At 34.1% G+C, this 72,089-nt stretch overlaps 1 protein-coding gene across 2 annotated transcripts; it reads right to left on the bottom strand.

Moving 5' to 3' along the window:
- Positions 1-43,295: 43,295 nt before the first annotated feature.
- Positions 43,296-56,935, bottom strand: LOC131076897 (inactive protein kinase SELMODRAFT_444075). 2 transcript variants are annotated; one of them, XM_058014242.2, is made up of 9 exons: positions 55,526-56,935; positions 54,349-54,494; positions 51,718-51,821; positions 51,427-51,623; positions 46,639-47,555; positions 45,449-45,525; positions 45,200-45,341; positions 44,958-45,107; positions 43,296-44,024 (listed from the first exon to the last, which is right to left on the bottom strand). In XM_058014242.2, the coding sequence occupies exons 1-9, from the start codon at positions 55,833-55,835 to the stop codon at positions 43,839-43,841; spliced, it is 2,229 nt and encodes a 742-aa protein (XP_057870225.2). In that variant the 5' UTR covers positions 55,836-56,935; the 3' UTR covers positions 43,296-43,838. The 2 variants fall into 2 exon arrangements, with proteins under 2 accessions (XP_057870225.2, XP_057870226.2); XM_058014243.2 differs by having other exon boundaries at positions 55,574-56,934.
- Between the last annotated feature and the right edge of the window lie 15,154 nt (positions 56,936-72,089).

Below are 72,089 nucleotides of genomic sequence, written 5' to 3'. Positions count from 1 at the left end.
TCATGCCAAGGAACTCCTCCAACCAACCCCAAAATGTACATTCAACCAACTAACCATTGGGCAACCAAAATGCAAAAACTTGACAACATTGCAACTTTTGACCATTATTACAATTTGGATCTTGCCTTCACACCAAAAGGGAAATAATGAGAACATAACATATCCAAGACTCTAAACACCAAAAACACAACTAAAATGCACATACAAGGCCTTGGACCAAGTTTACACATCTTGGAGCCTTATGGCTTATTACATTGTCTTAGGACCTAATCAATAGGCCTTCAAGGAAAAACTCAATACAACCTACCACAAAATATCACCATGGCTCAACACACATCCTAGTGATGCAAACATGTATCCTGGTGCCCCTGCACTACTTCTCTCATTACAATAGACCTATGACAAAACTATTTACCGTACATTGAGAGATAAGGTTTTGCGATGGTTTTGTTTCTTTCCTCCTTATTCAATTTATACTTTCCATGAATTGTCTAATGCATTTATGCAACACTTTCAAAACAATATTGGTGCTCAAACTTCTTTGACTGATTTGATGCATTGTAAACAAGGAGTTAAAGTAAAAGTGATTGATTTCATGGGTAGATACAAACATTTGCATTCACAAATTACTTATCATGTGCCTAAAGGTGATGTTCAAATAGTTTTCATTAATAATTTGCAAAATGATATTAGAGATAAGCTTATTTTTTTATTTTACATCTTTCACACATTTACACATGATGCTTCATAATTATCGGCTTCAAGTGAGTCAATTTGAATCCTCTTCATTAATGGCTCTAGTTGATAAGAATGAAGATACTCAGTGGAAATCGTTTTAATATTTTAAAAAATAAAACATGAATTTTATTAAGATTAATAACAATTCATCCAATCATATTGATACACAGGTGGTAGCTACAACTTCAAGTGTGGTCCCTTTATCATCAATATTTACATGTCATGATTTTACTTCTTTTTTTGAATCATTGCATACTATCATTCTTAGATTAATTAATACTAATATGATGAAGCTTCTTCCCATCAAACCCATAGATCCCTCCAAGCCTTTGGCAACTTCCTTTGATCCTAAATCCTTTTGCTAATACCATCATCAACATGTCCATGATACAGAGAAGTGTTATAGATTGAAGCATATGATTGGAGATCTTATTGATTCTCATGCTATAAGTATGGAAGGTGTGAATGATAAAGGAAATAAAGCCATAGCACCTCCTGATCAAAACTTGCAAATCTTTACCAATCCTTTACCTTCTAATTCTACCAATGTTGTTGAGCTTAAGAAACGCAATTACATGATTGCTAATTATTTGACATGTTAAGACCAACAATGTTGTAAAAAATTTTAAAAAATCCAAGCCTAGGCCTAAGCCTCACATCACGTTTGACTCAAGAGATATTATTGATGCACATGATGGTCCATTATACATTACTATGAAAAGTAAGGGAAATATCTCACAAGGGATGCGTGTTGATCCAATATGTATGGTGAATGTTATTACTAAAGAACATCTTTATGCTCAACAATTTTATCAAGATACTTATGACGAATATGATGTTATGATTAAGGTATGTGATGATTTCATTTGTCTTGTTGTTCTATCACCCTTCTTGTTGAGGTTGGCACTAAGTGTTTAGATGTTACCTTTGCTATTATCCCTATCTTCGACCAATTTCGTGTGAGGTTGGGGCATCCTTGGCTCAATTCCATGAATGTTTGAAGTTCCCTCATTATGGGTGTATTATCATGATCAATCATAGTCTCTATAAGCCCTTATCAAGACGTGAAAACTTCACCCCAGATTTTTTTTGGCCTCAGATTCTTGAGCCTTTGAAACCTCGGGAAGATCTCCTTTTCTTTTCTTATCAAAAATTCAAACATGAAAGGATATTAGCCTTGAGTAAACCTAAGGATCCTTCACCTGTGGATATTCCTCCTTCTAATACTAGACTTAGACTCCTTCCTACCTCTTCTATTCCTCTTATATGTTACGGTCCCACCTCCTACATCATATAAAGGAAAGTGCCTAGCATACTGCATCTCTCAACTTAGTGAGGTCTCTTTAGTTCCCCCCCCTACAAGGGAAGAAAAGAAGCTTATGTTGGTTGATCCCCAACCTCCAGCAGTTTCAAGTTGAAACAAGAGATATCATATTACAAGAGGCCACCAACAAAGACATTGTGCCAAGGATTGTGAGCTTGCTTCCCAAACCATTTTCTCCCCTAAGATACCAAATGTCGACTTGATCTCTTTCGCCCAAACTTTTTCCATCCCAAGGGAGGAAGTTTATCTTAATCAACCACATAAAAAGTTAAAATTGTCTATGCAAAATTATTTATTTCCTGTATGCATTAAAGATCTTATTATGATTAATTTGGATGATGATGATGCTAATAATGTTGTTGTTGCTAACAATGTGGAAACCAATGATTTTGGTGATATGTATGATATTATTGAGATTAATCAGGAGCTATCTTCAATATTTTCAAAGGTAATAATTATATCTCCTAGTGATAAACAAAGCACGACTCAACAAAAGATTATGGTCCTTGTTTGGAATTTGCATTAGCTTTATATGTCATGCTTGTTGTGGCTCCTCTTGCATCTTTTCCACCATCCCTAAATAATGTTAGGAAAGATTGGGAGGGGGATGATTTGCTAGATTAGCTTCACTTGTGAATTGGACTCTTTTAAGTGTCTTCTTGCATGTGATGTGCTTCCCTTTTGATGTGTTTCTTTATTTGTCTTTGTGTTAGGCTCTCTTTGGATGACCCTTGTTGCTTCATTGGCACAAGGTAATGAAGGGATTGAATCTATTGTGACATTTTTCTATTTTTATCTCAATTCTTCTATATTCCATATTCATGTTCTATTGTAAATGTAATATTTATTATAAATATGATTTTGTGTTGTCTAATTGGGGATTGTGATAATTTACCAAGATCTAGAATCCAATTGATAGCACAAAAAATAGAAATAAATGTAACATGAATAAACTATAATCCTATCAAGATACAAAATACCCAACTGACTGAGTTGATTGAATTGAATGAAAAATCGATTGAATTAAAAATTACATACAATGTATATGAGCCTTCTTATAAAGGCAAGGCTATGAGAGCACATAATAATGGCATGTGAATCAATGAAAAATAAGGGTATGTGAGGGTAGGTAGGAGAAACAATAAAATATTCCACAAGAGGTCGATCACCCACTGAAGGTTGAATGTGACAACAAGATAAGACCACAAAAGGTAGAATTTCTCCTACAAGCAACTTCTTTATGTGCACACTTCCCTAAGTGTCTCATATGAAAACTCCAATGAAATGCATTAACCTAAGTCAAATTAAGTAAAGTGTAATTATGAGACATAATTTACACCAATAGGGATGATGCAAAACGTTTCAAGATATCTCTTTTTTCTCTCTTCGTTGTTGATCAAGAAAGACTTTTTGTTCATGTTATGTTCGTCTTCCATGGTGCTCATAGTTCCACTACCTTGGTGGATGAGGTCAATTCAATACAATCATACTTGATATACATGATTTATCAAATTCACATACTAAGCCCGGTAAGTGGATCCCTTATGTGCTCTCCATGTCTTGTGATCCATTGCCCTTGGTATTTCCTTGCTTAGTGGAATATCATTATGGTAATATACTTATCTGTTGGATGGAATTACGAGCTACCTTAAAGCATTTTCTTTTAGTAAGGCATACACAATTGCTTTAACATGGAGGCATACAATCTAGCTATTTATAATAATTAATGCACACACCACAAGGTTTGGTTTTTACACTTTGATCACACACCATTACATGTAAATTCATTATTTAAATTAATTTGCAAACTAAGACTTTTTATTTGTAATCTTTTGCACCAATTTTTTGATTCAAAATTTTCTTTCTCAACATAGCTCATGTAGTAAGCATAAGCCTTACTAGGCTAGCATAGTCATGTTTTATCTCATATTCATGTTTTTCTCCTTTTATCTTGATATTAGATTGATAAGATCATAAGTCCCTAGGGGCTTGGTGTGTCTTGCCTCATTAATAGCTTGATGAAAGTTTTTCAATGCTATTTTGTACTTTACCAAGAGTATGACCATAGGCTCATACTCTTGCTAAAGTGGGGGTTAAATGCACGAGGGCTTCATTGGCTAGGTAATATTATATCATGTGTATTCATATTGGGGGCCTAAATATCCCAAAAATTGACAGAAATATATTTCCTATCTGGTAAAAATAGGGGGGTTTTTTATTCGGGTTGTGTATTGAGAAGGGGTGACAAAAAAAGAGTTTCGGGCAATATTTTTTAAGAAAATAAGGAGATTATTTAGTTTGCCATGTGGTACCTCATATTTTTGCATTCATTGATTTTCCTTTCATTGGTATATTTGTGCCGAGATAATGTGTGTTTAATTTAGCATAACTAATTCTCTTAACTTGTCATCTTTACTCTTTAAGTCCATCTCGGCCAATGCATCTTTTTGTCTAAGTGTTCACATCTTTGAAACTTTTGTTTGAACCTGGAGTTTAGTTTAAGAGTTCATCAGTTCATTGAGTCTTTGTGTGTATTATGTCTTAGTGACAACAAGTCTAACTTGTTCGGAAAAGCTTGTGTGGAGAATGAACTTGAACCTTTGAAACTTCGTTGGTTCAAGAGCTCAATGATTCAACAGTTCAACATTCAAAATGAAAACATCATAAAAGAAGGAAGCCAAAGGAGGGAAATGATCAGCATAGAGGATAATATTTTGCGAATCTCCGCGATTGATTTTAAGGAATTCTCACCGAAGGCGAAATCATTTTCTTCATAAGAGATCGCGCGAAGTATTTTGTAATAAAAGCATGTGTCAGAAGTGTCACTTTAGTGGTAACTCGACACAAACGAATGAGTTGTGGTAATCATGAAACCAAGTTTTAAGCCAATTATATCAATCTCAAAAAGATTTGTATCTTCATAAAGAACCTAAATTAGGGAAGGTGAGAGCCCGATACTGGAGGTAATTTTATCATTTCTTAGGATTAGCAGTCACTTAGTTGCATGAAAGGTGAGTTAAAAATCTTCGTCGTCTGTCATTTTTGTGCTTCAAAGAAGAAATTGTTAATTTTTGTTGTAGTAGTTGTAGTGGGTGTCATTTTCATCTGCATTAGTGTGTTAAATTTGAGTGAAATTTAAAAATGAGACCCGTTCCACCAAAGTTAGGGTCAGAATCAGGTCTCAATTGTTCTCTCCCAGAATTCGGGGACATGTCTTTAGCTCATGTTGATCTGGATGAATTCTTAGAAAGAGCTAAGAATCCCTCTGGTTCACCCATGATGGAAAATATTATGGATAGTGGGTTAATAGAAGCTACTATTTTCCCTCTTGCTATATAGTGCCCTAAATTAGTGCTCAAGTGCATGAATAAGTATGACCTAGAACATAGATGTATTAGAAATGCAAATGGAGGTGTTCTATTAAATGTAAATAGAGAATCTGTTATGGTTGTTTTGAAGATCCCTGCTAAAGAATCGTACGAGGACTGGATGATAACCACGTCCTATGGATTTTTCTCAGAAAAGAAGTCCCAGTATAGGAGTGTCATAGACAAGAATTCGCTCTTGAAATTTTAAAAAGGCGGTTCTAGGTTACCCAACCCCTTAACCAAAGAACACTTGATCAGGGAGGTGAGGGACATTGTCATTTTGTTGCACAAGGCAAAAGGGAGCCAACATGCATCCTATTGGGAAGACTGGATGTAATTTTTCATTCAAGTCATATTAGATGAGAAGCGCTATATATATTGGGCAGAGCTAATTGTTGAAAGGTTACATGAAGGACTAAGTAATTGCCTCGGGAATAAAAACTTTTATATGTCCTCATATTTGTTCTATTATTTGGCGTGTGTCAGGCCTTGGCATGATTTGTATCATGAGGAATGGGTTGACAGAATTAAAATTTATGATTATCATCCACACCTTCAGCTAAAGAAGTGCCATGAGGATTTCTGGAGGGTTCATGATGTGTTTGTAGGGAGATTAAGCTATGAACTTCAAGAGAATGTAAACAAAAGACTATCTGATGAGGCTATGAAACTAGTGAGCACATATGGGAGTTATTTTATTCAGTATCATCAGTTCACCTACATCAGAGTTGGAGGGTTCAACGGAGAACCATTTAAATTACCAAGGTTTTCCCTTGATTGCTTCATGCTGATTGAACTTTGTAGGTAGCTTCCTCACCTTGATAAGAAGACACAAGCCAGACAAGATTCAGGTGTTTCTTTCTGAGTTGAACTGGTTATTATATTTTCCATATTGTTTCTGATGCATTGAACCTTGAGGTTGACTTCAAAAAGCTTAACCTTCAATATTGTACATCTTGACCTAATTTTAACATCAAAGGTTATGCTGAGGCACATCTATCTCTCAAAGAAGGTTTTTCTCGCATCTCACAACTTGAGGAATTCTAGGAGGATTGTGGTGATGAATTTGAAGGTAGAAGGAGAACATTTTCTAGGTTAACGGTGGATCATATCAATACCTTCCAGCTCAAAATGAATGTAACAGGGGTTGTAGATAATGGCGAGGATTTGATTGATCCACAATATGCTGAGAAATTACAAGGTTCCACAATCCCTGAAATAGAATGTGATAAGAAAGAAGAGGATCAAATTCAAATGAGAACATTCCCCATTATTCGGAGGATGGAGCAGTGGTTACAGAAGCAGAGACTGGAAAAGCTAGTAATCGAAGATTGTCCTACTCCAATTCAAAATGTTCTATCTAATGAATTTGTTAAGACTTGTGTTGCAGGTGGCACCAAAGTTAAAGTTGAAGCAGATACTACCCAAGGTTCAAAAAAATCCCTTGTAAGCCAACTTCCAAGCCGTATCACCAGATCAAGAACCAAAAACAAGAATAAAAGGCTACCTGATAATATAGTGGTGTTGGATTTAAAAGGGACCCCAAAGGTCGGGAATATAATGACAAAGAAGAACATTGAGATGTCCACCATTGAAGTTGGTGATACTGAGAAGCCTAAAGAAGAAGAAGTAGACATTGGACATTCATTTATCTTAGTGAATGTTTGTGTTGAACAATCTCAAACAAAGAAGGATGCAGGTTCTAGTGCTCCTCATTGGTTAGAGACTACTCTTAGCAGAAAAAAGAGAAATGTGGTTCATATTTTGGTTCCTATTGAGGATATGGCCAGTAAATGTTTGGGAAGAACTCCAAAGTCCAAAAAGCTGAAAAACAGTCAAAAATGGATTTTGACCAAGATACTAGCAATTGGACTACTGAAGTAGCTCGTCCTGTTTCAAATAAAGAAGTAGAAAATCCTTCAACAAAGGATTTCATTGTTAAAAAGATTAATTTAGGAGTTGGATCATAGGTAGCTGATGTACACCATTTGCTTCCCATTGAGGATATGGTCATTAAATGTTTGGAAAGAACTCCAAAGTCCAAAAAGCTGAAAAACAGTCAAAAATAGATTTTGACCAAGATACTGGCAATTGCACTACTGAAGTAGCTCATCCTGTTTCAAATAAAGAAGTAGAAAATCCTTTAGCAAAGTATTTCATCATTGAATTTATATTAATTTAGGAGATGGATCACGGGTAGCTGATGTACTCCATTTGGAAGCTTCTACCAAAAGAATAATAAGAAGGACATGGAAGGATGAAAGGGATAAACAAGATCTCAAGGAGACATTGAGGCACATGACTGAGTATATAGATGATATTCACAATCCCAGTGCCCAACCAATTTCATAGCTGCCCACGTCATTTGATCCTAAGTTGCCCACTAATTAGAAGATCTTGGGTCAGATTCAAAAGAGCAAGATGGTGACAAAAGTCTTTCTGGAATGGTTAGATGGGATTACTCAATCTGGTACATAGTACTTCAATAACTTGAGCAAGGTGTATGAAAACACCATAACTGTAATGAGAGAGTTGGAAATAGAATTTGCTAACTAGAAAAAGGAAGAAACAAAATGGATAGTTGTGGTAGCTCAAATGAACGATGTGCAAAAATATGACGTTGTGAAGTTTTTATCAGAAAAACATATATAGGATTTGGATGATAATGTTCTCTATGTGTGCAAGAAAAGCATTGAGTGGCATAATTATGTTATGAAGTAGGGATGTGAAGAGTCTACCAAACTATATAACGAGTTGGCTCAACTCATCTTATCCATGCAGAATAACCTAAAATGCAAAGGAATCAAATGTTTGAAAGAGGATGGGAAAACAATAGAAAGTCTAGAACTTATCACCCAATCCTTCGAAGGAAAAATTAATTATGTTAGAGAAGAAAAATCTTTAACAATAAATGATTTCTCAACTATGGCAAAAATTGAGTCCCTACTTTTTCTGTGCATAAAACACCTAGGAAGTCACGTGGATGTTGTGGCCCAAGTTCGACGAGATAAGGAAGTGTGGCAACAGAGGATTGCTCATATTGAACTCCCTAACTATGATGTTATATAGAATTTTTCAGCCGCTCATCTAGATTGGAAATGTGTCACCATTGCAGTGTAGAATCAGCCTGAGGGTCCCACTCTTTAGCTTCAATCTCGATCGTGCAGGCCCTTTGAAGTTATTTGATGATGAATTTTAGGACAGTTTTAATAAATTAGTTTTTTGGTTATGTTTTAAAACTGAATCTTGACTCAGGGGCAGAGTTATGCAACTCTGTGTTTCCCTAAATTGCAGTTAGCCGATCTGTGGCTACATATATATTTTTTGAAAAGACTATGTGAGGGTCCGAGAATTTTTGACTTTCAGACTTGATATACTTTATTTTGCAGTTGCATAACGTTTTGAAAAGAAAACACTCATTTATCTGTGAATGAATAAAAGTTAATATTTTGGAGTTTCAAAACTCCGTGTTTGATAAATAAAATTGAATTTCTGTTGGGGTTCATTTCTATCAAAATAGTCTCTCATTTCTTTAAGAAATGTTATGCATTTGATGAAAAATCTAGTCTGAAAGTTTCTTTTGAATGAAAGGTGTGATACATAACAAAGCCTGTGAGCTTTGCCATCTGTGAACCATATTTTTAAAAATTGTGTTTACAGCATAGTGATGTGTAAATGTCGAAATGCCTTTTTTATTTCTGGTTAAAAGTATATGCATAGTTTATTTTCTTGTTTTCATTCATTGAAAATCTAAGAGGGAGTTGTACCTCAGAAAATTCAGAGGGAAACCCAACTGTTTGGTTACTTTTTTGTTCTTTAAAGGGGCAATAAAGTTGCAATTATTTTATTTTAATTAAAGGACAAATTTGTTAACCAACAAATTTTTGGTGACTCTGTTGGGGAGATCGAATCAAGAACAATCGCCTGGACATGAGAAAAATGGGGCTATCTCATGAGATTATTTGTCCTATTGTGTAATTTATTTATAAAAATATTGAAACAAATAGGAAGTCATAGTTCAATTATATACTATAGCAGACTGGAGTCTAGGAGATATACCAAATCCTTAAGGAGAGAAGGAGTTGTTGATCCTATTTTTTAAGAGTGACAAAATCTGAGTTTTTCATCCATCCCTCCTTGCGTAAGGCGAGAAAGAAGAAAACCTTATTTTCCCTCTTCACATCTCCTACTTGTCAAGCCCTAATCTTGCACGTAACTACCTCACCTATTGTTATCAATATTGCACCTTTCACTCTTCCAATGGCTCAACCTTGGGGTGTTGTTGTAGGACCCCTAAAATTGGGGGCTAATTTGAATGCCTTACCCAAAGGAGAAAAAGATAATCTTCCAAAGTTCAATGGAGATGGGAAAACATCAATTGATGAGCATTTGAATGCTTTTAATGTAGCATGTGGTGTATTAGGTGTTCAACATGAAGATGTGGTTGTGAGACTTTTTGTACAAACCTTAACTGATGATGCAACATAATGGTTCTATCATTTACCCAATGGTTCAATTGCCACTTGGGATGATATGATAACAAGATTTGAAGCTAGGTTCAAAACTGCAGAAGATGAGCATTCATTTCTTGCTCAGCTAACACAATTAAAAAAAGAAATCAATGAACCTATGAGAGAATTTGTGGCCAAGTATAATAAGATTGTTAATAAAAATCTAGCAAATAAAAGGCCTTCTACTAATAATAAAAAGTGTTTCTTTCTCAATTCAATGCTCCCTGATATAGCCTTTCATCTTAGGAGACAAAGGGTAGCTGATCTGGCAGCGACCCAAACATTATCTATTGAGTTAGAAGATGATTTAATCACAACTAGCAAATTGAAGAAAGAGGTTCAAATAGCAAATGCTCAACCTTCAACTTCTTCTGATCCAATGATACAAAGGCTGGTCGATGATGTTATAGTATTGAAAAGACAACTGCCAAAAGCTAATGCCTCTTTCCAGCAACCTTACCAAGATATTCCAGAAGAAATTACAACCAGCTAATGAATGTTGGTAATAATCCATTACAACTCCCACCTGCTAGTCAATGATACAAAGGTTGGTCAATGATGTTATAGTATTGAAAAGACAACTGCCAAAAGCTAATGCCTATTTCCAGCAACCCTACCAAGATATTCCCAGAAGAAATTACAACTAGCCAATGAATGTTGCTATTAAACTTCCTCCTGGGAAAGGCAAAATATCTATCTTTCATTTGATGGATGACCGTGGTGGAAGTTCTTGTCCAGAAATGGTGTGTTTTGTGAAAATGACCAGTACAAGAGAAACAATGGATGAGATTATAGATGATGGGAGAAATTCTAAGCAGCCTGGCAACTCTGGAATTCACTTCTTGGAGTATGAATCAGATTCAGAAAGAGGAGGTGATATATTGGTTACTTTAGAAGATCCTTCATGTGTTGTATTGACTAGGAATCAACTCAATCTCAAATCTATAAATGATGCAACTTCTCTAGAAGTATCAATTAAAGGTAAGGAACTTCAAACCTGAACCTTTGTTAGTAGTCCAAAGGTTCAAGAGGTTCAATTGTTAAAAAGAACCAATCCCGAGGCTCCATTTGATATTGTGGAATTTTGTAAGTCATCAAAAATTCAAATTTTCCTTGCTGAATATCTTAGATTGAACCCTAAGGAACTTGATAAATTAGTAAAAAATGTCAAAGGAGAGGATCCTCAGATTGAGTCTAGCAGTCAATATTCCATTAATTCTATCTTCTAATGTTGAAGTTCCTATTTTGTTGTTTGTGTCAGTTGTGCCTACCCCTGATTTAATGGCTACTAAACCCAATTATTCTCCTCCTCTATTTGACCCAAAGCTTGATTCATTCTATGTATCTTCGTTTATCAATGGTCGCAAGCTTAGTAATTGCATTATAGACTCTGGTGCATCAGATAATATCAAGTCTTTTGCAGTAGCTAAAGCTTTAGGCCTATCCCTCACTAAGACATTTGGTAGATGCTATTCCATGGATTCAAAATAAATCCGTTTGCTTGGTCAAATTAAAGATGCACAGGTCGATGTGCAGGTCGCTCTAGAAGCTCATCCTAGTAAAGGGTGAAATTGACTATCCTTGTGGCTAATATATGTGCCAACTATGGCATGTTGCTAAACAAAACTTTTTCTAAAGATCGAGGTGGGGAGATTAAAATGGATTGGTCATAGGCAACTACTCCAGTAGGAAAATAGAAAGTGGTGTTGCAACCTGAAACTAAGGCATAATTAATTGTGTTTCCTTTTGATGATCCTAAGTCTCAAATATTGTATTAGGAGTGTGACTTTGGTAATTACATGATTTTCTCTGAAGACCAGATCAAAAGCCTAGTACTTGAAACTGATTGTCCTGAAAATCCCTGGGTCATGGAATTTGACGATAGTTGTTCATCAGTTCGTTCAGGTGTAGGAGTTGTTTTGATTTCTCTTAACAATGAAAAGTTTCCTTTTTCTTTTAAATTGGAGTTCAACAATACTAATAACATAGCAGAATATGAAGCTCTGTTATTGGGGTTAGAGGAAGCTAAAAAGAAAGGGATAAAAATTCTTCAACTTAAAGGAGATGTTGATTTAATAGTTAAGCAGGTGAGAGGAATTTTTACTGTGAAGAAAGAAAGGCTAAAACATTACAGAAATAGGGTATGGGATCAGATAGAAATTTTTGATGCATTTTCAATTGAGGCAATCCCTAGATATTAGAATACTCGAGTTGATTCACTCGTTGTATCAACTTCCCTTTTGCTCCCCCATCTTGATTTTAAGGAGGAAACATATAGAATTGAGGTGGTCTATCATCCCAATGTGCCTGATAATTCTGAGTCTTGGCAGGTGTTTGAAAGTGATAAGCAAATTGATAATTTTTTGCAAAGTGCAGGTATGTTCATGACAACTTTCTTTGAAGGTTCTGCCTCTAAATATAAGGAATTTTGTCTTGATCCAAGAGGTAATTTGGATGAAAAATATTATTCAATTGAAAGGAAAAAAAATTCCCAAGGGTTTAGTGTCTCTTGAAAAATTGTTTGATCACCATGATAGGTATACTACAAGCAAAAATATTCCTAATTCCGGTGATCGGGAGATTATGAAAAGGTGAATATAGGGGATGAGGCTAACCCAAAGTTTGTTAATCTGGGTAAGTGTTGCACACCTAAGGAAAAGAATAGGTTTATTAACCTTTTGCTAAACTATAAGGATGTTTTTGCTTGCTAAACTATAAGGATGTTTTTGCTAAACTATAAGGATGTTTTTACTTGGTTTATTAATCTTTTACTAAACTATAATAATTTCAGGGAAGGATGTTTAAAACTAGAAGCAACACCTTTCAGACAAAAGTTGAGAAACTATAATCCCAAGGTTCCAGATGCTATTTTTAAAGAAGTGGATAAGATGTTGAAGGATAGAATAATATATCCAATTCATCATTCAACTTGGGTGGCGAATATTGTCCCAGTGCACAAGAAAAATGGGGAGATCAGAATTTGTGTGGATTTCAGGAATTTAAATCAGGCTAGTCTCAAAGACAATTATCCCTTGCCACTCATGGATCACATCCTTCAAACCATTGCTAGATCAGAGATGATGTCAATGTTAGATGGGTTCTCCATTTATAACCAGATAGGAGTGGCTGAGGAAGACCAACACTAAATTGCCTTCACAACCCCATGGGGGACCTTTGCATACAACTGCATGCCCTTGGCTTAATAAATGTTGGTGCAACCTTCCAGAGGGAAATGAACCTCTCTTTCAGTCATTTGAATGATAAAATACTTGTTGTTTATTTAGAGAATTTAACTATCTTTTCCAGGAGAAGAAAGAACCACTTGAGAGATTTGTGGATTGTCCTACAGAGGTGTAGAGATCATGGTATCTCTTTGAACCCGAAGAAATTTGTCTTCTGTGTTATAGAAGGGAAGATATTAGGGCATCTCGTTTCAAAGGATGGTATCAAAATTGATCTAGAGAGAGTGAGAGCCATCCAACAATTGACTCTTCCATCTAATATAAGTGGTGTTAAGTCCTTCTTTGGGCAAGTTAATTTTCTTAGAAGATTTGTGCTAAATTTTGTAGAGATCACTAAACATATTATGGGACTGATGAGTGACAAACAAGTGTTTAAGTGGAATGAAGAAGAAAATAGGGCCTTTGAAAAGGTGAAGGAGGCTATTGCCCAGGTATCTATCTTGGTCAACCCAGATTCTCAAAAAGAGTTCATTATTTACTGTTATGCCTCTAAACATACCAAGTCTGGTATTCTTCTGCAAAAGAATGAATAGAATGATGAAATTTGTATAGCCTTCATGAGCATGTCGCTTAAGAAACATGAACTCAAATATTCTTTGATCAAGAAGCATGCATTTGTAGTGGTTAAAGTCATTAAGTATTTCAGGTATTATATCTTGCATTCTCATTCTACTATGTTTGTACCTCATTCAGCTATGAAGAGTATCCTAACCCAACAGGAGGTCAGTATGAATAATGGTGCTACTTGGGTCTCAAAGATACAAGAGTTTTATTTATATATTAAGACAACAAAGCTTGTGAGAGGACAAGGTTTGTGTCGATTTATTGTTGAGAACAGGGAGCACAAAGATGAAGAGTTACCAAGAATCTTATTTGTCAATCTTCAAGACCCATGGTTTGTTGACGTGAAACATTATTTGACATATGGAGAATGCCCAAAACACCTATCCTTGAGGGAGAGAAGAAATATGAGGTTGAAAGTAGCAAAGTATGTGATTTTTGATGATGTTCTATACAAAAAAGGCTTGGATGGAACCTTTTTAAGGTGTGTGGATAAAGATCAGTAAGAAAAGCTTTTTTAGGCATTTCACGATGAGGCATGTGGGGGTCACTTCTCATCCACTATCACAACTTTCAAAATTCTTTGAAATTGTTATTATTGGTCTGGGATGTTCAAAGATGCATACACGTGGGTAGCTAATTGTGAGAAGTGTAAATTGTTTTTTGGAAGGCCACAATTTGCAACACTACCACTAAGACATGTTGTTATAGAAGAGCCCTTTAAGCAATGGGGTTTAGACTTTATTGGATCCCTTTCACCTCCTTCAAGTGTAGGGCACACCCACATCTTGACTACTACTGACTGTTTTACCAAGTGGGTAGAGGCCATCCCAATTAAGAAGACTACTTCTAAGATTGTGTGTAATTTTCTGAAAAAAAATATATTAGTACGTTTTGGCATTCCTCAAAAGATTGTGACAGATAATGCTACAATTTTTTCCTCAACAGAATTGGCTATGTTCTGATATGATCATGACATATCACTTTCTCATTCACCAGACTACTATCCACAGGGGAATGGACATGAAGAGTCCAGTAATAAAAACTTGATAGCTATTATGAGGAAATTGATGAGTGATAACTCCAAAGATTAGCATAAAAATTTGTATGAATCACTGTGGGCTAACCAAACATCACCCAAGAGAGCAATAGGGATGGCACCTTTTGAGCTGGTATATGGAGTGGGAACCCAGTTATCACTTTCATTGGAGCTAGTGGCTGCCAAATTGCAGACAATGATTGAAGATCAGTATTTTCAGAGTTCTTTGGAGAAAGGAGGAATGTACCTGACCAAAATAGAGGAGGAAAGGAGTGAGCTAGTTGATCATATTTCAAATCATCAAGCTCTGGTTAAGAATATCTTTGATCATAAGGCCAGACCCAAGAAATTCATGCAAGGAGATCAAGTTCTACCATGGGATAAAAGGAGGAAACCTAAAGGAGCTCACAAAAATTTTGACTCTCTATGGAAATGACCATTCACAATCCATTCGGTATTGGGGCCTAACTCTTTTAAATTAAAATATCCAAATGGAACGATCTTGCCTCTGTCCTATAATGGGTAGGATCTGAAACTCTATCAATTGTAAAATATGAGCCCCTTGTTATTGTACATGGTCTTAGTTTAGTTGTTTTGTTCTAGTGTTTTGGTTGTGTGAGTTTTGGTTTGTCTCGGTCCTTCTTTTCATGTTTGTAAGTTGTTGCATAACAAGAGATTCTAGGTTCATTTCCTAGTCTTTTACAGTCTTGGTCCCCTGTTAGAGCCAATTGTTACCTCCTATTTTTGTATTCATTGATGTTCCTTTCATTGGTATATTTGTGCCGAGATAATGTGTGCTTAATTATGCATAATTAATTCTCTTAAATTGTCATCTTTCCTCTTTAAGTATGTCTCAGCCAATGCGTCTTTTTGTTTAAGTGTTCATGTCTTTGAACCTTTTATTTGAACCTGAAGTTTAGTTCAAGAGTTCATCGGTTCATTGAGTCTTCATGTGTATTATGTCTTAGTGGCGGCAAGTCTAACTTGTGCAAAAAATCTCGTGCAGAGAATGACCTTGAACCTTTGAACCTTCATTGGTTCAAGAGTTCAATGGTTCAGCAGTTCAACATTCAAAATAGAAACATCATAAAAGTAGGAAGTCAAAAGAGGGAAACGATTGGCATGGAGGAGAATATTTCGAGAATCTTAGCGATTGATTTTAAGGAATTGTCATTGAAGGAGGTAATCATTTTTTTTATAAAAGATTGCGCAAAGTATTTTGTGATAAAAGCATATGTCAAAAAGTGTCACTTCAGCAGTAACTCGACACTAATGAATGAGTTGTGGTAATCATGAAACTGGGTTTTAAGCCAATTATATTGATCTCAAAACTGAGAGCCTGGCACTGGAGGTAATTTTCTCATTTCTTAGGATTAGCAGTCACTCATTTGCATGAAAGGTGAGTTAAAAATCTTCGTTGTCTCTATCATTTTTGTGCCTCAAAAAAGAAATTGTTAATTTTTGTTTTATTAGTTGTAGTGGGTGTCATTGCAGTCTATGTTAGTGTGTTGAATTTGAGTGAAATTTGAAAATGAGATGCGTTCCACCAAAGTTAGGGTCAAAATCAGGTCTCAGTTGTTCTCAAATTCGGGGACACGTCTTTAGCTCATGCTGATTTGGATGAATTCTTAGAAAGAGCTAAGAATCCCTCTGGCTCACCCAAGATGGAAAAGATTATGGATAGTGGGTTAATAGAAGCTACTATTTTCCCTCTTGCTATGCAATGCCCTGAATTAGTGCTTGAGTGCATGAATAAGTATGACCTAGAACATAGATGTATTAGAAATGCAAATGAAGGTGTTGTATAGAATGTAAATAGAGAAACTGTTATGGCTATTTTGAAGATCCCTGCTAAAGAACCGTACGAGGACTGGATGATAACAATGTCTTATGGATTTTTCTCAGAAAAGAAGTCCCGGTATAGGAGTGTCATAGCCAGGAATTATCTCTTGAAATTTTAGAAAGGCGGATCTAGGTTATCCAACCCCTTAACCAAAGAGCACTTGATCAGGGAGGTGAGGGACATTGTCATTTTGTTGCACAAGGTGAAAGGGAGCCAGTAGGCATTCTATGGGAAGATTGGATGTACTTTTTCATTTAGGTTATATTAGATGAGAAGTGCTATATAGATTGGGCAGAGCTAATTGTTGAAAGGTTACATGAAGGACTAAGTAACTACCCTGGGTATAAAAACTTTTATATGTCCTCATATTTGTTCTATTGTTTGGCGTGTGTCAGGCCTTGGCCCGATTTGTATCATGAGGAATGGGTTGACGGGCTGAAAATTTATGATTATCATCCACACCTTCAGCTACAGAAGTGCCATGAGGATTTTTGTAGGGTTCATGATGTGTTTGCAAGGAGATTAATCTATGAACTTTAAGGGAATGTAAACAAAATACTATCTGATGAGGCTATGCAACTAGTGAGCATATAAGGGAGTTATTTTATTCAATATCCTCATTTCACCTACATCAGGAGTTGGAGGATTCGAAGGAGAACCGTTTAAATTACCGAGATTTGTCCTTGACCACTTCATGTTGATTGAACTTTGTAGGAAGCTTGCTCATATTGATAAGAGGATGCTAGCCAAATAAGATTCAAGTGTTTCTTTCCCAGGTGAACTGGGTTATTATATTTGCCATAATATTTTTGATGCGTTGAACCTGGAGGTTGACTTCAAAAATCTTAACCTTCAATACTATACAGCTCGACCTAAATTTGATAGCAAAGGTTATGCTCAAGCACATCTAGCTCTCAAAGAAGGGTTTTCTCACATTTCACAACTTGAGGACTTTTGGGAGGATTGCAGTGATGAATTTGAAGTTAGGACGAGAACATTTTCTATGTTCACGGTGGATCAGATCAATACCTTTGAGCTCAAAATGAGTGTAATAGAGGTTGTAGATAATGGTGAGGATTTGATTGATTCACACTATGTTGAGAAAGTGCAGGTTTCCCCAATCTCTGAAATAGAATGGGATAAGAAAGAAGAGGATCAAATTCAAATGAGAACATTCCTTGTTACTCACAGAATGAAGCAGTGGTTATGAAATCAGAGACGGAAAGCTAGTAATTGAAGATTCTCTTATTCCAGTTCAAAATGTTTTTTCTAATAAATCTATTAAAAATTGTGTTGTAGGTGGCATTAAAGTTAAAGTTGAAGCAGATACTACCAAAGGTTCAAAGAAATCCCTTGTAAGCAAGCTTCCAACCCGTATCACCAGATCAAGAACCAAAAAAAATAATAAAAGGCTACTTGAAAATATAGTGGTGGTGGATTTAGAAGGGGCCCCAGAGGCCAGGAATATAATGAGAGAGCAGAACATTGAGATGTCCACCATGGAAGTTGGTGATATTGAGAAACCTGAAGAAGAAGAAGTAGACATTGGAGGTTCATTGATCTTAGAGAATGTGGGTGTTGAACAATCCCAAATAAAGAAGGATGCAAGTTCCAGTGCTCCTCATTAGTTAGACACTACTCTCAGCAGCAAAAAGAGAAATGTGGTTCCTGTTCTGGTTCCCATTGAGGATATGGTCATTAAATGTCTGGGAAGAGCTAGGAAGTTCAAAAAGTTGAAAATAGTTTCAAAAATGGATTTTGACCAAGATACTAGCAATTGGACTACTGAAGTAGCTCATCTTGTTTCAAATAAAGAAGTAGAAAATCTTTTAGCAAAGGATTTCATCATTGAAAAGATTAATTCGGGAGCTGGATCACGGGTAGTTGATGTACACCATTTGGAAGCTTCTACCAAAAGAATAATAAGCAGGACATGGAAGGACGAAAGGGATAAATAGGATCTCAAGGAGACACTGAGGCACATGGTTGAGTATATAGATTCTATTCACAATCCCAATTCCCAACCAATTTCACAACTACCCACGTCATTTGATCCTAAGTTGCCCACTAATTAGAAGATCTTGGGTCAGATTCAAAAGAGCAAGATGGTGACAGAAGTCTTTCTGGAATGGTTAGATGGGATTACTCAATCTGGTACAGAGTACTTCAATAACTTGAGCAAGGTGTATGAAAACACCATAACGGTAATGAGAGAGTTGGAAATAGAATTGCTAAATAGAAAAAGGAAGAAACAAAATGGATAGTTGTGGTGGCTCAAATGAACGATGTGCAAAAATATGGTGTTATGAAGTTTTTATCAGAAAAACATGTGCAGGATTTGGATGATAATGTTCTCTATGTGTGCAAGAAAAGCATTGAGTAGCATAACTCTGTTGTGAAGTAGGGATGTGAAGAATCTACCAAACTACAGAACGAGTTGGCTCAATTCATCTTATCCATGCAGAATGACCTAAAATGAAAAGGAATCAAATGTCTGAAAGAGGATGGGAAAACAATAGAAAGTCTGGAAGTTATCACCCAATCCTTCAAAGGAAAAATTAAATATGTTAGAGAAGCAAAATATCTAACAACAAATGATTGCTCAACTGTGGCGAAAATTGAGTCCCTACTTTTTCTATGCATAGAACACCTGGGAAGTCACGTGGATGTTGTGTCCCAAGCCCGATGAGATAAGGAAGTGTGGCGATAGAGGATTGCTCATATCAGACTCCCTAACTATGATGTTATATAGAGTTTTTCAGCTGCTCATCTAGATTGGAAATGTGTCACCATTGCATTACAGAATCAACCTGAGGATCTCTCTCTTTAGCTTTAATCTTGACCATTCAAGCCCTTTGAAGTTATTTGATGATAAATTTTAAGACAGTTTTTAGAAATCAGTTTTCTGGTTATGTTTTAAAACTAAATCTTGACTCACGGGCATAGTTATGTAACTTTGTGTTTCCCTAAACTGCAGTTAGCTGATCTATGGCTATATATATGTTTTGAAAAGACTATGTGAGGGTCTGAGAATTTTTGGCTTTCAGATTTGATATACTTTATTTTGCAATTGCATAATTTTTTTTAAATAAAACACTCATTTATCTGTGAATGAATGAAAGTAAATGTTTTGGAGTTTCAAATCTTTGTGTTTGATAAATGAAATTGAATTTATGTTGGGGTTCATTTCTATCAAAATAGTCTCTTGTTTCTTTAAGAAATGCTATGCATTTGATGAAAAGTCTAGTCTAAAAGTTTCTTTTGAATGAATGGTGTGATACATAACAAAGCCTATGAGATTTGCCATCTGTGAACCATATTTCTAAAAGTCATGTTTACAACATAGTGATGTGTAAATGTGGAAATGCCTTTCGTACTTTGTGGTTAAAAGTATATGCATAGTTTATTTTCTTGTTTTCATTCATTGAAAATCTAAGAGGGAGCTATACCTCAGAAAATTTGGAGGAAAGTTTAGTTACTGTTTTGTTCTTTAAAGGGGCAATAGAGTTGCGATTATTTTATTTTTATCAAAGGACAAATATGTTAACCAACACCATGAACGCATATGATATAACCCAGGTTTACTACATATGTAAAGGCATCATAAATTGTATATGTATATAATTTTATATTCACTTAGGCCTCACTTTAGCGTTCTAGCCTTCCATGCTCTAATCGTGTTTGATTTTTCTCACACAAGTATCAAATCTGTAACTCTCAGTTTTACCTTACCATGTGGTTCTTTGTTTACCTCTAATAGGCTTGATAAGGGTGCCCCAAGTGCCCTTTTACTTGGAAAATGCATCCTGGGTGCCCTTTTCTAGCTTAAAGGAGCCCAATTTTGAATTTCAATGGTCAAAAAATGTAGGTGGGAATTCCCATCTTGTGTTGGCCTACTTCAAAAATTCAAATACATTTCGTGAGGTGAGGTATAAAAGAAAGTCTTACCCCCTCATTTGAGACAAGTCCATTGCTTCTCAATTTTGAATTCAATTCCTATCATGAAAATTCAAGTGAGCAAGCAATCAAGCATTATCCAGGAAGTGAAGAAGATTCCAAGTATTCATAATTCAAGCATTCAAGATGGCATCCATTATCAAAATATTATAAAGACATTTCTATATTTCTAAATGACAACATCAACCTTTTCCATGAAGACTTCAAAGTAAGACTCATCAACATATAAAATTCCAATTCCAATTTCAATTTCAAATCTAGCCTCCACCCTTTCAAAGAATGCATTCAATTCTATTTTAATTCAATTATTGGGTTAATTCCAAACTTGGGGTTTGACCTCGGCAAACCCTTATCAACAACATACTTTTCCTTCTACTCTATGTAAGTGACAATTTCAAAAGACACAATTATAGATTTAGAAAGAGTAGACAGAGACACATAGTTCAATCTTTTATAGAGGCATAAATTGGAGGACAAGGTCACCCTAGGCAAATTTGTTTGACACTTTTCTGGAAAAACTTCACGGAAAAACAAACACTTAGAACATTATTATAATTCTAAAATGTTATCTCTTGTCCACATTCGACACTCTAAGGATAGTGGCACCCCAAGTGAATTTGTCTGGCACATTTGATTCCATATTTCAGATACTCACTCATCTTTTCTCCCTCTTTCCATATCTGTACTTATGTTTACATATTTGACCTAATACTATATGTGCATGCTAATTACTACTAGTTTCACATCTTTAGTCCTAGATCTTGCATTGAATTTACATATTTCCATAGCTTATTTTCAACTCCACTCTAAGGACTTCTAAATTCACATTGTGCTCAGTCTTTTTCAATCAAATTTTATATCAACCCAAGTCAATCTATTCTCCTTCTATGTGTAATTATTGAGAGAGTAGGCTTTGTTCCTATTTTGCAGGCATAAACTTGTGTTCACCCTTCCCAACATTATATATTTATCAAATAATGATGAATTTATTTTTGAAGGTACCTTCCCACTCATAGCTTGGGATAAGATTTGTCATCCCAAAGAAATAGGTGCACCGGGATTGAACTGTGTTCTTAGCCTATTCTTAATATTGCCTTCGGAGCCAAATTGGCTTGGAAAGAACACTTCAACCCCCATATAAAATAGGAAAAAATACTACAAAATAAATTTATTTGGACTCTATGGAACCAAGCATAATTTTTATAACTATAAATCCTCCCAATGATATAACAATATATAATTTCATATTGACTAGCCAAGATTTAATAACCAAGCACATTATCTTGGGAGTATTCTTGGAATGGACTCATGGACCTAAACTAATTTTAAAATTTGATAGAGATGAAGATAATCTTGATTTAACTAGGGATCTAAAGTGATGGATGACATTTCACAAGTCAAATTAGAAGGCTTTATAGAATAGAGTTGGAAACAATTTTAGGGTTTGAACATTCCAAAAGATTAGAAATTCTTCCTTGAAGGGATTTTGTCATCCAAAAAAGTATTTATTTGGGAAGAAGATGACACCATTAAATGTTCAAGATCTAAGACAAGAAATCATAGCATAAAAAATGGCTATCAAATTGAAGTAGTGATAGTTAGAAGGGAATATTGGCCAGCTCATTTATGCTAGCATAAATAATGTCTACCCAAGGTAGGTGCCTTTTCTTGGGAAGAATTAAGAAGCATGATTCTAAATAGAGATAGACTAAAGAGGTGAGATTTTAGTGGCCAATCAAGATGTGCTCTTAGTAAATATGATAAGAAGTCAGGGGATCATCTTCTTCTTAGCTATAGTTATACAAATAGATTTCAAAAAAATGTTTTGAGAAAACTAAATTATATTTGTCTCGTTCCTCAAGATATCTTCTCTCTTCAATTCTTGGCCCACAAAACACAAAAAGTTGTTATTTTGTAGTATTTGGGCTATTATCCCTTCAAACATGTTTTGGGAAGTATGGAAGGAAAGAAAACAAAATGGTTTTTTAGATGACAAAACTAAAGAAATATATGTTTTCTTCAATAAAGTGAAGAATGCAATTGTTGAGATGGTTAATAACATGGCTAAAAATTAACCTCTCAAAGAAAACTTGTTCACAACATGGGATGGTGAATTAAGAAAATCATGGAATGGATTGATCATCCCCTTGTTCATGGGATGACTAAGGCTCATATTCCTTCCAATGCTAGAATAGATGCAAGGTGGGTCACTCTTGATGAGGTTGGTGAAAGGAAAGTAGAGGAGCGGAAACAACCTTCCTAATGCAAACCCCAAAGGAGAGTGAATGCAAACTTCTTTTCAAACCCTTGAACAATGTTACAGATAAAAGAAAAACACGGACAAATAAATTTCAGATTTAACATAAACACATAGCATATAATTTTTAATGTGGGAAAACCCTTTCAAGAAAAAACCCACCACACCAAAGAATAGATCAATTGCATTACAGTAAAAAGCTATATTACAAACAACATGCAGAGTCTATGCTCTTGCAGGTGTCTTCAACTGTGATATCTAAATCCAGAATAATTCTGATAGCATAACGAAATCTTTCAAAAATACTTCACTCTACTTCTCTTCTACAACACATTGTATTTATAGAGTTTACAATGCAAAAGGAAGCAACTTCTCAAAAGTGTCCACATTCAATGTATCTACTACATATTTCTAGAAACTTCTTTTTTGGCACAACTCTTTCATAAATTATATTTAATAAAAATATTATTTATTCCAAAAATGCAAGGTGTCCAAGAAAATCAAGCTTTTCTGCCAAAATAGAACTTTCTATTTTGCTTCAAGTCTATCCATGTGGAAGATTTGGTCATGCTGAAAATATTTCCAAAAACGTGCACAAGAAAGGAAAACAAACTATGCAGCCACTTGTCGCAAGGGTGGAATTTGGAAGAGCTCCAAAGAAAATTTCTTCTCCAAAGTTCCTTCCTTCTGACAAGTGCCACAATTCTGCTTCCTCCTCAACGCTTGTTGCTTGCACTTTGGAAATTATTATAACATTACATTAATTAAAATCGGTATACAAACCCAATTGAATAATTAATTAAAAAACCACTTGGGACTCCTAAGGTTGAGGCACCTTAATCCCAATAGTTGGCACAAGCTCAACTTCAATGGAGTGGCAAAAGGAGATTTGAGACCATTAGGGACAAATTGCACATTAAGAAATCAAGATGACCTCTTAGCTAAAGAAACAAATAATGAATTAGAATTGTAGGCGAAGGATCATCTTCCTTCTATTTCTAGAGTAGATGCAAGGTGGGTCACTCTTGATGAAGGTTGATGTAAGCTTAACTTCAATAGAGTAGTTGGTGGAACAAAAAGGGAGCAGACATCTAGAAACTAAACATTGAAAATTATATTCATCAACATAAAAATTACATCTGACAGAGCTTCAGCTCATTCACAATGACAACCTTCTTTAGTCACAAATTAATTGCTTCAGATAGACTTGACTCATACTCAACTCATAGCTTCTTGTAGCTTGTAGCTTTGCAGAGCTGGACTCCCACAAGAGAGTGCTTAGCAAAAATGCAAAGCATACATTATATAGAAAAACTTACTACAAAACATAACGCAACAAAAAGACAGTTGCCTGGAGTGAGGAGAAATAACTTCCTACAGATGTTAACAAAGGAAACAACTGCCACAGTAGGGAAAAGCAAAAACTAAAGGTTGTTTTATGCTAGAAACATATACATTAGTTGGCAACCAAAATTGATAGTGGTTGTCAAAAATAATGATGGACACATGTCATGGAATGTGTGATCATGTGCATTAAGCATCATCACCAACATTAATGAGATGAAATTTGAGACTATTAGAGACCAATTGCACATCAAGAAATCATGATAGACTCTTAATTGAAAAAACAACAAAAAGAAATTAACAAAGGAAGAAATAATGAATCATAATTTGAAACTACTTTATTAAGGCTATACATGAGAAAAGATCTAAATATTAAATCATAAATTGAAAAGGATTTAATAATCACATCTATGACCCTTTGTAAATGTTGAATTCCTAATTGGAAACTTAACAATTTCCTAAGATGGTGCACATAGATCTCAGGCAAATTCAATGATTATAAGCTTAGCTATGTGTTCCATGAAGAAAATAGAGTAGTTTATAGACTGCCAAACATGGTTGTTGAAATGGCTAAGGACTATCATTTCGCTAGCTCTCTTGGTGCAAGGTAGTATATTGCCTCTGATCTTCTATCCTTCCTATCTCACTTGGTGTAAACAATTCTAATTATTTCTTAATAAGATAAGGAGTTTAGCGTTCTTCAAGTCAGGAATCAAACAACCAAACTTGTGCAAGATAGAGGAAGAAGTCAAGATTTCAATACCACGAAGATCCAAGCTTGTTTAAAGACTAAATTTGGTAGTTTCAGAACATTGAATTTCCTAATACATTCAATGGAAATCTGATGGGTTTAATGCATAATGTCCTTACCAGATGATCGACCATGAGAACCCAGCTTCTTTTTGGAAGGAGATGTGCGAATCTGAATGAGCCATAGGATTGTGAACATATCTCCTGGTTTTAGCTCTGAAATCTCTAATGCTCCTCTCAGAGCAATCAAATCAATGTCCCTAGATGCATCCACTATTGCCACCACACTCTGATGCCCACCTTCATTCCTCTGTTGCTCACAGGGAGAATCAACAAGACTTTTTGCAGGACTAGATGGTTGGCTACAACTATCCATTCCTTCTGGCTCCTCCAAATATGTTACTTCAACACTACAATATGCAAGCTCCATTGATGGGCATTCCATGATCACCATTCTATCTATCAGAGAACAAAGAATATATATATACACTTAGGGATATTCAGTGATCAGGTTCTTACGTTGATATTATCAATGTGCTGTTCTATCTATCATAGAACAAAGTATATATATATTTTTTCCTATCAACTTAGGGATATCCAGTGATCAGGTTATTATTGTTGATTGACATTATCAATGTGCTCTCTTGAAGGCTTGGGATTTCCAAGATGATTGGACTACACGGATAATATCGATAGGACGTGCTATCTTTCAAATTATGTCCATTATATTTATTGCTAAATCCGATCTGCCATGGCGATGTGTTCTAAAATGCTTGGATGGATTAGCAATTCTCCATAGACGAGGGAGGGATTTGATGTTTTGTGCAAGGAGTTGAAGATTGGGATCCTCGATGGGAGTTGATAGAAAATTTTCTAGGTAATTGTGTATGGATTAGAATAGAATATTTTTTGGTTTTTTTTTTGTGTTTGAATTGAGTTTGTTGTTTTGGATTGAAATTTTATTTCAGTCATGAATTTCACTTTCGATGATTTATAGATTGGGGGTTTCAATAGAAATTGATGAAAATTTTCTAGACAAATGTGTATGGATTAGAATTAGAATATTTCTTTTTTGTGTGTGTATGTGTTGAATTGAATTTGTTGTTTTGGATTAGGTTCACAATTGAAGCTTTAATTTATAGTCATGAATTTCACCTTTGATGATTTATAGATTTCATCTGGTGAATTCTTTGATAAAATGGCTTGTAGGCTATGATATTATATGTTGCAGTTCAAGAGTTTTTGGATGATAGATATTATGTGGCATATTTTTTTTATATGCTTTGAGTTTTAAATTTGGTGGGGTTTAACTTGTGTTTTTGTTTATTTAAAGATGATTTTTATGAGTATATTAAATATTTAAAAAAGTTTTGTTTGTTAATATTTTTTGTCTTGTAATTATTAGTAGGTATATAATTGAAATGGGAGAATACAATTTTATGTATAATTTAGGATAAGTAATTGATTTCGGTTACTCTAAAAGGTGTTGGGGCACTATGGATTAAAATGAGGAATATAAAAAATAAAGTATAATTATAATAAATGAAGAAAGGTTGTTTAGTTGTGTAACCAAAGAATGATTATTGCTTGTTGAATATAGTGATATCTATATCTCAAAATTTGAAAATTTTCTAGGCAATTGTGTATGGATTAGAATTAGAATATTCCTTATTTTTTGTGTTGAACTGAGTTTGTTGTTTTGGGTTAGGTTCAAAATTGAAACTTTAATTTATAGCCATGAACTTGACCTTTGACGATTTATAGATTCCATCTTGTGAATTCTTTGATAAAATGTCTTCTAGGCAATGCTATTCTATGTTGGAGTCTAATAGTTTTTCTATCAAGTTGGTGATATTTAAAATAACTTGATATCTATACTAAACCTCAAACATGCACATGAATTATAGAATAATTTCTTGGTAATTCACATGTGGTAGGATGAATGTGATCAAATATGTTATATTTGTTGCTTGATATGGGCATATAGATGCGAATGATTGTTCTTGTGGTAATCAATGATTCTTGATATATAATTGAGTGCAAGTTAGTATATTCTTATAACATCAAATTGTGAAGGTTTGTGCAGAGTTGACATGAGACCAAAATGTAAGCTAAGGTCAATTCATTATTTTTTATTTATTTAAATGGTTTTGATTTAAAATGATCAAGATTATAGCTACACTTGGATAACCTTGCAACCACAACATGAATTTGGTCATACCACTAGGCTGGATTAGATTACAATTAGTTCAATAAGTAGAATCAAACATATAAGACAATTGGATTAGATTACAGTGTGAAAATAAGCATAGGGATAGGTGTAAGAAAAACTAGGACATGCAAGACCAATTATGCACAAAAATATGTCATTTGTAGCTATATAAAAACATTAGGACATTGTCTTGAATTAGACACAAAACTTAATGGATAAATGCATCAAGCATGGATTTTTCACCATTATATCTTACCCCCACTTTGAGGTGAATGTGAATCAATAAGTATAAACATGTGTCTCTAAGTATGCTCATTTCAAATATGCTTATAGTACATACAAAAGATAGAAGAACTTACTATCCAAGAAAAAAAATGTTATCCTTCTATGTTCTTTGATTTTACATATGTTTCCCCAAGAATTTTTATAATATGGGGATAAAATATTCCATGAGTAGCTTCTAACTCAGAAGATAGATCAAATATAAAATTAGAACACTAGTGATCATTGTTGGTAGATCAAGAACCATAAATAGTATGGACCAACAACTACTAAAAGATCAATATAGTATCAAATAGCATCATGTAGTACCTTTTGAAGGATGGAAAGATACGAGGAAAAATAAAAGGACACATCCCCACACTAAGTCTAGTAGGGTATAAGAAAACAAATTGGGACTTAATTCTACCACAAGAAGAGTTTGCATATAATAATTTAGTGAATAGAAGCATACAAAAGAAACCATTTCAAATGGTGTCTAGATTGCATCCTAAAGGAGTATTTAAAAAAAAAAAGATACTAATAAGGAAGATAAAAGGGGTGTAGAAGAAAAGGAAATTGTAGACTGCATTAAAATAGCACACAATCGGGTTAGGAAACACTTAGAGACAATGAATAGCAAGTACATAGATCAAGAAGATAAATAAAGGAGAAACAAGGAATTTTCTTTTGGGGATGAATCATGACGTATCCCAAAAAAAATCGTTCCATATTATATTCTTAAGAATTTTGATTTTAGGAATGCCTGTAAATTTGAGTTACCAAAAGCAATAGGCATATCAATTATATTCGACATTTTGTATCTTCATCAATACCATGAAAGACAATTAAGAAACACTCAACTAAAGTTTCTTTTAACCTGAACAACTACCATAGTAATAATAGGAGCAACTTGAGTGGATTTTGGATAGCTTTATATTGGAAGAAGTGCCATAAATAAAGAGTGTACGTAATACCTATTACTATTGAAGGGAAGATCAATAGAAGATGCATCATAAACTTCATAAACTAAGATAGAACACTTTATATTTTCTATGGAACCAACAAAATGAGACCCACTTTTCAAACAACATATCTTGATGGATACAACTTTGCATTATTTTACTAAATATTGCTATTACTAGAAGTTCATAGTTCAAAATAATTAGTGCTTGAATAATTAAGATGTCTCAACCTTTACAAGTATTGACATTTAATTTATTGATTATTTATTTATTTTATTTCCTACTAGTGTCATGTCATTTAGTAGGACCTACTTGAGATGACTATAATGACACACAAGTAGTACATGTGGATGTAGGCATCCCACTTAGTGGACCGCACTATGTAGCTATGCTAGTGCCACATGTTAGCTTATAATAAAATATTGTGATGTACTAACAAATGATGGCTTATGATGGTGCAGGAGCATGTTATGATGGAATATATGAATACTAAACACTATTAGATGTCGAATACTATGCATGGAAGGGGTTTTCATATTGAGGAAAATATATTTCATATAAGGAGGGTGTTGGAATTGAAGATTTTATTACATGCGTATGATGGTCCTATTCATGCAAGGTGGTTGTATGCATTCAATTATTGTGCATTTCAATAGATTTTTTTACAACTGTTAGACTCATGCTACATACATCTTGGCATCCATTTGAATCTTATTTCTATGAAAATTTAAAAATGCATAAAATGTAGTTGTTCATAGTTTCATATGAAATTGTTATGCTTTCAAAATTGATCTAGACTCAAAAGATTGAGTATTGAAGACTCATGCTAATGAGAGTAGTGCTCATATTGTATTGTAACCACATTTTATTACCACTAATACAAAGTATGTACCTATGTGTTATTGTGGTAATATTTTATAAATGTTATTGAATGTGTTTCTCTTTTCTTATTTACTTAAAGATTGTAATAAAATTGTATCACCTCCCCCTCTTTGATTAGTGTGGGAAGAATTTTATACATACCTTTCTTTCTTTCAGTTGGTATCAAAGCCTAGCTAATTTTGGTTTCACTGATAGGTAGACCTGATGCTCAAGTAGACTAGGATATGATGGATCAGAAAGCCAATGTTTTAATTAGACTTTGTATTATTGTGTATGCATGAAGAGAAGATTATTGAAAATCTCTGGAAAAAACTTGGAGATGTTTATCATTCTAAATCCCTAGTAAAAAAGTTATTCTTGTGAAAGAATTTGTATTCTGTAAGAATGAAAGAAAGAGGATCCATAGTTGATTATTTGAATGCATTTAACATGTTCATTTGCCAATTGGCTTTTTTGGTGTGAAGATGGAGGAAGAGGATTTTTGCATGACTTTGTTATATTCTTTGTTAGGCTCATGGATTCACCTTATGATGGCCATTTGGAGTACCACTACCACCTTCAAAATGGATGAAGTGGTTGCATTATTGACTTTTGAAGAGTTGTGAAGAATTTTTTTGAGATGGTTGAGGAGGCCTTACTATTCATGGTAGAACAAAAGAGGAAGGTAAGAAAAAAAATGTCTTTGACTCAAATTTAGATAAATCATCTCAAGATGATGCTGAAGAAATTATTGCAACCTTGGCAACTCATGCATTTGAAGATAGACTTAAGTGTATGTTTCACATGACCTCTCATAGGGGTTGGTTCACTAAATATGAAGAATATGATGGTGGGAAGGTGTATCTTGGTGAGACACATCTAAATATTAATGTATATGGAAGAGTAAAAATTAGATTATCTAATGGTAGAATGAAGGGGATTAATAGTGTTTTTCATAGCTTTAGTTTGACATAGAACCTATTTTTGTAAGTAAATTGAGTGATGTGGGTGTGCAATTTGTTTTCTCAAGAGGAGGATTCAAGATGATGAGAGGAGTTATGGTTCTTTCTAAGGGTGTTCAAATTGGCACTTTGTATAAGCTTGGTGCACGCATAATTTAGTGTAATAGTTATTCTATTACTCCTAATTCTTTATCTTCAGCATTGGTTGTATCATCTTTTGCTGGTCACTCTTTTTGGGTGGCTAAGGGTTCCAATACTTTGGAGGTGAAACTTCTAGTAGACAAGACAATGTTATGGCACTAAAGACTTGGTCATATGAGTGAAAAGGGTCTTAGGACCCTAAAAATTAAATGTCATTATTATGCTTGATTAGTGTAATATTGAGTTTGATTTTTTGAACTCTACATATATGAAAAATAAACCATGTTTAGTTTAACTTTAGTTCTCACAAATCTTCTAATTTGTTGGATTTGGTACATTTTGACATTTTTGGTTCAGTAAATGTTCCTTTGATTTATAAATGTGTACTATATTTAATTTATTGATGATTACAATAGAAAGACATTTTGTTTATTTAATTAGATGTAAAGATAAAACATTTAGTTGGTTTAAAGAGTTTAAAGCCTTGGTTGAAAATTAGACTAGCATAAAGATTAAGCATTTGAGGACTGTTAAAGTTTTGTTTGAAAAAAATGATAGGTTATAGAAAGACCATGGGATTGAGAGGCATAAGACAACTCCATACACTCAGTAGAATACTGTTAAAAAGAATATGAGTAAGATGTTGATGTAGAAGGCTAGGAGTATGCTTGGTGTTAGCCTTGAATAATTTTTTTTGGTTGAAGTTGTAGCCGCTACTTTCTATCTACTAAATAGATCTCCTACATTAGAACTTGTTGATAAGAAAATGATGGAGGTGTGGTTAGGAAAGAAGCCTTTAATGGGACATCTCAGAGTATTTGGTTGTGAGGCATATGCTCGTGTGTTGAATGAAAAGAGGTCCATGTTTAAGAACAAGGATGTTAAATGTGTCTTATTGGCTATGGTGTTAGTGTGAAAGGGTACAAACTTTGGGATAACGTGGCCAACAAGGTTCTCTATAGTATAAGTGAGCTATTTTTAGAGAGACGAAACCTTCCTCTATTGAGCTCCAACTAGAGAAAGAAGAGGTGAAAAAGAAGTAGTTTTATGAACTCCAACTAGAGAAAGAAAAGGTGAAAAAGAAGTAGTTTAGGTTCCACTTACTCTGACAAAAGAGGAACTACATAATCCTATTAGATCTAATGATGAGGAGAGCTTAAATAGCTCTAAGTTTTCAAAATATTATGAACCTAAACCTCAAATCTTGAGTGGATCTATGAGAAAAAGATGATAGCTATAAAGGTTTTTATATTCATCGTTGAATTCTATTTATATTTTTTCTTTGATTTCTAACACTAATGAGACTAGGACTATTTTTTGAACACATGACATGACTGAGAGGGGGGTGAATCAATCTATAACTTCAAAATAGATTAATTATAAACAACATCAAATAACACAACAAAAACACATCAATCATCAACAAATGGACATAAACCATCAACACATGAACACTAGATTTACGTGGAAAACCCAAATTAGGAAAAATCATGGTGAGAATCTAACTCACAATATGAATAAAATGATTACAATGTTTTAGACTCACTTCCTAGGAGCAACGAAACTTGATGGACTTGCAAGGCTAAGGCACATTGTCTTAGGGCAAGATACAAGGACTTGCACAATTGAGGCTTACTGCTCCAAGGTATGATAGAATTTGCTACAAAAGGACCCATTGTCAATTAGCAACAAAGGAAATAGGAGAATTGAAAATGAGAAGGATCTCCTGAACATGAAATTGTCCTTGAACAACTGGATCAAGTGACCAACATTATGGAAAACATTATTGATAACCACCACTATCACAACACATTATCTCATTGAATATATCACCTTCAAAGCTATGACTTTTGTACTTCTACAATCTCAAATCTTCTCACACATCATTCACATACTATTCTCATCAATTTACACACAATCCATCATTCAACTTCTCCAACTACACTCCTTAAATATGAGATAGATCATTGAAAAATTAATTTAGGGTCGACCAAGAATAAAATAAATATTATCACAGAAAATAAGCCACCCAGACCAAAAATACTTAAAGTGATCCACTACATGAGAAAGAGAGAGCCCAAATACATCACAATACATCCTTCTAAGATGAATCCAATAATCCATACGTGCTAACACATCCTCCAAAGTTGTTACCAAATGCAACGTGTAGGCATTTCAATCAGTTAGCCAAAGATCATCTTTTGATGCAAAATATCTCACATAGATCCCCAATGCCATGGTGGACCCATACAACATCTTAATACATCCTTCAATGCATATATGGACCAAAGGAATATGATCTAATCAAGATAATCCAAATGGATGGACGGAATCATAACACAACTGAATATTCCAAACATAAATCAACAAATCTCTCTTGCGGAACAGAGAAGATTGTTGGAAGGTTGGCGCCTTCATCCCCTTGGTTATTCAATACCACCCTCAAGGATTCACGACATGGCTTAACTGCCTCCCGTGGTTTTTTTAATCTTGTTTGTATTGAGCATTAATAGGTTGATCTTTTGGCACAATGACAAACATTGGGCCAACAAGTGGTATAAGAGCTCAAGTAGTGCAGGTTTGAATCCCTTAGTTATGTTGGGGGGGATTGTTGGAAAGTTGGTGCCTTCATCCCCTTGGTTGTTTAGTGCCACCCCGACATGGCTTAACCGCCTCCAATGGTTTTTTTTTTATCTCAGGTGTTTCTATCAAGCATTAATAGGTTGACCATTTGGTGCAATGGAAAACCTTGGGCCAACACCATTAAAAAGACTATAGGTATGAGTGATGTAGATTCCTAGATGAAAGGCATGGATGAAGAAATGATTGCTTGGAAGAAAAATGTTACATGTAGGATTTGGTACCTTTGCTTGAAGGATTCAAATGCATCGGTTGCATTGATGAAACTTTTAATGACTTTTTAATTACCTTGTTTATCTTTTAATCCTCCCAAGACTATTGAAATTTTAAATACTTCTCCACATTTATAACTACTATTAAGTATTATAACACGATTAGTAATGAAATAATAAATACTTACATATATGTTATTATTGGTAAAAAAGAGTAAAATATTATGATTTATCTTGATGTTGAATGAGTGAAAAGGCTAACATGTTTTGCACCTAGAAGAATCAAGAGCACAAGATGCATGCTTCCTGTAGCCAAACATAATATAGAGACAAAAATGTTCATGTAGCCAATAAAACATGGGTCTCCAATGATAAGCATAATATGTATTGGTAAGTCCGCTATAGTAGCAGCATAAAATTCCTATTACAAAAATCCAAGTGCCTCGTAGTGTACATACAATTTAGGCTTCATCTTAAGTTTATGATCATGGTTGATAATAAAAAATATCCTATAGTGATCAACGGTTACTTAGTAGAGGATAACCTTATGTCTAAGTTGTAGTGCAAGACCATATAACCTAAAACTCATTATTTGTTATAGGATACCATACATTTTGCTATCGTTACCAAGGATAGTGTCGAGTTATGAGATTATTTAGGTTTTTTAAATTTATTTCTTATTTTCATAGATACTATAATTCTGGTTTTCAAAATTTAGGTTAAGTAGTTATTTCATCATATACTAACATTTTGCAAAAAAAGTTGGGAAGTGGTCTACACTTGTTGCATGTAGAGAATAAGAGACCTCTTTGGAAGATTTCTTCCAATTGTTAACACTAGAAGAAATAATTTAGTCATAGTGGCAAAAATAAGAGAAGGACAACGAAGTGGGTTTCACCAACTTGAAGACAACCTAGCTTATCCATCTCCACCATCAACTCCCAAATCCAGTTACAATTATAGTACCTAGTTTCCAATTTATTTTTCATCTATAGGATCCCACCATACAATAGAAGATTTAGGAAATGTAGACCAAGATAATGAAACTGCTACATTTTTCTTTCTCACCATTAACCAAGAAAGGAATAATACAATGAATATAACAAACCTGCCTCAACCATTATAATTTTTTATGGCCTTGCGATAGAGGAGCCTAACACATTCTTATTTGAATTTGATGTCGTATGTAGAAGTTATGACTATACCAAAAGTGCACAAATATTGAAGTTGTTTTCAACTACCTTAAAAGATTCAACATTAAAGTGGTTCATGGGGATAGGAAAAGATATTGTGGATAGTTGGGATACCATGAAGGAAGTTTTTTGAAGGATTATAACGAATATTGCAATGGAGGGGAGATAAGAGGGGATGACATGTTCAGGATGAGCCAAGAAAAGATGCACATCTAGAGGAATATGTTGAAAGACCTTGTTTTGTTTACAAAAATCTAAGAAAAAATAATTAACAAGGGACTCTTTGAAGATAATATTCTTAAGGGGAGTTGATGAAGAGTATTTAGACATATTGGACCTCATTGGAAATAGAGACAATTCTTAGGTTCCTTGAGAAGATGTCTTCTAGATTTTCTTAACTTATTCAAGGGCCATAATTAAGAAGACTCATAGCTTGAGAGAAATGACCACCAAATCAGCTGCAAAAGTTTCAAGGATGAAGCTTAACACCATAGTAAAGGACATGAGATAGGATATTATTAATCATATGGAAACTCAACTTGATACATTACATGCCAAAAATAAGTAGGAAGATGTGCTGATAGAATATTATCCCTACTATGATTTAAATAAAAGAGATAGTAAATGCAAGTCTGGAAATAATTAAAGATAAATATGAGCAACCAAGCTTCAAGACATTAGAGGATGAAGATGGCTGAGTATTTTACCTTAGAGCCCAACAAAAACCGTGGAATCAAAGGCAAGGTATCCTCAAGATCCATTTTATTATATTGCTCCTTTTTCAAACTCCTTTGTAAATAATCCTCCATAGTATAATCAACCACCATGTACTTGGTCAAATTATGGCCCCCTTGGGTGGGCATCATCACAATATCTTCTCTAGAAAGAATGTGAATTTACTTGCTTTATCTAATGCTTATTTTTTAAGTTTGAAATTCCTCCACAAGCTCTTTGTGAAGGATAGATCATTACAATAGGAACCTATTTTGAAAATGAGAACCAATACTTAAAGATCCTTTTGGATACCACTAGTGAAACAAAGTTACTAAAAATGGTTTCTCCAAAACAATGATTTATTTCATTGGTTTGTGGACTTTGTTTGATATTATTTGACTAAATGTGTTTGGCATTTAGTGAGTACACCAAAAAAATATTCATAGGCATCAGGGGCAAAGAAAATTAGGGCTTCCTTGAGTGAAAACTTTGACTAGGTGATAAATGGAAGAGTCTTATGAAAACATTGAAATCACTAAATTGTTTTTCAATTGTAAAGAGATAATTGCAGATTTTTGATCCTATAAAATTTAATGTACTAAAAAATATTGATTGGCCTTGTATAACTAACTGGTAATCTAACATTATATTTTGGAGAGACTAGTTTAGGGGGTGTAAATGACCATTTGGATTGGAGGAATGTGAAAAATCTATAAGAGTGGAAGATTGGACCTTATTTGTACTTAAGAAGTGCACACAAACATATGGTTTGAGAGTTGGGAGAGTATGTTGATAAATTTGTTGAACTTGTCTTATGTTTCCATGTGTATTTGATCAAGGCAAGCATTAAGAGATTTCATAGTGGACTCTTTCGAATATAGTTGGTCTTGAAAATTGTGCCCTACTAGAGTAGAGAGAAGTCAAATTTAGCAAAAAAAAGTGATTAGAGATATATGAAAAATTGGTCAAGAGATAGAGATGAGCACAATTATAAAGGTTCCTAGATGATTAAAAAGAGCATTAGAATTGAGTAAGCTAATTTGCATAATGATGTGATAAACAAATTAAAATAGAAACCTCTTAGTGAAGGTTGGATAAAGGTTAATTTTGATGGAGCCTCATGAGACTATCCAAGGCCTTCTAGATATTAGGAAGGGAGCTTGATAGCATTTGAATATAAACAAATGTTGAAAGGGACTGATAACGAAACAAAAATTCAACTTGGTTCACTTTGAAAATGGGGCCAAGGATGGGGTTAAAAAAGATTCATTTAGAGGGTGACTTTGAAATTATTAGTTCCTGCCAAGGTAGAATACTATCGCATTCATTCAATTTTATTTTTCTATTAGCTTAACCATTGATTGCAAATAATTAAAATTGTTAAACAAAATTTCTATAGTTTTTATTTAATTTTTATTTAAAATGATTGTAAAAATTCATTTTCTATTCTTCGTATTGGTCCATACAAATATGAAATTTAAATTTTTCAAAAAATGAAATTGAAATTATTTTGTTTTGAAACCATGTGGCAGTCCATAATTTTAAGGCTATTAAAATTGCAACATTAAAAATAACATTCCTTGTCCCCTTCGACTTGAGTCACTTTGATTAATGATCAAATGTAATAATTAATGTATAAAAGTAAGTGACACCTAAATAATAATTAATTGGTTAGAAGTAAATGTTTTTAAAGTAACAAGAGACTCGTTTGCTAGGTTTTTCAAATTGTATCATATTGTTGATTAATTTTAAAATCTAATTAGTAGAAGTAGAGGTTAGATGATTATAAAATGTGAATATAATTAATGTTTATTAGATGTAATGATTAAGATTATGTGTTTAATTTTTGTGTATAATATGATTTGTTCTTTTTCCCTCTGTGACTTGGAAATATTGGATTCTAAATTCTATCAATTCATTTGCTGAAAGTTCTAAGTATGATGGAAAATACTTAAACATGGGTTTTAATTTTTTTTAGGCAAATTACCAATGTTTAATGATTTGTATTATACGAATTATATATAATATAAAATATGTGGTTTTATAATTTAAATAACTAAATATGCACATAAAATTAATAGATGAATTGTTTCAATTTTTTTTAGTAATTTTTTATAAAATATATTTTAAATTTACTTTAGATTTTTTGATTTTAGCAAATTCTAATAAAATAATTGAAATTTTAGTTAAAGATGATATAACCCTAAAGGAAAAATTAAGTTGAAGCATCATTTTCCTTGTTTATTTTTAGTTTGTTTCAAATGTAGTGGATATTTTAGCTTTAACATCTATGGATTTTGCAATAATAGGAGAATATTTATTTGGTCTTCAATTTAATAAGCTTTCCTTATAAGTGTATTTAGATTTTTTTGATACTTAAAAGTAATTTTTAAATAGACATGTAAGTCTTTTGTTATAGACAATTTTAATAAATTATTTAGTCATTTTAAAATATATAATTATATTACTATTTTATTATACATATGAAATTTATAATCTAAATTTTAATAAATTATTTATTTTTCTTATAAGTTTTTTTTTGATAGATATTTTTTAGATTTTAAACAAAAACAAAATAATTTATTTATTACAAAAGCATTTATTAATTTAAGCTAAATAAATGACATAAAGCTTGTTTAGTTATTTATCTATCTTCTTATTTTATTCTAATAGACAAATGAATTTTTTCTTTCGGTAAAGGGCTGAAGCCATTAACACTTTTTGATTGGAGTTATGAACTAGCGAGGCCACATTTTTGAGGGACCTCATCTTCAATTTTTTTTTGCCATTGTGTGCACATGACATTTCCACCTTATCACTTTATTGCATGTGCATGACAACTCACCCTTATATCTCCTTTGTCTCACACTAGTGAAACCATCTCTCTGTCATCACGTGCAGGTGTCACCTTATTTCTCCATCACCTAAGCATAAGAAACTCCTTATCTCTCAACGGTGCTGCCAACGACTCCTTCCACATCAACAACTCCTTATCTCTCCACGATGGCAATGTCCTCTCCTTATAACTCCCATCCACTGCCACCATCACCTCCATAATGGTTGCCACCACCACTTGCCGCCTTTGGTGTTAGGGATGCCTGTGGGGTGGAGGGCACAAGTTTTGAAATTGTGATCGCCCTATCAACATGGCTTGTAACATACTATCATGTTGCGGGGTCATCCCCAATAGACCAATGGATTATAAAAACTAAACAAAAAACAAACAAAAAATGTCTTTAAGAAAGAAAGCCACGTGAATAACAAAAAAAACTAAAAAAATAATTAATTTAAATTTTATATCTATATTTATCATTAAATATTATGTTTACAATTTTAATATTTGGTATTTAAATGATTTCAAATTTAAAATAAAAAGGCAAGAGTCTTTATTAACATACTCAATTTTACACTTACCACTTGTTGTCATTGTAAAGTGCCTTAGTTTATTTGACTTTTGAAATAATCTAAACAAATGATAACAATATTTATATATTTCTCGACATCCCTCTTCCTCTTTCCTTTGGGCATATTTCCCTCTCTATATATTTATCTATCCATGGTCTCTTCTATCAATACTATTGGTAGTAGGGGAAGCATACCAATAGTCGCTATAGCTACCTTTGTGCACCCATCGATTCAAAATGGTACATCAGATTATGACGATTTTTATTTGGTTATCTTCGCATGCAACTTAACTGCATATAGCTATTGTTTTGGCTTTTGGGTAGTAATGATGCACGCTGTGGGATCCGTTATGCACGCAAGAGTAAAAAGTACACATTTCAAAGTGTTGTCCAATACTTGCTTAAAGATGCCCCAATAATCATACACTTAAAATTGTCAATACTTATGCACAAATGCACCAATACTATGGATACCAATGAAGGTGCACAAATGGACCAATTATGATCCAAAAATGTTAAAAAATGAACAACTATTGGTATATTGGAAATTTATTAATAGACTTTTAGTTATTTGTTTTTTGATTTTTTTAAAACTAATAATTGAAACTTGGGTGTGCAAGAAGTGAACTATTATTTAAACATGATTGATAGTCCCTTGTTTAGAAACAAGTGTATGAATGAATAGATGAATGATTTTACTGACGTCCACGAGATTGATCAATCTATGAGACCAAGGATTTACAACCTTAAACTATCTGCATATTCCTTTCAATGTTTGATCTTCTGCTATATATCTTGACTAGAAAGCTACCAGTCTGGTTGATCTTATCCTTGTCAAATAAACGATGCATGTTGTCAACCTTCAAGATGATCTCGTACTGAGCACATATATCATCATACGCTATGCACTCAATGAGAAAGTGCCATTTTGTCTCAATTGCACCCATTCTGCAGAACAAGCGAGTCCTCTCTTCCCATACCACTTTGGGCCTTTTCCAGCAACCCGTTTCACATTTGAGATGATGCGAACCAGTCCTCAATTGTGCCACTAACAACCTTACTTTCCCTTTAATAACTGCCCCTAAACATGCTTTCTCTCCGTGTTCCCAAATTGAGTTAAACTCTGGATGTAATATGCCTTTTTATGTCCAATGTGGTTAGTCCACATTGATATTAAAAAATAAACCTATATCAAGAAGGGAACTTTTTGGCAGATCCCAATGGGCGGTTGATCAAATGGAGGCCGTTGGAATGATGGTGGAGGATGTAGGTATGACATGAACTTAAATAATGAAATACTAAAACAAAAGGATTTGAAATTTAATGCCATTTATGGCAAGTAAGCATCAAAGGTATGAAAGGTACATGGAGATTTCGAGAGGCCAAAATGAGTTGGCGGACGGGGTCAAAAGGATGTGATGGGATACACCTGACATCAATTTGAGCCAAGCCGAGGGTCTGCAAATATGGATGCAAATTTAATCTTTGGGTGAAGGAGAAGTAGCTAGCATTTAGAGGGAAGATTTCTGGTGAAAGGTTGTGGAACATTTTTAAGCGGCATTGCCTGATGATGCTTGAGTCATTAAGATGCTACTCGGGGATGACTTTGTGAATTTGGAGCACAAATATTGGACAAATGTTTTGAAATTCCATCCATTTTTGTGCGTGGCTGCTAGAGTTTGAATAGAAAGAAGTGAGAAGGAGAATGGAGCAGTGTGTATGGGCTCAATGGAGGGAAGGAATTGACGAGTTTCTTGAAATGGCAAAACAAGCCCTATGTTTTAGGGCAAAGCAGGTTGCTGGTCGCGGTTGTACGACTGCTTCAATGCTCCTTTGCAGTTATTCATCATTTGGGGAACCGGTATGGATGAGGAAAACGAAGAGGACAAGCGGTGTAGGGGTCGAGTTCATTAAGGACACGCTGGAGAAGCTAAACCGGGTGCAACAGAAGGGCAAGGAGGCAGAAGGACAGCATGGAGACGGAGGTAAAATAGTTTGAAGTGTGGTAGGGCTTTGGATGTAACATACCAAATGATAATGTGATAGTAATTTTTTTTGTGGAAGCTGTAAGTAATGGTGGATGGGTAGTGTTTTTTGGTTTGAACCAATGTATGTGGGATGAGTAGATGATTGCCTGGTTGGCCCAAAAAAAGTTAGCTAGAGTAGTATGACAGATTGATCAACTCAAAGAGAAACATTACAGGAAAATCCAACAAATGTGTATAAGTTAGCCCTAAACTTTTTTTTATACTGTTCAAATACCTTTGGGGCTGAATTTTCTATCGAAGTGATAAATTGTGTATGGGTTGAGGGAAATTTGTATCAAAACTTTTGGATCTTATAATAGGATAAATGGACTAAATTTACAATGAACTAAAATACAAATCTAGAACAATACTTGGAATTTGAAGTTATATTTTAGGAAATACCTAGGGGTTAGGGCTCTATATATGTGCATTCTAATTTTACTAATTTCAGTTAGCTATGTGGATATTTCAAATTACTCTCAATTTTCTACAGCAGTTGATTTGTCAAGCCTCTTACTAATTTTTTTTTTTAAGTCTACATAGTCAAATATGATGCCACATCAGCATGCATTTTTGTGAATGTGTTCAAAATGGTCCCAAATTGTGATAAGACCAAGAGGTGTGCACTAAGTCATGTTTACTTGTGTGCTGATGTGGCATCACATGATTGGTTACTTTTTGAATTTTAGTTTATAGTGCACCACTATTGGGCCCATTTTGTCCACCTATAATAACATATATTGGTATCCCTATCGCCAACTTGACCCTCTACCCTAGTTAGAAGGAAAAATGTTTTTATAATATTTAGGAGAAGAAAAACACAAGTAGGTATAAAAGGGAAGGTACTACTAGGTGTGTTTGGGTTGTGAGCTCACCAATACACTTATCCTATTCACTACCTATCTCTAAGGTATATGGTGAGTAATTTCCCAAGGCTAGTTGCTTACCATTGTGTCATAAAATTTACATAGTTGAAGGTTACTTAAGGTTAGAATGAAAAAAATAAATTTGGTATTTCAAGATACTTTTAGGTATGTGGAAGCTTGTGGTTGTATAAAGAGGTTGTTTGAAGCCTAGTCATCGAAGCCAAATTCTCCTCATTGCATTGGATCCTTTAAACAAAATCCAACTTAACCAAGAATAACTTGAAAACCATTCACTAAAGATTACTAACCTAAAAATGAAAAAAGACACTAATTGCAAGAGCAAAAACTTTTTTGGTTGAAAAAACTTAACTATAGACTTAGAGTGACTATGATTATAACCTAAGTCACCAGGTTCGAATTCAAATTCGAAGTTCGACAGCTTTGAAATTCAAATGAAGTTCGACAAGGAAAAAATTTGAAATGTATAAAATTCGAATTAAATTGGCCATATGTAATTTTTTAAGATATATAAATTAAATATGTTTAGTTATTATTAAATATTAATATTAAAAAATAAAAATAAACAAGTAAAATAATATTGAGTTTAAATATATCAAATGTTAATATAAATAAATAATATTAATTTTTTAATAAATATATTTGAATTAAATATAAATTATTCAAAAATAAAATATATGTTATTAAAAACTCTAAACCATAGAAAAGATTTAAATCAACTACATATAAGAAAATTTAAATTCTTCAAAAGAAGTCGCAGCAGGAGAGAGCAATGGGAACGTGATGGGAGAGAGTAGTGGGAATGAATGAAAATGACAGGAGAGAGAGAGCAGTCGTGGAATGAATGACAACCAAGCCAAGAACGAACACTACCAAATCTATTGCTCGACAACCATTACGATTTTGGGCAGATTGATTTTGTGGTGGCATGTCGAGTAAAACATATCCTCTCACCCACCGTTTCTTTGTTGTCATGCCTTGAAAAAATATGTAGTGCCCTAGCTGCGAGCAGGAGGAATTTTGTTTTGAAAAAACCTATTACAAAGTGCTTCGTATGAATTTAGCGACGAATTTCAACGAACTTTATACATTTTTTTAATGTTCGCCAAATTTTAAACTTCAACCATGAAATTCGGCGAACCCGGTGACTAAGATTACAACCACTTTCTAATCACCAAGATCCCTACAATTATAAATGGACTTAAATTAGTAAAGTTGCTTGCATAAACAACCTTAAAAAAATCTTTGATAACACTTACAATGAACCTACATAATAAAATAAGTTGAATGCAAAAATATTGCATAAATGAGAGAAATATAATACATTTGTATCTTCATAGTGCCACTATGAAGGGGCAACCTCAAAATCGAGCATATATTCTAATTACACATGTCGAAGATGCCTTGCATTTAGAAACCATTATAATATATAGAGTTTTGCTGAAGACAACAACTACCATCCATGTATATGTAGATAATTACTTTATTGTAACAACTAGTTGTATCACTCACAAAATGTAAAGGTGACCTACAAAGCATATACACCCCTAGTACTAGCTACATATAGTAGAATAAGATTCATAACAAATAATTTCTAAAATGTATTCACAAAATTTAGTTTAATTATATAAAAAAACTTAAATCTCATGATAAATACATTTCTAAATAAATCTAGCTAAATAATTTTATAATTTAATCATTATCTTAATAATTTATCGAAAAGATAAAAAAAATTAAATTAATTATATATTAAAAAAATTCTATAAAATACAATCAATAAATTTACATAGAAAATAAATTGTCAATGCTATTAATTATCTGATCTAATTTCATTTACAAATACCACAATCCTTTATTTTATTTTATTTTATACATGATATCCCCTCTCACTGCCCTATACAAAATTTTTGTAAGCAAAATTTTCTGTTATTTTGCCCCAAATTTTCATTATGTTTGGCTTAGATATCCATCCTCTTAATGTTCATCTTACAAATAGTTTCTTACATATATTTCTATTAATCATTGTTTTTCATCTTACCAAAAGTTGCAACCATACAATGAATAATAGTGCATTCTATTGATTTGGATCAGACAGTAACCTCCCTCCATTTTAATGTTCAGTCTCTCAATATATCCTCTATCAATGTTTAGTGTAAACTAAATACCCGAAAGACAAAATGTGACTGACAAAATTACCGAAACAGGAAAAACCTCCTTCTTAGTTGTGAAGAATTTTTTTGTAAAAATCAACTGAAGTACTGCAAAGAACTGCATGTCTACAGTCTGTTTTGAGACCTCATAAAACATGCTTCTCCTCCCTTAAAAGATTAGACTTAATGCCAACTTTTTGGCATAAAGAACCTTTTCAACACTATCAAGTATTTTGCCATCTCCATTATATTTTATTTAATCTTCCATTTCCTAGAACCATCTACAGCATTTCATAATAAGTGAAAGAGGATTTCTTCTTTGCATGAGATTTCCTCCCACTCTGCGAAGAACGCTCTTCAGCTGAAGGGGAGGTTTCTATCATTTGTATAAATGATTCACTACCACCCATTGTTGGAGAGTCTTCCTCCAATTGATTCATCATGCTGCCTTCTAGAATCTTTACCACCTGCATTTTGAAAGTTCCATCATTATCCTATAGCTTTTAATTTCTTATTCAATTGAATTCTGATAAAATAAAAGATAAGTATTACTATTTGGTGTTTATACAGTGCATAAATTTTTTAAAACATATTTTTATGTTAATATTAATTAATTTTGACGATTTAAAGAGTTATTGTGAGATTTTTATTGATAAAGGATAGAACTGAGTTTTTAAAAGGATCCAAAGTATTTTACAAAGAAAATAATAGATACGATAAAGAAACTCAACTCACATCAAAACATTTAAAGAAACACAAACAAAATAATTGTATATCAATCTAATAAATAATGCGTGTTAATATCAAATATATATTTTAATTATACAATAATTTAATATATTATTACGAAATTTTTAAAATTTTAAATTGCAAACAGAATGGTAATATAAAATAATATAACTCATTCAATTCAAAAGAATAAAAAGTAATATTTAGAAACCTATAATTCATAAGATTGAACTCAATTAATCTGTTTTAAAACAGTATTGTTGGTAAACATATTGTAACAGAAACCCAAAAAAATATTTTAAACCTACAAATGCATATGTTTGCACATATATGATAGAGAACAATCAATAATTTGTTAGGCAACAACTACTTTAAATAAGATGGTAATATAAAGCAGCCGTTATTGCTGAAAATGTTCCATGGTCAAATGCTTTTACAGTTTTATGACTGTTAACCTTTTACCTGTGCTGCATCCATTGATTTGAAATTCATATTTAATTATTTATGATTCTAAATTATGGACAGTGAAAAGATTTTAAGAAGCATACAAATTCAATTATATGGACTGACCAATTCATTCACATGGACAGGAAAAATCAAGCACTAATAAGAAACATAAATGAAAGTTCTGAGAAAAACAAGCTATATAGATTAAGATAATGGCACGTAACCTGATTCATTGTGGGTCGGGATGTAGGATCCTTGCGAAGGCAAAGGCCTGCTGCACGAACCATGCAATATAATTCATGGACGTCATGTGAATCCATGAGAAGAGGATCTATAAGCTCATGATATCTCCGATCATCCAACAAAGGGCGTGCCTATAAAGTAAATCGATCACTTAAGATGAGCATCATCTATATGTCAAATTTCATTCAGTTCAGAAGGAGATTGGAAGTGTTTTGGGTTATACCCATGCTAGAAGGCTCTGGCCAGGAAGTGTCCTATCAAGGGCTTTACGTCCTGTAATCAGCTCCAACAACACCATGCCAAAAGAGTAGACGTCCGTTTTTGTGGAAACCTTTCCACTCTCTGCATATTCTGGAGCCAAATATCTGGACATCAAGAGCACAAGGAAAAATTAAGTGTAATGAACATTTTCAGTTGATCTTCCTTTCTTCTAAGATGTGGGTCATAATTAAAAGCTATTTATCTAAGTTACCCAAAACTGCCAACAACTCTAGTCTCGTTGTCTGCTTCCAAAGGTTTCTGTGACCTGGCTAATCCAAAATCTCCAACCTGGTTCATCAACATTGTCAACGTCAAAATTTTAATGAAGCAATACACATTCAAAATGTAGACAAACAGTATTGCAGTAGTTGACCCATCTTTTTATCAAAACATTACTCTTATAACATGTATTTTTTATTTGATTTTCTTATAATAGACGCCCTTGTTAAGTTCTTTAAATATTGTCTGTTGGTGTTACATGGCACTAACATCTGCTGTTCAGCCTGCTGCTAGTAGGAAGAATGTGTTTTTCAGAGATGACAAACCAAATTAATCGTAAACTGACCATCACAGCCTCATCATAGAGTCGTAAGATTGGATACAAGGTTTACAGGGTATGACTTCCATAGTGATCATTTATGGACTTCGACGCTTGTGAGGCAAAAATTTAAATTGGATATACCTTGGGCTCAAAGTTCTGAGTAACAAAGATATTAATCTTGTGATTTGTGATTTCTAGATTAGATTATGTAAATTTTTTTTATCATCAAGAAGCCACAAGGTTTGTAATCATGGATTGTGGAAATCTGATGGTATTAACAAAGATATTGTTAAGTTAAGATCTAATAGGAGGTTTTAGGATTTATTTTAACAGAGTAGGGGTCTCATGAAGCAAAAACAAAGATGCTACAGGATAAAATAGAATCTTTTCCTTAAAAGACGGTAGCCCCTTCTTTTTAGTTCAGAAATTTAAGTGGATACGATTGGGGCTGAGCTTAAAAATAGGCCATCAGCTTAGGGTAAGGTCTTATGGAGGGGGGCTTCCTAAAAATAATTTCAGTGGGTGCTGCTGAGTTTTTTTAGGAATAGTGGTCCAGTGCAGTTTAGTTTAAAAATTTAAGTTCTAGAATTTAGGAAAGCTAATAGTCTCATGAAGAAAAATTAATAAATAAACATCATTTTCCTAAATTTAAAAACTTAAACTTTTAAGCTTAAATTACACCAATTTTTTTTTAATAAGATCGCCTACTTTAAAATAGACCAAAAAAATTGAGGAGCACCCACTCATTTTTTTAAAGGGATATCATAATGAACAATGCAACCATCTCCTCATACTGACACCATTTATGGATACTCGAACTTCCCCTAAAACAGGTCGTAAAGAGAGTTTTGTGGGCTTACCATAGGTTCAAAGTCGTGGGTAACAAGGATGTTATTAGGACGCATATCACGGTGAACAATACAACCTCCTCTGCATTCCTCATGCAAATATCTCAATCCTCTGGCCGTTCCCTCTGCAATTTTCTTCCTATACTTCCACTGCAATGGCGTTGCTTTGTTGGAAAGATGTTTATCAAGAGACCCATTGCAAACATACTCATACACAAGTAGGCGGTGGTTATCTTGAGAACAAAATCCCAGCAGAGTTACCAAATTCTTGTGTTGAGCATAGCTCAGAACTTCAACTTCAGACCTGAACTCTTTTTCTCCCTGTGAGCTTGCTTCTTTGTGTTGCTTAACTGCAATATGCTGTCCATCTTCCAGCCTACCTTTGTACACCAGCCCAAACCCACCTTCAGAAATGAAATTCTCACTGGAAAAATTATTGGTAGCTGCTTGAATTTCTGAATAATCAAATGACTTGAGTTCTCTGCCAATATTTGGAGACCTGTATTTGCATATCTCACACTCAGAAATTTTGTAACTGGAGCTAGAGCTTGGGACTTCTGTGTTTGTGATTTTCGGGTTTAATGAGTGCGAGAGTGAATCGACAGTTGACAATTCCCGGACTAGGTCTTGACCTGGAATTGCGGAGAGATTACTGCTTTCACTAGTTTCTGTGCTTCTCTCACTATTGAGTAGGTGTGATAGTGTAAATTGCACTGGTGAAACTTGATCAACATTTGTTGTAGCATCAGCTGCCTTATTGATGTCCAGTTTAGAATCGCTTTTCGATCTGAGAATTTGCATTGGATTATCAGCATTTGTATCCAATGCAATGTCTGGTACAGGAGATCCAGAAGGGCAACATAAATTATTCATCGATTTTGCTTTTGAAATCGTATCTTCAATCCTAACTGGTAGCTCGAATTGTACTTCTGTTAACCAAAAAAATAAAAATAAATTGATATTGAATAAGATTTAGACACTAAAAGAAGACGTACACTTACAAATCTAAAGTACTACATAGATTTTATTATCTAAAGAAAAAAAATGTATAATTGATGAAAGAGGAATGTATAATTGATTGTTCTTTGTTGGTCTGTTAGCCTTTCTTGGTTTGTAACTTTCGACTTAAATAAATTTTTTCTCTTTTTGATTTTAAAAATATCTAAAAAAGAGCCGTGAAGTGGGTGTTACTGATTTTCTCTTATTTTAGATATTTAATTTTGACTATATTGAGAAGTGGGTGTTACTGATTTTCTCTTATTTTAGATATTTAATTTTGACTATATTGAGATTCAGGGTATTCTCTTTGGGCTATTGTCTGCCCAGTAAATTTTCAAAAAACTTTAAAAAATGAGTTTCATAAAAAATTTAAATTATAGATCTTGATCATTTCCAAAACGAGATCCTAGTGCATATATTTAATAAAATGATTCAAAATGACATATAATGCAATTTTTTAACAAGAATGATTAGCCGACAATTAGACAAAGATTGGTCAATATTTTATACTTGTAAAGTTGTGATTTTCTGTTGCAGGAGCATTTGGGTAAAGTACCAGTCGGCAGTAATATTTTTTTTTTTTGGTTGATTTTAATAATTCAGTTGTCAGCAGTCTCCTAATTTATGCTCTGGATACACTGTCTACAGTCCTTAATTTATTCTCTTAAATAACCTAACTGCAGCGTCTTAATTTGTATCCTGAATTCATCCATCTCTAGTCTCTAAATTTATGCTAGAATCATTGCCAGATTTTTTCAAGAGCTAATTTTATATATATAAGCAGTTTTATGGAGGGAGAAAAAAGGGATTTTAAGCAGAAAAAAAGCAATATTATAGCAAAATAAAGGATCTAGAATTTGGGAAGGTAACCTAGATTCATTCTAGGTTAATCTGGGTTTTCCATTTTGTTGAAGAATCCATCTTTGACTTCAGATTAACAATATATTTAACAATTTGTGGCAAGTTTAGGCCAACTGTTTGATGAATTGCTTGAAGAAGAGTTCGGTGTTTTCCTGCTTTCTATATTGTGCTTGGAATAGTTTGGCATTCAAAAGAAATGTCACAACCTTCTCTATAATTTTTTTGTTGAGTTTGTAACTCATCGCAAGCTCTGTTTAAATATCTTTTAAATGAATAAGAAAGTAAGTCATATTATTTTAAAATGAATGTCAAGAATCTTAATCTGTTTTTAATAGTTATTGTTATGTTGCTTTAACTACAAGATAAAATTCTCACTAAAGAAAGACCCCAACCTTGACTGCATCGTTTTCTCTTTTGAAATAGTTTCAGAAAATTGGATGGTCGCTTTGTTAACTGTTGTCAAAAAAGTTTGCATCCTTATTGAGGTATCAACTCAACAACCTTGTGAAACATGGAAACAACCTTGAAGTGTGGGACCTTGCGCAAAGGGGTTAAATTTCCGGAGAAGGCCGACTTCCTTCTCAATCCAAGTGTACGTGTTGAACCAACTCAACGCTCCAAATTCTACTTTTAAACCTATCCTAACAACTTGTAGAGGAAAAGGGAAGAAGAAAATGTTAAAATGAAAGGAGGTGATGCACCTATTCTAACAGCTTGCAGAGGAAAAGGGAAGAAGGAAATGGTTAAATGAAAGGAGGTGATGCACCAAGATAAGAGACGTTTCTCTCCCCACCCATAAATGACACAAAGAATCAATTGAAATACCGAGGGGATGCACAAACTTCAGTTGCATTAATGACCCCAAACGCATGTATGGACGTTAGAATTTGCTGAATGTCAAAAGAGGAGAAGGTTTCCTACAAGTCACACCCAAAAACAAGTTAACGCAGCATATATGTGAGAGAAAGCCACAAAACATACACTTATAATGAAGGTAAGAAAACTTACACAACATGCATAAGTTGAAGAGGCAAGAATGATAATTTCAATTCATTCTTAGGTCAATGGCCAAACTTACAGTTGTAGAAATGCAAGAAAATATACAAATCTTCAAAAGAAGTGAAAGAGCAAAGAGTAGCTCAAGCCAGCAGGGAGAGAACCCTTTACAATGAGGCTTAACGGCTTATATATAGCAAACTGGTTGCAGAGGAGAGACCAATGGTCAAGAAGAGGAAGCCTTGACCCTGGTGTGCACAGAGGAATGTCGGTTAGGGAAGGCAAGGAGGTGCATAGACCTAACATGGTGTGAATGCAAGCAACCTGGCCATACCTTGGCAAGGCAATTCCAAGAAGAAAAGTACTTCTAGAAGGTGGATTGTTTGACATTCCAAAATCAGAGCATGCAATTCTAACATGAAGGTCATCAAGTAACCATAAATAAGCATGGCCCTGGACTCCACTTGATGGCAACCTTGCAATAACATTAAATGTGCCTTTGTAGCTCCATGAATGAAAGTAGACAAGCCGTAGGTGTTGGTGGAGCATTAAGAGCCTTGAGTGTTGATCATGTCATCTAGAAGTGTCGCAAGTCATCGGAAGTCAGACGTCGGGTCTTGTCGTAAGGGGAGAGGAGTCTTGGAACCTGGGGGTTTCAAGATTCTAGGGTCATGAGGAAAAGTCTTGGAACTTGAGGGTTCTAGGATTTCGGGGTCATGAGGAAAAGGCTTGGAACTTGGGGGTTCTGGGATTTCAGGGTCATTGAAGGAAAAGAATTGGAACCTTGGGGTTTTGGGATTCCGAGATCATGAGGGAAAGGCCAAGTTCCGGGGTCATGAGGAAAGGGCTTGGAACTTGGGGGTTCCGGGATTCCGGAGTCATGAAGGAAGATGCTTGGAACCTGGGGGTTCCGGGATTCTGGGGGTCATGAAGGAAGAGGCTTGGAACTTGGGGGTTATGGGATTCCGGGGTCATGAGGAAAAGGCTTGGAACCTAGTTCCTGACAAGACAACACTTAACACCTCATGACCATTGGCGTTGTCCTTGATCAACTAGGGCAACGTTGGTACATGGAACATATCTCTGATCTGTTCTCATTGATGGACCAAAGATGTCATAAAATGACAACACTGACCTAAGGCCATCTTAGAATGGGGAAGGTCAACCTTTTGCTTCAGGCTCACATATGGAGCTATAGCCTCACTGGTCTGTGTTGAGACAATCCATGAAAAAGATTTGAATGGCCTGCCTCCTTCAGCTAAGGTTCAGATTATACTGTACTTTGTCTGATCCCTAAATTATGCTCTTTCACAAAATTAGACTACATTCTGGTTATCCATAAGTTAGATTCTCTGCATATTTTTCCACCAAGTTAGACTGCATCCGTCGTCATCTCTTATTGTGTATGGGAGTTTTGTACTCAAGAGTGAAAGTATGGTAGAATCATCTTCTCTCTGTTCAACTGCTTCCTCTTGATATTGTTTCTTCATTCAGAGTCTAGGAGGCTATGAATGGTTAGTAAGAGTTCGAAGAGGAAAAACAAATGTTCACTTTAAAACATATGAATACTTTAAAAAAAAGGAGATTTTGAGCTGCAATTGAGAAGAAAGCTGAGAGTTTGGTTTTTGCTAATCGCCCTTTGAAATTTTCCATTGACCGCTTTCCACATAAGAAGGGGACCGAAAATTTAAGGTAGGATAGACCCTTTTACCTGCAATAGCTGCTAAATTTCTTAGCTATACTAAGTTTGATTAGATGCACTTGTACCCTTCATGGTCTCCTCGCCTTATAATTATTACCCAAGTTCTAGTACTTCAATCTTGTTTATACATTCTTTGATAAGTTTTACAATAATATTATCCATGTTAGCAGCACATATTAAGTAGCTAAAGCCCCCCTCCAAGGGACTACTACGTTAGATGTGGATGGTTTTGAGAGGAATACTTTGATCATCTTTGGCCGCATTAGTGTTGACAGGGGTTGTTAGATGAAATGAACTATAACTTAATTCTGGTAACATTTCATCGTATGTGAAAGATGCTTTGAATGGTCCGCGTAGCATCTCTATGGTGTTGTTCCGCTTCACCCGTAAAATATTGCATTTCAGTTTCTCCAAGAAATATTTCTTCTCCTTCATGTGCCTATTCAAATCCCACAGAATAGTCAGTGTTTCTGTATTTTCTGAGTGTCGTATTCACAATTTCAAGTGATCTCATAAGAATAAGCTTAATCTACCTGTCCAGTATTACAAGTGTGGGTTGAGGTTCACAAGCTTTGATGCCATCCACTGCTATAACTTTTGTTGAAGCCCCTGCCTTAACTTCTACCTGATATTGAATCTGTGACAAGACAATATTTTGAGTCTGTCATAGCAATACCTATTTTGTAGCAAACAAAAGTTAATCTTAGCTGGAATACATACTGAAGATATTATTCAGAAAAATTTCAGATACTATTCTATGCTCCACCTTCATCTTACATTTCCAAATATGTGATAAATGCCAAATAGATAAGTAGAAAACTGGAAAAAGTAACTCAAGCGAGCTGTATGACCTTGACCTGTATTGAATACTCCCGTCACTTCAAAGACTATATTTTCATGAATAGTCAAGGGGACCCATAAAGAGTATAGTCTCACCCCATAATAATGCTTCGAGATTGGCAGAGCTTTTGGCTCATTGTAATAAAACACAACATTACACTATTTTATTTAAAACTAAATTATTTCACCAGAAATTTCTACAAAAAAAATGGGATTCAATCTCCTACTAGATGTCAATTGAATTCACAGGCTTGCAGAAACAATATATACTGTAAGTTAGAGATGGATTCTATCCAAATAGCGACCTAATTGTAAATAGGTAGTTCTACCTGAAATAATGTACAATTTAACAGTTGAGTTGTAGGGGATGAGAAACCATATGATTTCTAAATATTGTAATCTTCCAAAGATGGAGTTGTGTCATGATAAAAGAAAGGATTATAAGATGAAGATAAACAGAGAAGCAAACAAAAGATCAGCAAAGGAAGCTACAAAAGTTAGAGTTTGAGGAAGAGGAATTGTGGTGGATATTAGAGAAGTATGAGACATACTATAAGAAAACGAATAAAAAATATTTGTAGCTAAGGCATTGAAAGGTTGTAACAAAGCAAAAAAGAATGGTAAAAAAATATTCATCTTGTGAGCCATAGTTGTTTTTAGAGAGGAAAGCTATAGAGTCTAGGATTTGTCAAGGAATACAACTATTAGAATATTAACTCCCTTGATGAGTTGGTAGAATTATTAGTGAATGGGAGGCCTTTAAATGTGATTTGTAAAGAGTTTAAGGAGGAGGTGTGTGAATGGAATAAAGGTGAAGAGGGTGAATGGGATGAAGATGTTGTAGGCTTATAGTCATGTTATGCTGAAGAAGGGGAAATTTTGAGGATTACAACGGGATAAGAGTAGAGTTTGAAGATTGTAATAAAGAGAAATGCAGCCTATCACAACAAATGGCCCAAGATGTTCTAGCAATGGAAGCAATACACATTAGAAATGTAGTTACATAGAGGTGGAGATCTTTTGGGATCCCTATATGTAATAAACACTTATTGGTTTTCGAGGATGTCGTAGACAAGTAGAGGTGGAAATCTTTTGGGAGCCCCATATGTAATAAACACTTATTGGTTTTCGAGGATGTCGTAGACAAGTAGTGATTGGAAGGATGTCTTGACAATCTCGTAATTGTTGAAAAGAGAGGAGGCCATCTCTTTTTCATAGAAGAAATGAGAATGATTGAAGAAAGGCATATACATTTGTTGTATAGAGGAAGAAGCATGTATAGGAATTTTTTTTTCCCTCGACTTTTTTAAAATTTTAAGGACAACTACTAGAAGTGGGTCTAAAGCACATACGAAGTTGGGAAAAGAGAAAGAGGACGTATTGGCAAAGGAGAACAATTTCTAATCCAACAAGAAGTTGGAAGCAAAGAAAGAAAAATGTGAAAAATTGATAAACTATCTAGTCTAGTGGAAGGGCATTTCAGAGCTTAGTTCTTTAGCTCAAAAAGATGATTCTACCATCTAACCCAAAATTCCTACCTAAATGTTTGATGTAATAGCATTTTGGAATAAATACACTTCAGCACTGAATTAGGAGTTGATTGAAGACTTTTCCCCATCGTGTTAGCATAGTGTTAGAAATAGGGGAAAATTGTTTTGACTAATTTTAATAGTTCTTTCTACCTTCTCAACATTTGTGGGATAGGAAAATAGATTTCATTTAATTAACTATTTCTAGATTTAGAAAGTCAAATTAGACTTCTTTTACTTGCTGGCCTTTGTTTTACTTTCTAGCCTTTTTATGTCTGTAAATAGGAATGCATGATGTGAAATGGGAGAGGGTTACAGTTTGTAAATATTCATTTTCCTGTTATAAATGGATATATGATCTGTGCCGTAACATTTCAGCTTCCTGCGTTGCTTTCTAATTTCTTATTACAGATTGCAGAATCAAGATTGAAGGATAGAGATAAACGAGGTTATGTATCATTTAGAGTGATGTGTAAAAGCTGGTTTCTTATTATTTTCCCTCAATTTATCTGTCATATCTAAGATAAGTCATTCGCTGTACTTCCTCTTGGTATGGGTTTGCTTCGATTCTTCAACTCTATCTTCTACTGAGTTTGATACAGTTTCTAGTCTAAAGTATAAATTTCTAAGTAAGAAAAAGATCGCTTTAGAGTTTGACTTGCAGGCTCAGAGAAATGTCTGCATCATTTGTGAATAGCTTGCTTTACTCTATTATAAACTAAGGGTGAATGCTTAAAGATAAGGAATTATTAATGCAACCAGCGCTCTGATGTATCAAAGTTAATTAAGGCATACCTGTTTCATTTCACATTGCCTTTGAATATTCATAAGTTCCTCGTTTCTATCAAACTCTTCCTTTTTCCTTTGTCTCTCTTCCTCGATCAGTACATTCATATTGTATCCTGTCTGTGAATTTGGATCTGCTCTTGTTTTACTCCCCACTGTAAAAGCAAGAGAACAAGATTTACGAAGCATATCCTCCACGTATGGTAGACATATTTGAGTTATTATTTTGACTTGGTAATATTTATCATTATTTCCCCTTACAATCAACGATAAGAATCAATTCTTGACAATAAAGATATGGATTGCCTTTGATGCTGGATCTTCCAAGTTAAAATCAAATTTTTGAAAGAAATGACGGGACTCTATTAATATACGTAATCTAAATAGGCAAATGGGGTCTGAGGATTGTGATTCAGTAGTAGATCCTAGAATTTTATTCTTGATAGCATAGGTTCCCTGGTGGGACTCGTCAAGATGGCACCTAATCACAAGTAACCATAACAAAAGCATATGTAAGTGGCACTGCAAAGGTACAGCTAACTTGGAATAGACAAAAGGAGCCCTTCATTTTCCTAAACTATCAACTTGAAGAACATGTCTCATAGACAGAGTATGTAAATGCCATCTGAAGAAATGATGAGTTTGAAGATACCTAGTGAATTTGTACTAGGGATTAACTATAGTTTTGGGCCGTCTTCTCAACACCCAAAGTTGTTGAGCAGGCGGGGAATTGATGAAGCTAGTAAGAGTGTCTATGGTCAGATCTCTTTTGTGTGCATGCAGTTCCACTCCATGTAGAAGAGTTTTTGTTCAAGAGTTCCCGTTGACTTTAATTGAGTTTGTAGCAGTAGGGTAAGCAGTGGATCTCTGGACCATCCAGCAGTATGTTCATCACCAAAGGAAGAGTCATCCGAGGAAAATTATTAGACTTGGGGCATAATGGTCTAAGAAATAACTGTAGGAATGCTTTAATCTGCATTAGTGAAAGCATGTTATCTGTAACAACAATGTTCCCAATTTCATATAAAAAAGACACTACTTGAGATTTTAACTGTGCACTGATAAATTTTACAATAAGATGTACAAAAACAACTCTAAATCAGAAATTCATGTAAAAAGTGGAATGGAACATGAGATAATAAGTTTTTCCTCAACAATTTAGAAGAATGAAGGATATTATTCTTACATAATGGTCGACTAGAAGTACCCAATATTTTCGTAAAATTATACATACTAGGAGTGTTAATCTGCTGAAGGACCCCGAGGAATATGAATTTATCCCCGGGTTTTAATTGAAGTTTCTCTAACACCCATTTCAATACGCCCAAAGTAATCTCCTTTGATGCATCCACTATTGCCACCACAATCTGATGTCCGTCCTCATTTACCACACTCCTCTGTTGCTCCAAAGTAAGACTTGCATTAGTCTGGTCAGATACATTGCTACTACTACTACGACTACTATTACTACTGCCACCAATGCTAGTGTAATCCATGTTATCAACCAAAGAAGAACTGGTAGCAATCAAATCAAAAGGGCAAACAGGAATTCTAGCCGGAGAACTTTTCAGAAGAATTAGATAATTTTTTAGAAGTATGTATTTCCCTAGATAGCTTCAAAACTATATACCCAGCAGAACTATAGGCCAGTTCAATCAAATCAAAAGGGCAAACAGGAATCCTAGCCTGAGAAATTTTTAGAAGAATTAGATGATTTCATTAGAAATATGTATTTCCCTAGATAGCTTCAAAACTGTATACCCAGCAGAACTATAGGCCAGTCCAATAAATGGGTATTTTATCATACTATCCAATCTATTAGAGGACATATAAAATAGCATTCTTCTCACAACTAAGAGATACCCAGAACGCAGTATACTGAACATGTGAAATAGGAATGCCTAAATTTATTTCCAAAAACACGCAAAACACAGAATATGATACAATCTGTTGAAGAAAATTGTTCATCTTTCTGAAACATATATATAGACCATCTAGACCAGCAGAAAAAATGTGGATGAATGACATTGGTGCAGAGTATGGAGCTGATTCATGAATGGTATCAAGAAGAACTTTGTGCGCATATTCGGTTCCCTTGCCCACCCAGACCTACCAATTCTTTTCTCAGTTTGTGAATTTCACAGTTATATTCATCAGAATATCCTAACAGTCCGTGGCTTATGTTTGTGTCGTCTTGTATTTGAACCCATCAAATTTGTTCAATTTATAATTAAATTTTTCAACATTTTCATTTGAATTTCAAAATAATAGAGGCCCTGATCCTATTCAAAAGCACTGTTTTGAAAGCTACCATGCTGCTGCCGTCCATAGACGGCATTTGGATTTAGCCTTGAAATTATCGCCTTTCTTCTTATAAATAGTATTCTTATTGGACCAGCGTTTTATTTGTTTTTCTTCAAGACTAACCGTTACACTTTATGCCGTAAATTCTATTGGCTCATAACCTGGAGATCCATATTATCGCCCACACTGGATGTTTTCCCTGATGGGTAGTATCATTTCTTTCTGTATGCGTTGTGGACAATCAGGCTTTCTTTGTCGAAATCCAATTATATGGGATTTTGGGATCTAAATTTGGTGGCAAGGAGACAAATTTGAAAAAAAGAATTCTAGTCAATGATTGGAATGCTGTGAAACCTAAGTTTCATTTAAATAAAATATTTATTTTCATCATGGTCATCATGCATGTATCTAATTTTTAAATAAATATCCATCATTTATTGGGAGTATCATGGTTAATGTGATAGAATGTAGGTCATGGGTTTAAATCTGAGATAGATATGTAAAATGGATGTTTATGGTGATAGGAACAATAGTATGGATCTTAGGGAGATGAGATAGACATGCATGTAAGACCTGTAAGATGTGTAAAATGGATGTCTTAAGCATTGTCATATGTATGATTAGTATGAGGCTTAGTTTCAAATGTTTTTTTATAAAAATTATTATTACATTTTTATTTAATTTTTTAACTAAATTAGATGATGTTTTACATTTTGTTTTGCAAGGTTAAGACATGCATGTCGTGATTCTTTGATGATTTATCTATTTGGGTTTGCTGAAGATTATTCCTCATCCTTGAGTTACTATTTTTTTTTTTCATATAGATTATAGCTTGGTAACACATCAATGTGAAATAATTAATGTAGATTTCTTAAATACATCTATCTAAAAGATATGGGAGATAGAAAGAGTTACTTTGTTTTACTTGAAATTATTTTAATTATTATATTTTAAAAAATATGGTGTTTGGTGTCTTATATTTATTTTATTGGAGAGCCATAGTTTTGTTAATCAATGTGAAACAAATAATCAAAATAATTAATATGTTATAGCACTTGACTTTCCCATTGATGTTTGTTCACTTTGAATGGTGGCAAACTCAATAATTTATTCCAATTTAGAAATATTAACTTCATAACCTTCCAAATCATGATATCGGTAGCAACTCTATCAAGTAAGCTCTCATGACATATCTCCAAATCTAGACCTCTTCTTTGGGAACTCAAATTATTGGCCCTACCTATTTATCCCATTAAATGAATTTTAAGTTTCATAATTCATATGCATTAGTTTACAACATACATCACCAATATTCCAATAATCCAACATTATTGAGATTTTGATTCAAGTGAGTTTATTTAATCATTGAAGAATGCAAACATAAGTTCCAATGTTTTAAGAGCTATTATTACCATGGCTTCATACAATGCTATTTATAGTGCATGCTCATTTCCAAACATATGACATTCTAGCTTATAAATGTGAAGTGTATGAGTTAATTCACAACAATCTATATCTACTTAATATTGTTCCTTCAATATGTGGACATCAAGATGGATGATACACATGCACATATAAAATCTCAATATACTTCTTTTAGTTTTAAGCTTTGCCCATATGATAGATCCATATAATGTTCAACCCATTTCACCTAATATTTAACTTCATAAATATTAAGGTAGCTACAAATTTTCTCTAAATGAATACCAATTCTAACACGAGTAACTATCTCATAAATTAAGTTCAATAAATAATCACTTCCAATTCTTGGCCATATAAGTTTATACTTTCACCTCTTCAATTTTCTTACCTATCCCTTGTTTGCTCCCACTTAATTTTTGCATCATATTTACTGTTTATATGCTATACCAATTTTTGTCTCATCACTTGCATTACTATAAAAGAGAATTTAAGCTACGTTGAGCTATGGAAATACGAAAAACTAGAAATACATAATACATGAAAACACAATGTAAAAATAAACTATAGAATGGTAATGCTAAAATGATAAAGAACTTGAAACAAGACTCAAGGAGCCCAGTGTTAAAGATGCAAGTATAAAACATTGTCATCCAATCCACGTTCTCCTCTCCAACTTGTGTGTTGCCATTTTCAATTAACTTTAAAACTTTAGTATGTTTGTAGAATTTATTCATGTATGCACACAAGAAGGTAAAACCATGTAGAATAAAGCACCAGACAAATATAGAAATGTGGAAAAAGAAGAGATTAATTTAAACTAGCCATTTCTTAAAAAATATTGAGATTATTTATTTGAGGATAGAAGGAAAGGTTGGGCTATTTAAGAGCCTTTTTATAAGTTAAGTCTTTATTTTAGTTTTTTCAATTTCTATAAGAAATTAATGGAATGAGGAGAAATCGTGTAGTCTGTGTATTTAATTTATATGTATCAAGGAAGTTGAACAATAATAAAGAATAAATTTATAAGCATTAATTCTTAGTCTATATGGAGAAACACCTTAGGGTGTATGGTAGGAGAAAGGAGGCAATAGCTCCACAATACCAAAAAAATAATGAAAAATGAATAACAATAAATGAAAGGAACATGATGGCAACAAAGGATGCTTGTTAGGCCAAGTAGGTGTGGGAGAATTTTGGATTGATATACTATGTTATAGAATAATGTAAAATATATTTTGGATTTCCCTTAGAGAGCTCAAGGTTGAATGATAAAGGAGAATCAATCTTGGAAGGAGGATAGGGAATGTACATTTAAAATACAAGTTTGACTTTTGGGCTTCCAAACATTTGGTGAATAAAAGTCATAAAGAAACATTTGAAAGTTGAAAGGTCATCATTTAGATAGAAAATAGATGTTGCATAACTATTTGGTTAGATAATTGTAGCATGACATGCGTACATTCATGTATCATGCTAGTATCCAAGTACAAAATGCTTGGAGACTTCAATTGACACACAAAAATACAACACACTATTGGCACTAGGTGTGGGTAAAAGGCCAAAGATAGACTAAAATATTTTTAAAAAATGCTAAAGAATGTGGATATCAAATTGATGCCAAAATATAATGTGATAGTTATAGGGTATATAGTTTTTACTCACATTTTGTGACCACTTTAGCATATTAATGTTACTAGATGGTAAGCTACATGCTGAAGTACATAAAAAGAAAAATAATATGAGTAACATCATGAAAAATAAGACTCAAATACTTAGTTGAATGAGGGAAACCCAAGCTATGATTCTATAAAACACATTTTAGACAAAGAAAGTTACAACACAAAAATATTAGAAAAACATAAAATTAATAAAACAAATTGAGGTAGAACATCACAAGTGTATATATAGAAAATAAAAATAGACTAACTATTATATAATAAGAATGTGATTTATAGAGCATTTAATCTAGAAAGAAAAAAATAATGCATTCAAAGAGAAATAATGCATCATTTGAGATTTAACTTATTCTATTGCTAGGAATCATAAGAATCATTGAATCACTTGTTTTAATTCTTTAAAAAATATTGGATCGCTTGGAGTAGCATGCTCTATAGCTAAGCGATTTAAGATATATATTGATAGATTTAATGCTCCCCATTGATCAACCACCATGGTTGTACTTTAAATCGGAAATCACATTGATAATGTGCATTTAGTATTTATGATTATAATACATGTCCCCCTTAATATATTTGTGTGTGTAATATCCAAATATTTTTAGGTAGTGTGAAGAAGAAGAATGAGAAATGGGCGCATAAGAAGGATGTATGCCCCAATAATAAGTTGTTTGTGCCCTCGTGTAGGAAAGAATAATTAAGATTTCTTGTTACCAAAGATAAGGGGATGCATACCACCATACCTATCAAGAAATAAAGCAATGGGTTTCACAAAAAAATTAGCACAATATATGAAGAGAAACCTAAAGGTGGATTAGAAAGCACAAGAAAACAAAAGAGAGAAAGATGGAGTTAATATCAATACCATGCATTTGATAAGGAAAGTGATGGAGGTAATCTTGATCCAATGAAAGAGGCAATTTCAATATCATAACAAAGGATTTTGGTGCTTCTCTTATTAGGATAGAGGTGATCTCAGTGCCATAATAGATGTGGGATATAAAGGAATAAGAATAATACTTATATAGTGTATAAATGAACTAGATATAAGTGGTTTCGATGTGTTATATCCATAAGATTTTAGATTTTATCTTGCAGTGATTGACATTGGTTGGTGTAATGGCAGCACTTGATCGTACAAACAAGATGAAATTATTGTTTGGTTATGTTTCTAGAATATTTATTTTGTGGGAGGAAGGAGAGTGATCAAGTGGGATTGTAGGAGCATAGATAGACTATGTTTAGGAGGATAGGGGTTGTCATCTTGTTTGGATGGAATACAAGAAGCTTGAATACTTTATTGGATTTAGAAGAAGTATATGGAGGAAGAATTAACCATTCATATTGGGGGGAATGGTGTAATTCATTAAAACAATAAGTCATAGAGATATGATTTGATGGAGAAATAAATTATCTAGATAAAGGAGAAGGTTGCCAACCTAGACCTACAGTAGAAAGGTGTAGTGTAGATTCCATTGGGACCTTAACTCTTTACCCATGCACCCAAGACCATTTCCATTGTATCCATGTTTAAAAATAATTTTTAATCTAGCCTCATAATAATTTTTTAATTAAAAAAGAGGAGGATCAAGATTATTGGCCTTGTCAAATGAGATGCATATTCACATGTTGGAGAAGTAGTTTGGTAGAATTGATAAAAGATGATAAAATGATTCTACCATAAGAATGTAGGTCCATGTTCCTTATAGGGATGCCATAGTGAGTGGGGTAAAACATATTTACCATTGTAAGAAGGGTTGAAATTTAAATATCCCTAATTTTCATTAAGATACACATTAGAAGAAGAATGGTTTGTGAGTGGCACAAAGACAAAAAAAGGAGATATCAATGGTGTCCCTATTGTGATTGAAGTATAAATTACCATTGTAATATATGGAATAAGAAAACAAGTGTTGATAAGATGAAAATATTGAAATGGGTCAATACCAACTTTGATAATATTAAAAAAGGTTTGCCTCTACAAATAAACTTTATGGACTAAGAAAGAGTAGACAAAACTACGCTGTGAGTGAATACATGGCCTACCAAGAAGGAGATTGTAAGAAAGATTCCTTGGCATGACATGAACTATAGTAGGGAGGATGATATGTCCTAATGACATAGGTGAAATAAAGGCTTCCAAAGGATCGCAACCAATGTTATCAAAAACCTTAACATAAACATAGAGTAAGATTAGAGGTGTTAGAATTAATACATTCAAGAAAATCAAGAGTGCAAGCATTAAGGATATAACCAATATTTATTAAGGTCATTCTAGTGCCCATAGAATTACTAACCACTATGAAAATAGGAAGGTTTTATTGTTGAATCTCATACTAAGGAAGTGCATATGGCATAAATGTGACATAGCATCATATTAGAATAGCACTAGTTAGTTAGAATATATCTTTAGGTGGTTTAGTAGAAGAGGAAACAAGAATATTTTGAAGCATGTCACAATAAGAAGTTGAATATTAAAAAAACTCACAAAGAGATATCATAGCTTAATTAGCTTGAAGCTTCTCAATAATATCATAATATTTAGTATTCTTAATAAGAAGGCAACAAGATCTGATAAAGGAAATAGGTATAGCATTGACTTACTAGTTCATTGAATGTTGTATGTGTGTCACATGACATGAAATTTAGTAGGAGGAGGATGCATAGGTGTAACTTTAGGAGAAGAGAGGATGGAACAAGATAATTTAACACAAAATAGTTACTAAACTTATTAGAAAACCCCTAAATGTTGAGGATCGCATGAGAATGTGGTGAGGAGTTTGACACCCCATAAATATATTAATTTTTTAAATTACAAATACAAAACAAAACAAAAAAGGAAAAAAAATTGAACATAGCTGGAAAAATGGGGGCTGGAAATAAGCTCCTTATGAGTCCGATTGAACTCCCAAATCTCCTCAAGGTGCAAATGAGGGTTGGTCAGCGAAAAATTGATTTATAAAACCGACAGTCCAGCGGGACTCCTAACGCTACTTCGACACCACAGGACACCACATGGCCCAGGGGTAGTCCGACCGGACTACCCTCAGTTGGACCAAAGCGTGACACAACTCCATGTTTTTGCCCTATCATCAATTTATTTTCTACTTTCCTTCAAGATGTGTTGTAATTAAATCCAATGTGAAGGGTGTAGATTCATTTCAAAGGATTACAAATGTGTAAGGTACAAATTTATTCCAAACATCTTAGAATGTGTGCACAATATTGTACAATTTGTTTGAGTAGATATTTGAGCCATTTTAGGTAGTTTTATAATTTTTACCCTTTAGGAAAAGACTTAATATCTAGTTTTATTAGGTAGATGAAAATTTGAATTTGTAAATTGAATGAATGTTCAGATCTAAGACAATTAATGGAAAAATGGCTTTGCAATGGTCAACTTAGCAATGGTCACACAACGATCACTATGTAGAAAATGACAGAGATCTGGGTCATCGCCAGGATCAAAATTTTGGTAGACGGTCAAGTTATCATCAACAAGGGCTCTTGGACATTCACATACAATATTTTGTGATAATCTATCGAATGGGTATTTTCTTCCCACTAATCGATATGCAAACACGGGTGCTTTTGGCCCTCATTAGTTTTGAAGACCTCATAGAAAGCTCACTCATCAGGAAGGTCTCACAGGAGAAATACGACATCATTATGTGGGAGAAAAAAATAGAGCGCCTAGACATAGATTTGCAAGACCAAACTGGAGGCCTTTTAGACAGTCGAGATATTTGGACAAATCCAAACAACCTATTTTTTATATTTATGAAGACAGGTTTTTTTTCAGATGAAGACAAGAGTCATCTAAATCGTCGATACGAAGACTGTAAAAAGGATTTGAAGGTAGCACAACATCAAAAAGACTTAGATCTTTTCAATCCAAAGATTCCAAATGCAGATCACTTGATGAAAGATTCAACTCTACGAAGAGGGATTAAAAATCCTAATGCATATTGTATGCTGAAAATGTGGTCTTCAACATGCAAGAAGAAAAACACTTCAAACACACCAATGAATCATTGCATTAGAGTTAGAAATCATAAACAAGTTAGTGGATTTAAAAATCCTAAAATCGCCTCATTGTCCTCTATCTCTAAAGATCTTCAAGATTCAAGGTGGCCCTCACTTGGAAGAGAACTTGATCTCTTAGATGACAACCTAGAGAATGAGATTTTAGTGATGTGCTAAGATCAAAATGGATGCAATTAAGATCTTAGCTAAGATGAGATGATGGATGAAGATAGGATGCAAGATGCAAGACTAGATGATTGAGATGTTAAATGTATTCCAAATTGAAGATTAGATGATGCTAGATGAGTTAATTAAACTAGATGAGTATAAAATACTATGAGATGATACACAATTAACTAGATGATATGCTAAAATAAAGCTAAAACACTAATGCTAATGCTAAATGGCTTGGATGCTTGAAGATGGCTTGAATGTTTGAAGATGAAAAAATGAGCTCCTTAACCTGCAAAATGATTATAATTTAGATGCACAAGATTGAGATATCAATTGAAGGAGAAATGGTCTCTATTTATAGAAGTATTGGAGAATTGGATGGCCAAGATTGAATTGGCTTAAGGAGGGTCAAGATTGAAAGTTATCAATCCATGTGATATTTTCAACCCAATCCCATGTTGACAAGTGTCACCATGAGATTGCTTGAGAGGAGAGGGATGAGGCATTAAATGCTTTAGAAGACTTAATGGTTAATCCCATGTGGGCAAATTCATGGAATAAAGCTTTTATCCAATGAATAAAGATATTGTCCAATGGACAAAATCTTGTGCAAAGCTCAATGTGTTAAAATGTGAAGTTGTGTAAGAGCATTAAAAGATCTTTGGAGACCTTGGAGGTTATCTTGTTGGAAGTTAGATAACCTTCAAGACTTTTGTGAGAGTCCTACAAATTTGGGGAACTCAACAAAGTTAGCTTGTTGAAAAGATAAAACTTTAAATGCATTTAGAAGACTTTCTTCCAAAATTAGAAGTGACTTCCCCAAAATTTAGGGATGTGACCATGATAGAAGAATTAGACTAATTAAGTTAGTTTTGAGAGGTTCTGGAAGAATGCTTAGGAATTTAACGGAAAATGTAGGAGAATGCAAGTGGGAGAAATAGGAATTTTTAATTAAAACAAAAAGATTTATTTCAACTAAAATGAAAGCAACTTGCATTTGGATAGATATTTAAATAAATATTACTTTATTTAAATGTGAATGTGAATTTTGGATTTTATATAAATAAGTCTTAATTTATTTAAATGAGAAAAAGGGGGATATGTTAGGTCCAACAATGAAAGCTAATGTACTGAGAGGGGAGGGGTGAATCAGTACTTCAAAACTTTTCTTTAAAAACAATCTTACTGATAAACATAAATTGTATATAGTTGATCTCATAATATATAAAGCCAAAACACAATCATAGAAATTACATCCATACACATTTCACTCCATAACACAAAGATTTTGGTTATGCAAAAACTCTTGGTTAGAGAGAAAAACTGCGGTGGGGATGGCACCCACAACTTCACTACTGCAATAATAAAGATTGCTCGGTTAGAGCTACATGTTTAGCTATTTCTGATAGCTTACCCTATTAGGAGTATCAAGATCTTTAGATCTACCTTGCTAAAGGATTTTTACAAACACTTTTACAAAATGTTGTACCTAGTTAAAGGCTTTACAATTTATAGACCTTGTTAGAGTCTTTTACCCTGTTAAAGGTTTCTAACACAACTCAAAATAATTCAATCAAAATCTTTTACAAAATATCTGCAACTTTACATCTGAAATATTATTGCAGACTCTATGTGCTCAATATGAAATTACCATGCTCATAGCATACCTCGGTAATTGATAGATCAACTCGGTGATCTCTTCTGTATTCTTTGTCCCTTAAGCTATTTTTTGAAAATCTTCTCGGTGACCTCTGAATACCTCTGTTCAATCATCACATCTTATCTTTTCACAAGATTTTTATCTTCAACTCACCATCTTTTTTCTCTTTTTTTATAGATACTCAAATCACTCTGTATATAGATCTCTAAGGCGGTGATCTTGTTCATACATCGATTATACAAACATGTTTTGTCGAATGAATAAACATAGAAATTATTTCATTGGATAAACTTCCTCAAAATCATACAAAATCTTTAGGTGCAATTCCCTATGAAATAACGGTTCCCCATTCTCGAATCTTGTAACACATTTCCACATATGTGTCCAGGTTCATTGAATCTGGTAACACATTTCCACTCGGTTCAGATTAACTCGGTGTACCTTCTTTGCTACTCGGTGGACATAGGAAATTTACTCGGTAGACAACTCGGTATATATCATCTCGGTGACTAACTTTTCTTCTGTAACCGGCACCCTTAGTGCTTACTGACTGAATCTTTCTGTAGTATTAACTGACTAGGGTATATAGGATGACTTTGAACATAAAACTAATGACAACTTAGTAAATAGTAACAGTCTCCCCTTTTGACATTAGTTTGGTATGTTTGACAAAACTCCTTTCAAAGTCATAACACAAAATCTATATACTTACAAAATGTGACTGAAATGACAGTATATACATTCGTTCAAATACATACTTCAAATACATACTCCCCTTATCAATATGCTGTACAAAACTTGATTTGCATGCCCCTGATGTTCCATGCTCCCCATGACAATTTCATCTGTACACTCGGATACTCTGTATATACTCGGTACACTCCCCCTTTTTGATAAACATCAAAACTAGTTACCATTCGGTGGGGGCAACTGATCAATTATACTTAGTACGAGCATCATTGAGAGTGTTGGTAAGTGGACCCTTGACACTTTCTATTAAAGAATTCTGAGCATTAATATCAGCTAACAATGAAATCGAACCATCTAAAGTGCTTCCCTTTGCTTGTGTGGAAAGTTGGGTAGCTCAGTTGATCTACTCTTGTACTGATGACAGATGGGGAATAAATAATGTCTGAAGAGTCATAATATCCATCCTTATTTTGTGCTCTTCATTCCGAAGTTCTAACTGCTGAGCCATAAGAGTTTGTAGCTTGGTATAAAAATTTTGAATAGAATTTGGCTTGGTAGTCAGTTTATTTGAGAGATCGGTAATCTCTTTTTCAATGACTTCGGTCTTCTACTTGATATCTTTAATAAAGAATGAAAATGTACATAATTTCTGGAATAAATAAATAATGTCCTTGAGTTGAGGGGACAAATCAACAATGAATCCAACAAGCTTGATTTTACCTATAGCAATGGCTTTCTGCACTTCTTCAATCATCTTGGCAGTTAGCTCTTTTTCTTTTGATTTGCTAAGGTATTATGGTGCCTCTACTCCCGATGTTTCCAATTGAGTGAGTAGTTCATCCAATTGCATATGGATGGAAGCATCTTTACTTACGGTAGCTTGAGGTAGCATATCTGTCAATAATGCTTTAACCTTCTGAAGTACTCAGTTCTTCTTTTGAATGGCTATCTGTTTTTCTTGTTTTGCTTTGGCTTTGCACAACTCACCAAATTCAATAAGTGCTTGCCCTTTTAGTTTGGAAATGTCAACATTCGGTAGCACAATAGGCTTTGATAGATCTATCTTGAAACTGTGCTTCTTTGCTTTCTTCTCCTTTGATGATGATGCCTTCACTGGTTGAATGAGTACAATGGCTTTGGAGGCTTGATCTTCCTCGGTATGTTGCTCGGTGGGAGCAACACTTTTGTCGGTTTCTATAGCCTTTGTTGTAGTCTTCGGTGATTCCTTGCTTGGGGTCTTAGTGGCAGCAGTTTCAGTGCTTGCAGGAGCTTGAGAAGTTTGCTTGCCTGTGGCCTGAGAGGTAGATTCACCTTGTGTAGCCTTATGATCCTCTTTGCCTTGTTCTATGTCCTGAGGTATCTTTGTTGTCACTTGTTGAGTTACCGAAGGATAGGACTTAACCTATTCCAAGACTGATTCATTGGATACCAGTTTGGCATAGGCATTTCCTTCTATCATTTCTTCTTCCTGTGCCTCAGTGTCCATGACATCCTCATCTAGTTGAATAGTTAAAGCAGGATCTTGCTCGGTAATGTCAACTATTTCTACTTCACCTTGAGGTTCTTCAGTCTGAATTCTGAAGATTTCTTGCCATTTTTCTTTGGTTTCCTTTTCGACTTCAAGATAAAGTCCATTCATCATTTTCAAGGCTCTATGCTTCACTTGAAAATTTGTCTGGTAGTTTTTCAAATGATTTCTAATATCATCTACCGACATGTCTGGAAAGAGATGTACTAAAACTCTTTCTCTTATCTGCTTCTCCGAGTCCACAACATATTTCCATCTGTTGTCAATATGAGAGTATAATGCTTTTGGAAGAAAGTTAGTTACTTCCAATGGAACTACTCGGAATTTGAGAAGTGTACATACTACTGACTCTTCTATGTCTCTTTTCTTCTTCTGTCCGAGAGTCATATTTAACATACCTGAATGACCTGAATCCTCCATATTGTTTCAATTTGGCACAAAAGTTGTCAACACTGTGTACATCTTCCTTTGTGTTTTTAACCATCTGAAATTTATTTTTGTCTTCAGATTCTGTGTCACTTGACTCTTTATTCAAAATAAGTCTCCTAATCGACTTTCTATAAGTCTTTGTAACTTTAGGCAATTCAACATTTTTCTGCCTCTTATTGGGTGACACTGCAGATGATCTAGTGTTAGGTCGTTTCACTGGTGGAGTTGGTGATACCTTAGGTGTATCTTGTTTCTTCATTTTCAATATTTTGCCCTTTGGCAACTCGGTGCTCAGAGTGATGGTTGCTTCCTGAGCTTCAGATTCCTCCTCAATTGAAAGTTGATCATCTTTCCTACCTATTGGCTTAGTAGGCATGGAGGTAGAACCTTCTCCAAATTTCTCAATTAAGTCTTTTATCATTTTAGTGGCTTTTCTGGTAGCCTTTGGTACAACTATGCTCATTTTTACCTTCTCTTTTACCTCTTCATAGGTACCATATCTGATCTCGGTCGAGTGCCTTGGAAGTGTCAGAAAGACATCTATCTGCTATTGAGCAATCTCAAAATCAATCTCATAACCCATAGGCGGTAAAGATTGAGTTATGGGTTCTACTGCATTGACATAACAGTAGTCGGTGTCCACTTCAAAACATATAGTATCCTCATATTTATCCACTAGCTAAGGTGGGATCCTGTACCTGTTATGCATCTTTTCCTAAAACTTATTAAAGTAGTCATCCATTATGTCATTGAAATGATCACCTAGCTAATTGATAAAATCATTTATCTGATGGGTGATCGGTCTGTGTAACTCCCAAACAATGTTACCGACTGAGGGAAAGAACTTCTGAAAATAGAAGAACATGCACACTAAGAGTGACCCAAACTTTAGTATGTTAGCAAAGTTATTCTTCTTAGGTTTCCTTATTGTGTTGAGATTCTCAAAAAGATTCTTCAACAATACTTCACATAGATCAATTTTCATACCCTTTTTCACAATTTTATAGGCCAAATCCACAGCTGCACATGGTACACTGTTCTCTCTCGCCGACTGAAAGAAACAATAATTGATGACTCTAATTGCAAACTTTAGTTCTGCATCTATTACATTATTTAGCTTAAGACCTTTGCAATCAGACTCAACTCCGGTTAAGGTTATCAGTTCCTTCTATGAAATCATCTTCTGTGCTCGGGCATAGTCGTATATAGGGTATCCAGTGATTATGTGAATAATCTCCTTGGTGATCTTGAACGGTTGGTCTTCTAACCACATAAAGTCATCATGCACTCTGCTCAAAACAAATTTGACCCATTGGGGTTTGAAAACTCGAGGATAGGTTAGGGCTTCGGTCAATCCCTTAACCTTGATATGCTCATACTTACTATCCAGGATTCCATCGGTGCAAAGTTCATCATACATGTCCTTAATTTCGGTATGACCTAGCTCTTCTACATGACACTTAGTATAAAATCTGACATCTTCAACCAATAGAATCCTATTTGGAATAAGAGAAAATGCAGTTTTCTCATCAAGTTTAGATGCCACTTTGGGAGTTAAGGAATACTTAAGTGAGGGCTTCTCAATAGTCTCAACTACAACTAGTTTCTGCATCTTGGGAGCCATTTCAAGCTTTGGATTTCTACTAATAAAATAGCTTAGGGTTTCAACTAACCAGAAAACGCTTTCGACTTAGTAAATATAATGCAAATATTTACAACTGATATTGATCGGTTAACTTGCTTGAAAATGCATTTAAGATTGTGTGAAAATACCTTGAATTCGCTCTGAAATGTTTGATCGCCTTTGATTCGCTTAGCTCTACTCTTTGAAAACTAGTAAGTGTAAAATGACCACACAAAGAACTTTAAATACACCCTTTACCTTATAGGGCTTCATGCAGTTAGGTAAGATAAGCATTAAATGCACTTGATTACACTTTACTGACTAACTTCCTTATGTGCTTTTACCGACTAGACAAGTTTACTGTATTTACCGACTTCACTGGTAATTTGTAAGACTAGATACAATTTCAGAAATGTTAATACATCTTAGCTATGTAGATTTTGGAGTTATTTCCATGATTAAAATAGGAATTGTTAAGATCTAACCTTGTGAAGACGCAGTCCCTTCATACCTTTATTGATTAATGGGAAGTAGATGCACCTAACTCAGTAGGTAAGGTGCTTTCTTCATGATTTGATCCACTTTCCTTCTTTTTCTAGATTTTCTGTAATTTGATTCTTATCTCTTCAGTATCTCCTCTGGGTTGATCTCTACAATCTTTAGCCAAGTGTCCAACTTTATGACAATGAAAGCATGCCATTCCAGGATTTCTCCATGATCTCCGATTGTTCATTCCAAACCTTATCATACAGTTTGCACTTATATGTCCATACCTTCCACAACATTCACACCATATTCTTGTATTGTAATCCCATGGTACTGCAGTATATTGTCGATTGAGATCTGTGTGAGTTTGGTAGCTTCTATCATTTGCTCGGTGTGGAGACCACATGTAGTTTTTCTTCTTAAACCAACACTTCTTGGTATTGTGTCCATATCTATTGCAGTTTTTGCAAAATCCCTTGAATTTTGCCTTTTGATAATTGCTAACAGACTTTGTCCTACTTATTGCAATTGTAACAATAACTATCAGACCTAGTGACATTCGGTAGCTTACCTTTTCTGATTCGGCACATGTTGGCAGTATGTCCTTGTTTTCCATAGTAGTTGCAAATAGGCTTGTTATATTTCAACTTATCTTTGTTTCCAACCTTCCTTGATGATTCTCCTTTCTCGGTGGTGTTGATTCCTTTGTCGGAAGAGTTGTTTCTTTTGTAACCGAGTCCGTTAGATTTGTTGGGTGATCTTGTGTTTAGTTGCTCATCCAACATCCTTGATGCTTCATAACTTTTCTTTAGTGTTTCTTTTGACTTCTTTTCTGTTTCAAGTTCATCAGTCAATCTTGATAATTCAAGTTTCAATGCTTGGTTCTCATTTTCTTTCAAAGTTGCTTCATGATGTGCATGACCCAATTGATCAGATAGATTATGTTGAATTCTAGTCATCCTTGTGATTTCATCATTCTTTTCATATACCAATGCTTCCAGCTGTTGTTTTTCTCTTTCTATACCTTTTATGTTATCTTCAACTATTCTCAATGCATCAAGATTTTCAGTCATTTGTGTGCTGAAATACTCATGTTCCCTTCTCCTTTCTTTAAGATGATCATTCAGTGCTTTGTTCTTTTCTTTCAATTCTATAATCATTTCTTCTGACTCTTCTGATATGCTGTTCTCAGATGATGTCTCAATTTGTTCCACCAACTCTTGTGAGTCCTGTAAATCATCAAACAATCTTCTTCTTACTTTCAGTGATTTTTGCATTTGTCTTTGCATGTCTGCAATCACTTGATTAGCATGATCCAATTCTTCTTGGAGATTCACAATTCTGCGTGATTGTTTATAGCCTTCCATTGATGGGATCTTTCTCTTTAGGCTGTAAAACCCTTTTCCAAGAGTATAGCTCTGATACCAATTGTTAGGTCCAACAATGAAAGCTAATGTACTGAGAGGGGAGGGGTGAATCAATACTTCAAAACTTTTCTTTAAAAATAATCTTACTAATAAACATAAACTGTATATAGTTGATCTCATAATATATAAAGCCAAAGCACAATCATAGAAATTACATCCATACACATTTCACTCCATAACACAAAGATTTTGGTTACGCATAAACTCTTGGTTAGAGAGAAAAACTGCGGTGGGGATGGCACCCACAACTTCACTACTGCAATAATAAAGATTGCTCGGTTAGAGCTACATGTTTAGCTATTTC

Source organism: Cryptomeria japonica, chromosome 10 (assembly GCF_030272615.1).
Source record: "Cryptomeria japonica chromosome 10, Sugi_1.0, whole genome shotgun sequence".
In the NCBI taxonomy this organism is placed as follows: Eukaryota; Viridiplantae; Streptophyta; class Pinopsida; order Cupressales; family Cupressaceae; genus Cryptomeria; species Cryptomeria japonica.
The sequence above is the reverse complement of the archived record's forward strand: the minus strand, read 5'-3'. Positions and strand labels throughout refer to the sequence as shown.

Coding starts and splice junctions, on each gene's coding strand:
- LOC131076897 (XM_058014242.2), bottom strand. CDS start 55,835: ATGGATTACACTAGCATTGGTGGCAGTAGTAATAGTAGTCGTAGTAGT. Junction 51,822..54,348: donor GGCAATGTGAAATGAAACAG/GTATGCCTTAAT, acceptor GTCTTGTCACAG/ATTCAATATCAGGTAGAAGT. Junction 45,108..45,199: donor GCCAGAGCCTTCTAGCATGG/GTATAACCCAAA, acceptor TTTACTTTATAG/GCACGCCCTTTGTTGGATGA.